Below are 65,480 nucleotides of genomic sequence, written 5' to 3' on the forward strand. Positions count from 1 at the left end.
TATGCTCTACAGTGTATTGTCAGGTGTTGAAAATCCCGTTCGAACAATAAAAGTTGAAAACCACAGATTGTGTTTTGGCTCGTTTTGCAAAACGGTGTTGGAAACACCAGGGTATTGGCTCGGGATATGTAATACTAATACACATAGGACAAAGAACAGTGTTGGCAATTTAACACTTCTCTTGACATCAACAAAGATTACCAGACAAATGCCAGACTGTAAAGGGGGTACGAAATGAAACGAGGTACTGAGCATCAGCCAGCAGAGAAACAATGACTTGACGGGCCCGAGTGCAAACTATGTCAATAGTCCCCCTTACCGTCGTAATGTCGGATGAAAACATTGATAATGTAATTTAGCGAGACTTATGACATACAATACACATTTAGGGGCAGCCGTGGCCTACTGGTTAGGGTTTCAGGCCAGAAACTGTATGGGTGGCCGGCTCGATCCCCGACCAGTAGGAAAAATGTGGGCGGGGGAAGTGGTAGACCACTGCTCTCCCATGCCCACATCCACGGCTGAAGTGCCCTTGAGCAAGGCAGCTCACTGCTCCGGGTTAGTGTGTAACCTCACTTCACTGTGTGTGTGTTTCACTTCCCTGGATGGGTTAAATGCAGAGGTGAATTTCAGAGTGTGTGTGTCTACACCACCTCTGCCATAGAGAGGACTTTCACTTTCACGGTTGCTACAATATGTTGTCATGAAAACACCAATGAACACAGTATTTCATCGATCAAACAGATTTTTGAGAAACAGTGTATAATGAGCAGATAGACAACACATGGGAAAACATTAATACAACTTCTTCAGGGGGTTTTCAAACATGGATTTATGGGAACAGCCGCTCGACAGCGCCTCGTCTGCTGCAACAAAACAAACTTCATCCAACAATATGCACGTAGGCCTATGCGCAAAGTAACTTATTCTTTTAACGACATTAAAGCAAAAAAATACATTTGAAGTAGCATTAGGCGTATTATAAAACGTAACATGCATGACGTTTAGAATGGTATTCTACTGTAAGAAACAATAGCAGAGCCGTGCACACCTCGCCAAATGCTGATGTAACCAAGTGGTTATCCACAATCTGAGCTTTTGCTATCTGTTGCACTCATGACTGCTGAGAGATCGCTGCTTGAAAAGCAGGACGTGAACTATAGGAGTTGACAGTATACCAGACAGTAAACGCTATGTGATTAGGCTACCCTGGTGGGCCTCATTGGCGTTGGTCTGGGGGTCAGAGACATAGCGTTCTCCTGAACACTCTTCGCCACAAATCCAAATGAAGATAATTTTGGCAGTTTTGCCACCCTTTCATCCTGCTCGTTGCGTTCATGTCGCTTCCTGCAGCCACTTTTGTGTTTGAAGGGCATGGGGTAGCCTACTTATCGCTTACTCAACACGCAATGCAAAACAACACAGGGTGGGAAACAATCGCAACCTGTGTGGGTTGGCTATAGAATCTTTGACAACAAAATAACCCAAACATTCTTGCGATTTTTCAATGGAAATATTACTTAATAAAAACGAGACTCGTTTCATTCAGCAAAAGGCAAATTAGGCTAAATTAATCAGTTGCTGTTGTCAAGACTGACTATTGTTAAAATGGTTATTGGGCAAGTGATAGCTCATAATTATAACTGTCCCCGTAATTGAGAAATGTTTGCGAATTGATGGGACTGGATCATACGCATGTTTTAGACTCGATGATTTCGGTTGAGTATGTGGGGATTTTTTCGGTCGCAATTGGTTTGCACATTTTTCAAAGAGGTTGGGACAAGATTCAACTTATGAATAGTGGTTGGGGCATGTCCCACCCGCCTCCCCCGTAATCTACGCCTATGGTCTTTGAATTCTTGAGTAAAGTATAAGTGACACAGCCAGCACTGTTCCAGTCACTGCCGGCCCTAGCACATTTGGCACCCTTGGCAAGCTTCACTCCTGTCGCGCTAGCTAACTAGCAAGATTACATACAATCTATTCGCTAAAGTTGAGAATACAATACTTGGATTTTCACCAGTTTTTCTCACTTGTTGACAAGTTGCTGTGTTTGTCTTACTTAATGGGTGTGCTATGCAACGAGTAAGATATTTGTAGTGTTGTACAAGAAGTTCAAGAAGTGCCACTTAAGTGCCCGAGACACTAATGAAAGTTTTCTTATCTGCACTCAAAAAAGTGAACTCTGTGAGTTGCTGAATCAAATAAATGATCTTATGTTCAATTTAATTAACATTTCTGAGTTTGGTTTTAAAATCTAGTCCACTTTAGTAAGTCTAACTTAAAATGGAAACTTGTTAAAGCAAAAGAAGCCAGCTAAGTTAATTCAACATAACACTGTTGAGTGAATGGCACAATTACCTCTTGAATGTAGTCCACTTTAGTAAGTCTAACTTAAAATGAACAATTACCTCTAAAATGTAGTCCACTTTAGTTAGTCTAACTTAAAATGAAAAATCACCTCTCAAATCTAGCCCACTTTAGTAAGTCTAACTTAAGTCTTACTTAAAATGCACTATCACCTCTAAAATCTAGTCCACTTTAGTAAGTCTAACTTAAAATGAAAACTTGTTAAAGCAAAAGAAGCCAGCTAAGTGAATTCAACATAACACTGTTGAGTGAATGGCACAATCACCTCTATACAAGAATGTCCTATATGGGTTTCTGTAGGTCTTACATTGCAGATGCTCAGAAGCTGACTCGACTTTGAGTGTGATGCTGTGTTCAAATGAATGTGCTGGAGGTCACAGTCTTACCCAGCTGGTATATTTTATTCTGTGATGTTGAAATATTAGTTCATGGTTTAAGAGAGATATTGCTAGTCCTACTGTATTTGTCTTGGGAAAATCAAGCATGTATGAGCACATGTTAGCTAGCTAACAAGCTAGCCAATTAACAAAATGCTACCTGACAGACATTCATTAAAATAGCGATCTTGTCGTCAGAGAGCAATAAGAATCCGTATTAACCGGTGAATAGGGCAATACGCGGATGGCATGACTAGACCAATCAGAATGTTCGTACTGTCGTTGCCATATAATACGTTGCCATATAATACATTTCAATATTTGATAACTAAATGTAGATGATTTGCCTGACAGTCCTTGAAGATGCATGTAAAAGCTCAATTACTAATAAATAACCATTTTATATAAAACTTAGGTAACACTTTATAATAACTACACACAATTCATCAATCATTAAGCGTTTGTTACCTATTAGATAATGGTTTGTTCACCATTAGTAATTAATTGTTCATACATAACGTATCATTAGTAAAGCATTTCTTCACACAGTTACACTGCACGAAAAGCAAGATTATCGGGCCCGTAAACGCTGTGATACTGCCGCGAACGATATGCATTCCTGGTTGATATCGGACATTCCCCCGAAATTTCCGTCTGCCGCAAATTCACGGAATTTCCCGAAAACAGACCAAGAGGGGAGAGGGGGGCGATGTGTTAATTCTCACCTCCCGCTGACAGAGGTGTGAAAGGCTCTTATTAGCATATTGACTGTAGCCTCACACACAATGCAGCCATTGGTTGAAAATGACCATGATTTAAAATGTAACCGTCTTGTGATTGGGGAAAGAGATTCTTCCCTATTGGTCAACTTTCAACTGACAAAATCGTAGCCCCTCCCATTAACAGCTATTGCCTCATAAAAACGAAATTAATAATTTATGTATAATAATATAGGCTACTAATAATGGTTATATATGAAATTAATGAATTTCTTATTAATCATTTAAATAATCATAGTAGGCCTAATAGAAAGGCAGTTGCTTTAGACAAATCGAGCATTAGTCAGGAATTGAAAACCAAAGCTTTATTTACACAGAAAAACAGAGAAAAAAAAAAAAAAAAAAAACAGCAGCAGCAATAACAGCAACACAGCACTGGGACAAAATATTTTTACAACGGCTTTAATAGTGGCGGAAATGTCTCTTTGCAGCCTCAGAGTCATACACCGGTGGTGGTAGTCTTGGCGAAGGTGTGCCGACACGAAGCCTTCTATGGTGCGTCAGCGCATATCTCGGGTCCAGGTCGAGTCTTCCCTGCAGAGCCGCACACAGGTCGGAGCTTCTGAAAACTGGCTGCCGGACGATCCAGGCAGTTTCCCCAGAAAGGTCCAGAGTTACGTCCTCCCATAGGTCCATTTCGTCCCTCGTCCATACAGATAAACCAAATTAGTGCCGCTGTGCTGACACAACAATAACGCATATTTCTATACTTCGTCCATCAAATGTGTTTAACGGCTGGGATGTACATTTGCTTTTAAAGGACATCGTTTCTGATGCAAAAACGTCACATTTTATTAACACGATTACATAGGACCATGCGCTGCAATTACTGTAGCCTACAGCTGATCTAATCCTTATCAACCTGGCCGCTGCCTGGGCTGCAAGGCTTGGCTGGCTGTACCGGTAATTTCTCCGGACAGTCTCGTAATACGTCTTACAAGCCGCTGGAAAATAAATAATTAAGTTAAAAGTTAGAGTTAGGCTAAGTTAAAAGTTAAATAACAGATAACATCGTTGTGCTGCATCAGATGCCACAGATAACAACAAACTGAAAACAAAAGTAATATATAAGGTCACTTACTTAAAATAATTCCAGGGTCCACACCGCTCATGTCCGGACATTGGGACAGGCTGCCACCAAATCCGTTGTGACTGCCGTGTTATGCAGTGAGCTCAATCTGTGCAAAACAAAATGTCAATAGTTTAGTTGAATGATAGAGAATGATCCACCGACTTTAGCTGAACAGATCCAGTATTTGTCTTTAAATCTCACCCTTGCATTTGGTCATATTGCATGGCGTTATCCTCTCTGTTGTGTAAACGCCTCAGTTTCCTGTAGTAGTAGCCTACAATACACATTTTCAGAGTTAGGCTAAGCAACAGGCATGGACAGTCTGGCACGTTTCACAATGATTTCCCTGAATAATTTACATTGCTTGCGGGCAAAGTCTGAGGCCTTGTATATCTGTAAGAAGAAATCACCTAAAAATAAATAGACTTACGGCGATTTTTGGATTATGCGCCCTTCGTTTCCTGGGCGGCTCTGGACAGCTGCAGCTGTGATGCGGCGATAGGAGATTCCCGTTGAGAGGGAACTGGAGTGGAGAACTGGAGACGTCTTCGCATTGGCATTCTGGCAGCAGTTTAAATTCCGCGGTTCAGGTTGAAATGGTTGGCGGGAGTGATCTCATTTGTCTCGCGAGACCGTTCGTGCGCCCACGACGCGGGTGTTTGGACGATGGCTATTAGTCAACAAATAAATCTAAAGTACCTGACACATAAGCTTGGGAAAAATATGGAATTATAATCTTTTTATGGAGGTCTAAATTGCTGTGGACAAAGCTGCATGAAGAATATACAATGTATGATTTTGAGTATATTAGTGCAGCTATCTTTAAAACAGACATTGGTATTTATACAGTACATAATCACTTGTGTGTCATCCTTTTCTAAAGTGCCAACACTCAATTACACTGTAAAAAGTGGTGCTGGGTAAAAGTTAATTGCACTAGATTGAAAATGTAAAGATTTACTCAATTCAATGTAGCTTTTGATTAAACAAACTAATATTGTGTTCCGAAAACTGTAACGTGTCTTAGAAAACTGTAACGTTCTGCCAATCTCTCCATTCCATAAGATTATCTTGGATGAGCATGACAGATGTGCTTTACGAACAATGTATCACCAGATGTACCCTAACAACTGTAAGCATGACATGCAAAAGGGTATCATATCTCAATGTAAATTACTCCATAGAAGGATCTAGAGCAAAGAGATCAGCGTATAATAAGTGGTGTGCCAACACTAACAGTTTTGAAGTGCCCATCATTGACCCTCTATCTGAACCAAGACCAGCTGTTATAAAGCAGTTCTTAGTTGTTAATGTCATAACAAAAAGTACTACATGCAAACATGTTCTAGCTAAAGTTTCTAGGCTTAATCCCCATCCTGACAGACATTTTTATGGAAAGCCAGTAGAAGTTTGGAGTTTGCAGGGAGCAGACACCACCCACCCAGCATCGTTCCTCCCTATAGAACGCATTGCTGGGAGATGTGTTGTACACACATCCACTGTGCAGTTAAGCAAGACAAGGGAAAAGGTTACTGTTGTCATGCCACTATGCCACTCTGCACTCCGCACTCTGGGAGTTTCAATCCAGGTCAATTGAATTAACATAACAAAACCTAGGCCTGGCCAAGGGGAAGGGGGGGGCCTTTCACACCAATGTGGGCTTCTACGGCAATACACAGGGTCGAAAACTGTCGTAAATCCCACATTTCATGTAGTGTTATAAATGGTTTGTTCATAGTAAACACTGCACGAAAGCCAAGATTATCGGGCCCGTACACGCTGTGATACAGCCGCGAATGCTCACCATTCCTGGTTGATCGCGGACATTCCCCCGAAATATCCGTCTGCCGCATACGTACGGAAATTCCCGGAAACAGAACGGCGAGGGGAGGGGGGGCGATGTGTTTAGCATTCTCACCTCCGCTGACAGAGGTGTGAAATGCTCTTATTAGCATATTGACTGTCAGCAGTCTAGCCACACACACCCTGCTGCAGCCATTGGTTGAAAACAACAAGGAATTGAATTAAAACGTCTTATGATGAGACGGAATGAGATTCTGTCTATTGGTCAGCTTTCAACTGACAAAACGTATCACCTCCCATTTACAGCTATTGCCCCATAAAAACAAAATTAAAATTTACTCGATAATAATTTAAGGCGAGACACGGCAGGTGAAATATCGATTTTTTTCATGCCCTGGTCAAATTTGAGATTTTGGGCTAGTTTGCCTCTTTAACTTGTTATCTTTCATACTACCATAAAGAAAACGTCAAAATTACACATTTATGTTTCTGTTTCACTGCATTTAGTTCAGCCGCGGCATCCATTTTCTCCTAAATTAACCAAGAATTCTCCCTTGAACCGCGTTCAGCGTTTCGTCTTTTTACACGACATCTGTCATGTCAGCAATGATTTTAAAGCTCTGAGCCTCGATAAGAAGGCTGTGTAATCCAAATATGGGCATTTCCTTTCTTTTCAGCAACCAATCCTGACTTTCTGAAGGGATTCATTGGCTGACGGCGCTTTCCTGCTAACGTGATTCGCTCAGTGCGTCACGTGTTGTCTTTAAATGCGGTTTTCTCAAAATGAGTGTTTTTTCATTTTTAGGTACACATTTCTCAGCCTATGTAGAACCTAGGTACACCACACTTCCCAGTTTCACACATAGCATTGTTATGAAGACATCTACAGACGGATTTATTTATAAATTGTTCCTGGCCAGATTTATGGGTCATTTTACCTGGAAATCATGGCGAAAATAGGGTTTTTAAGGCCATGGATAGTATATTTTGATTTCCCAGGTCATAAAAGCAGATATCCTAAAATCCATCTGAGGATTTTTTGTCAATTGATATATAAACAAAATAAAAAAAGAATTTTGGTCCTGGCTTTATCACAGTTTAAGATTCATGTACCGGAAATATGTGCAAAAACGTGCATATTTAATGAGATCCAGCCTAATTAGCATAATTAAATATGCAAAATTCAAAAACTTGTAATACATTTTTTTCTTATAATGATGTATGTAATCAACTGGTAAAGTTTCATGGTGATCCCTTGTATTTAAAATTTTTACCCTATTCACCTGCCATGTCTCGCCTTAATTAATATTCTGTCTTTATGGTTTTGCTCCGGGGTTATTACATTTCTTGATTTGCCTTCCGTTTTCAGAGTTCTGTCTTTAGGGTTTTGATTTTGGGGTTATCACGATTCTTGCTTTGCCTTTCATTTTCAGAGTTCGAGGGTTGCAATGTACTTTCGAGGCTATTCCACTAATTTTCCGGAGCTTCCTCTCTGTAATGTTCTTGAGATTCACTTTTGGCATGTAATTATACAGAGTCGGGCTTACACTGATATTGAGATAGTAATTTCGCAACTTGGGACATGTTTGCTACTCGTGAATATCTAACCTGTGTCTTTTCAGGTAGATTTTGAAATCTTACGCAAGCTCGCGAGCTTCAAACCTGCGCTCTTCAGGTTAATGGTACTGTGTACCTAATGGTGCTGTGTCTAACCGCTTAGCCACGTTGCTGGTAAGGATTTAGCTTGTCGGTGCGACCAAGTCACTGCCCCGCAAACAGGGAACGTCCCCAGGACGTTAACAGGACATTCGCAAGGTCCCCAATCGTCCCCAATTGGTCCCCGCCACAACGTTCGCTAGAGGACGTTACCAGAACGTTTTTGACGTTCATAGCAAGTCTACCTTTGGTCCTTCTGTGACGTTCGCATGAGTCTTAAATCAGACTTTTAGGGAACATTATAATTTGGTCTCTCAGCACACGTCCCCAGGACGTCCTTCAAAAACGTCCCCGTTACCTTTACCTGTGGTCCTCATGCGTGACGTTCGCATGAGCCTTAAAACGGACTTTTAGGGAACCTTTTAATTTGGTCTGTCAGCACACGTCCCCATTACGTCCTTTAAAAACGTCCCCGTAACCTTTACCTGCAAGTCCTCTGCGTGACGTTCGCATGAGCCTTAAAACGGACTATTAGGGAACGTTATAATTTGGTCACTCAGCACATGTCCCCAGGACATCCTTTTAAAACGTCCCCGTAACCTTTACCTGCAGGTCCTCTGCGTGACGTTCGCATGAGCCTTAAATCGGACTTTTAGGGAGTCTTATAATTTGGTCTGTCAGCACACGTCCCCAGGACGTCCTTTAAAACGTCCCTGTAACCTTTACCTGCAGGTCCTCTGCGTGACGTTCGCATGAGCCTTAAAGCGGACTATTAGGAACCTTATAATTTGGTCTGTTAGCACACGTCCCCAGGACATCCTTTAAAAACGTCCCCATAACCTTTACCTGCAGGCAGTGGTGTAGTCCAGGGTATACGCAGGTATACGGAGTATACCCACTTATTTTTCAGTCAGCATTGAGTATACCCACTCCTCAATACAGGGCGTTTATCCTGTGCAGTATGGGCTGCTTAAGAAATTAAGAGTAGGCCCACTTCTCTAGGGACCACTACACCACTGCCTGCAGGTCCTCTGCGTGACGTTCGCATGAGCCTTAAAACAGACTTTTAGGAACGTTCTTATTTGGTCTCTCAGCATACGTCCCCAGGACGTCCTTCAAAAACGTCCCCATTACCTTTACCTGTGGTCCACTGCGGGACGTTCGCATGAGCCTTAAAACTGACTTTTAGGGAACGTTCTTATTTGGTCTCTCAGCATACATCCCCAGGACGTCCTTTAAAAACGTCCCCGTAACCTTTACCTGTGGTCCTCTGCGGGACGTTCGCATTCGGTCCTTCCAAAACGTCCCCTTGACGTCCTCTGATGGTCCTCTCTGAACCAGAGGTTCCGCTAGAGAAAAATGTTTTTCATTTGCCCGACATTTTAATGATAAGCCAGCCAAATATCTATTTCTGCTTCTAAATTACCCTATTGAAGAAAACTGACGGCCTGCGTAGCTTAAATAATAACTTAATCAGGTAGTTTAGAATGCAACATGTTTATTATCCTAAGTTTACAATGGGAAACAAAAGCATTAATGTCTGATGCGCGTCCATAAGTGGCCTTTAATCGCAACCTGCTGTGGTGTTAAAATGAGCGCCGCAACATGGTCATTGCTCTGTTCAATAAGAGCAGAGATTCTTAAATTATGTGACCCTCTTGTGAATGCTTTGCGTCGCCTTTTCGCAGTGCTAACAGATCATTTTACTGTGACTATCAATTAGCCTACCTCGCACCTTAGCCAAGAGAACTTGTCACTCCATAACTAGGCTACATAAACGCCCGACATTTCGGCTTTTTCTCTGGTGATGCTGTTCAAACATCTAGGGCTTCAGGTATTCAGTGTTTGGAAAGAATTCAAAATTTTGAACTAAGTTCACAGCTCCAATTTTCAATATGCTGCGAGTGCGAGCTATAATTTTTCAAAATCTCTGTCTGCAATACCGCTCTCGGCTCATATATAGGCTAGGCAACGTCGGCTAGGCAACGTCGGCTAGGCAACGTCGGCGCGCCCACGCACGGGCATAGACATTGTGTTTGCGAGACGGGATTTTTAAGAAATTCCAATCAGACAATTTGACCGGTGAGCATTCTGTTGCAGCATCTTTGAAGGCCTGTGGAAAGCTCAATGTTAAAGCTAGAGACTTGATAGACCTTCCTATGTATGCATTGTATTGGAATCATGCAGACATTACATTTATAGCACAGATCAGTAGAGAAGCATTCATATTTATTTTATTTCATCATTCTTAGTTTGGCTAGTTATTCTGCCTCCCTGCCCTGCACGTCCGTGACGTGCCATGGATGTTAATTAAAAAAGGAATCATTACTGAAAACCCTCAATGGGTAGTGACTGAGATCGCTACAATATGCTTTTCCTCAAACCCTCGGAAAAAATGACTAAGTTTGTTGGCTGTCTCATACTGTGATTAAAGTGTTAAAGTGACAAAATAGTAATCAGACAGTGTTAGTACAGTGGGTAGCGAAGTGGTATAGTATTAGGAAGGTTAACGGTTCAAATCCCATACCTCGCAATCAAGTTTGTAAGCGGGTCTGTGTGTGTGTCTATGTATATCATATGAAATGTGTAATATAAATGAACTTGAACTTGTGTGTGTGTGCGCCCTGTAAGCAAAATGACGCTTCCGCGATCTATATTATTATTTTATTTTCTTCATTTAGCTCAGCAAAAACGGTCGTGCCTGCTACGTCCGCGGTGCGTCCTTGAATAATGTCCCCAGGACGTCTTAAACACGTTTTCCAAAAGTCACCACAATGCCCGCAGGACGTTCTTGCAACTTCCTGCAGAACGTCCCCAGGACCTATAGAAACTCGTTTTCCAGACGTCACCGCAATGCCCTCGGAACGTGCTTGCAACATCCTGCATAACGTCCCCAGGACCTATATAAAACGTTTCCCAGTTGTCACCGCAACGTCCTCGGGACGGTCTTGGAACGTCGTGCAAAACGTCCTTGAGTTGTCAAGGGAACCATACACATTTACGTTTTTAGAACGTTCAGAGAGACCATTACAGGACGAGGGGACGTCATTTTGCTTACAGGATGGTTTATCATCCCTCCCTCCTCTGGGGTATTTCTCTTATGTTACTGGAGCGTGGGAATTGTTTAGTGGGCTTATGTGAAGTTTTATTTAGACTATGTTCACTTAAAGGCGCCCGAGGCAACATTAGAAAGTTTAGACTCGAATAATAAACGTTCAATTTCTAGTCTTTTTTACACGTAGTAAGTTTCAATAACACCATACCATTACATATTGACATTCAAGGAGCAAAGATGAGACGTCTTTGTGTGGTGAGAACTGATAAAAAAATCGCCTGCCTTCTGTTTTCCACGGTAGATTGCAGGTTATGCTAGAAATGGCTTAGCATGGGTGGGATGGGGAAAGATAACACCTTTCCATCCAGACGCAAATTTAGCTGATCGGAATCTGTAAGTGGTTTCCAGATATATATATATAGTTGATCTGTCTTATTTGACGAGGCAGTGAGTTAGCTGTCTTTCAATACCAATGTGGGCTTCTACGGCAATACACAGGGTCGAAGACTGTCGTAAATCCCACATTTCATGCAGTGAAATAAGCCTTCTAAAAAACTATTAGATAATGGTTTGTTCACAATTAGTTATTCATTGTTCATACATAACGTATCATTAGTATAGCATTTCTTCACACAGTTATAAATGGTTTGTTCATAGTAAATAAGCCTTCTAAAAAACAATGCTTGTAAATACATAAATTATACTTAATTAATACCAAAACAACCATTTATAAATTAAATCATGTTCGGATTATAAACCAGTAGCAAACTATTACTAAATGCTTTATTCATCATTTGTAAATTATAGCTCCTATGTTAATTCTCATTAATAAAGCATTTGTACACACACTCATTAATGGCTTGTTCATAGTAAGTAATGCTGTCCAAAATTACGGTACGTAATTTTACCATTATTATCTAGGCACTTATGAATGTATAAGGCCGGTTAAAACCTGGAAGTTGATGATTAATGGACTATCTAGACCTACATTTGTTCATGCCTTAAATAAAATGTTATGATTTAGAAAGAGGCCTCAACTAATAGCTGGGGTGTTAATAGATATGTTAGAAATACTTACCAATTAGGTTATCCAAGATTAATTCAGGAGTTACTGCTGGTCAGTAAAGTATATTATGTGAGCCTAAACTGAGCACTTTATATGCTTTACGAAGCATTTATAAATGAGTTGCAAACATCACCTGGACACAAACATGTATTATTCTATTTGGACATGCCTTCAGAAATATGCCTGCGGATAGTTAGTGCTACTGCATCTTTAACAAGCAGTTAACAACACTTCAATTCATGATTAACTCACGAGTTACTACTGATTAGTTGACTACATGGTGTGAGCCCATCTAAAGTGAGGAATTGCTATGCTTTACAAAGCATTTAGAAATTAGTTGCAAACATCACCTGGACACAAACATGTATTATTCTATTTGGACATGCCTTCAGAAATATGCCGACGGATAGTTAGTGTTACTGCATCTTTAACAAGCTGTTAACAACACTTCAATTCATGATTAACTCATGAGTTACTTCTGATTAGTTTACTACATGGTGTGAGCCCATCTAAAGCGAGGACTTGCTATGCTTTACAAAGCATGTATAAATGAGTTGCAAACATAAACTGGACACAAACATGTATTATTCTATTTGGACATGCCTTCAGAAATATGCCTACAGATAGTTTGTGCTACTGCATCTTTAACAAGCCGTTAACAACACTTCAATTCATGATTAACTCATGAGTTACTTCTGATTAGTTGACTACATGGTGTGAGCCCATCTAAAGCGAGGACTTGCTATGCTTTACAAAGCATGTATAAATGAGTTGCAAACATAAACTGGACACAAACATGTATTATTCTATTTGGACATGCCTTCAGAAATATGCCTACAGATAGTTTGTGCTACTGCATCTTTAACAAGCCGTTAACAACACTTCAATTCATGATTAACTCATGAGTTACTTCTGATTAGTTGACTACATGGTGTGAGCCCATCTAAAGCGAGGACTTGCTATGCTTTACAAAGCATTTATAAATGAGTTGCAAACATATACTGGACACAAACATGTATTATTCTATTAGGACATGTCTTCAGAAATATGCCAACGGATAGTTAATGTTACTGCATCTTTAACAAGCACTTAACAACACTTCAATTCAGATGGGGGCCAGCTGATCAGCGCAGGCTTTCAGACACGAGGGTGTCACACCGTCTGGGCCTGCGGCCTTCCTTGTCTTCTGCTTCTGAAAGAGCTGGCACACCTCCTCTTCACAGACGTCAGTGCAGGGGGGGAGTCAGGGGGGAGGTGAATTTGAGGATGGTAGCAAAACCAGTTGCCTATAAAACCATACCTTAAAAAGTGTCCAATTGTTGCATAGTGTTACTTTAATATCCCATTGGTAAGTCTGCAGCATGAATTTTTAGTATAGCATACGTACCTCTTTTCAGATCAGCAGCAATTTCAAACTAAAGTCTTAAAGGAGATGCGAATTTAACCACGTTACTTAAAGGGGCAATGCAATTTCTCGTACTTAATCTTGTTATTTAAACACGCTGAGCTTGTATTGCCCCTTTAAGCAACGTGGTTAAACTGGCATCTCCTTTAAGACTTCAGTTTGAAATTGCTGCTGATCTTAAAAGAGGTAGGTATGCTATACTAAACGTATTTATAAGTGATAAACCCACAAAGATATGGTATAATGATGACATAGCGGTGTATATACTCAAAGATTGTGAACTGTAACATGTAATACATACGATGTGATATTTAATGCATGTATCTTGTTTGTCATATGCCATGAGGTCTAGCATACGTTTTCCCTCAACTAACAGGCTAATATCCATTGTGTTTGACGACTGCATGTTACAGACTGTCTCGTTGTATGTTAGAAAGGCCAGAGACCTTAACTGATTGAAGTTTCATATTCCTTTGAGAAATGTTTGTGCGTCACTGACGAACCGTCAGTTTTTTCCTGTTATATAAATGTACGTGAGAATTCTGTACTGTTAAGACGATAATTTAGTAAGCAGCTAATATGTTAATGTTAGTTAATATGTGGAGATGTTAGCTGTATGTCTGGCTACTCTAAACGAAGTTTAGTTGAACTGTTATTTATGTAAGTGAGTATGTTAGACCTGTGTAATATGTATAAGCTTTCTTGTATTATTATTTGTAGCATAAGTGAGTATTTTATTCCTGCCGTAAGGATGCACGTTAATGGCATTATAGTTGTACTTCTAGGTTAATAAAACCGATTTAAATGACCAGTAGATGGCAGTATAATGACATAGTAATCAACACTAGTTACTGTTATTACCTATTTGCTGTGTGTCTGAGATATGTGGATATTAAGCCTTTATGTTATATTTATGCATCCTAATGTATAATTTGTACTTTATTTCCTTTTGATAGACCACAAACACAAACACAAAGCTCATTGAGTTCACTGAATATGCCTGAGTCCTGTGTATTGCTGTGCTGCCTACAATAGCTACATAAACCCCCTTAAGACTGCATTCCGACTCCAGAGGTGTTCTTACAGACACACCAGGGTGACACCACCATATCTGCATCAGAACCTATACAGTTCATTACTCACACAGTTTAGTCATTTTTACATTGTATGCTAATGTGTTCAGTGTACGGAGATCCACTTCGTTGGAACAAGGCATCAGAACTTCAGTGCATGGCCATTTCTTGCCCAGCAAACAGACTCACACAGAACGCAACGCAGGACTTGTTACAATGGTGCCATGATCCGGATAAAATGATTGACTTTTTGGCTCCGGTCACCCTGATGATGGACCACTTGGATGGTTGTTCAAGGATAAACGAATCTCATAATTTCTTTCCAAATGTTTTACTGATGTCTGCGTAAAGCTTTTATGTCTCAATATAAGCATTACTTGAACTCAACAGTTTCATTATTTTAAATGATGATTTTCAACTTGTGTGAATATTTAGTTTAAATAAATATTTGTACGTTTTCATCACTTTGGCATTTCACTGGTCTGAATGACAACAGGCCCGTCGCCCTGATGTCTGTGGTCATGAAGTCCTTTGAAAGACTGGTGTTAACCCATCTGAAGGGCATCACAGGCCCCCTGCTGGACCCTCTTCAGTTTGCCTACCGTGCGAACAGATCAGTGGATGATGCAGTCAACATGGGGCTGCACTACATCCTTCAACACCTCGACTCCCCAGGGACCTACTCAAGAATGCTGTTTGTGGACTTCAGCTCAGCGTACGACACCATCATCCCAGAAGTCCTCCTCACCAAACTCACCCAGCTCACTGTGCCCGCCTCCACCTGTCAGTGGATCACAAACTACCTGATAGACAGGAAGCAGCAAGTGAAGCTGGGTGAAACAACATCCAGCACCCGGTCAGTCAGCACTGGTGCACCTCAGGGATGCGTACTCTCCCCACTGCTCTTCTCCCTCTACACCAACGACTGCACCTCAGGTGACCCGTCTGTTAAACTCCTTTAGACGACACATCAGTCATCGGCCTCATCCGTGATGATGATAAGTCTGCATATAGACAGGAGGTTCAACAGCTGGCCCTGTGGTGCGGTCGCAAAAACCTGGAGCTTAACACGCTCAAAACTGTAGAGATGACAGTGGACTTCAGGAGGAGCCCCCCAGCACCGCCCCCCCTTACCATACTTAACAGTACTGTGTTGGCTGTGGAATCCTTCAAGTTCCTGGGATCCACAATCTCCCGAGACCTGAAGTGGGAAATCAACATAAACACCATCATCAAGAAGTCCCAGCAGAGGATGTACTTCCTGCGCCAGCTTAGGAAGTACAACCTGCCTCAGGAGCTGCTGATCCTATTCTACACAGCAGTCATTGAGTCTGTTCTTTGCACATCCATCACTGTCTGGTTTGGATCCGCAACCAAACTGTACAAGAACAGACTTCAACGGACTGTCAGGACTGCAGAAAGGATCATTGGTGCCAACCTGCCCACCATCCAAGACCTGTTCACATCCAGAGTCAAGAAGCGGGCAGGAAAAATAACTGCAGATCCCTCCCACCCTGGACACAACATGTTTCAACTCCTCCCCTCTGGTAGGCGCTACAGATCTCTGTTCGCCAAGACCTCCAGAAACAAGAACAGTTTCTTCCCTCTTGCTGTCTCTCTCCTGAACAGCTAACCCTCTGTGGCAAGATATGCCTTATGTAGTTCTGTGTAACGGGCTGGAACCCCCTGCAAAAATGGAAGAAAAGCTTTCACACGCATGAAATTTGCAGCTATACAGCCAAAAGACGCCAGCTAGTGTGTTGGCAAGCTTCTATCAGTGTCAACTGGGCTGTTGGTGGTGTTTGCAAGGTTTTTGCATGCCTTTTAGCCAGTTAGGTTACTAGTTTTGGAACAGAACTCCGTATTGCTTCTTTAAATTTCAAATGCAATACTGTGCTAGAAGGCTGTGAAATTTGGCACACTCATTAAGGACAGTCTCTTCTTTATTCACACCAAGTTTTATGTCTCTCATTAGACCACTCTAGCGCCACCAACAGGTCAAAGTTGGACTTGTGTTAACACACACAACTTTTGAACCGTATGACCGAAAGTTGTCCCTTTGGCACTTGCTATATAGCCTAGATCATTAAAATAAGCGTATATGACCATGACCTCTGGTGCATTCTTAAATCCTTCCATGAAGAATGAGAGATGAAAAGATAGAACTCTATCACCGTTTTCAGTGGTAACACCTGCGTTAAAGCCTTTGGTATCTCCCTATGGTTATAAAGGGACATGGCTGTGAGGTTAAGAGTATTGTGCTTTGTTGCCATGCTGGACCGAATTATGAATTACAGGTTTGTGTAGCCTATGTAACATACTCGTGTGACACCCCTTGAAACGATTTTGGCATCTTTGTTCAAGAATCGTTGAGGAATTAATGACTAAATGTAGAGGGAAAATAACGAAGAACAAACAATAGACTAAATGTTGGTTTACTTTATTTACTTTTTTGTGACATCATGAATGTGTATATCATAGATTTGTATATCACTGATTCACCAATTGACAAAACGCCAACTTGTATAATCCTCCCCTCATACACAAACAGCATGTAGGCTGTCCTACGTGGTTTCAGTCCCTGTGTTGTAAATGTTTTGTGTGGGGCAACTGTAGGCTATCCTGCATATAGGCTAGCCGGTAAACATCAATATTGAGCCAAATGTTTTCCCCTGAAAGTTCGATGTATTTTATAACCCCATTTATAACCCCATAAACACATTTAATAGCACCTGAAATGAAACCAAACCTTGTATATTCAGTGTTTGGGACGACGTGATATTGATTAGGATAATTATATATATTATAATATTATATATATTATGCTCTGATGAACTCCATGTGCTCCCTCGTCATGTTTTTTTCTTCCTCTCCCTTAAAATTAGCCTTCCGTCTCTCCAGGTTCTCTTTGTCAACCTTCAAGAACATCACCTCCTCCATTTCCACACGTTTCAGCTCATCCTAATTGTGTTGGGTGGCCATTTTAATCGCTCTGAGATACTCAGTACTTTTCATTTGTGCCATCTCTTCCTTGACAATATCTTCTTCTGACACACAGATCTGAGGACAAAGATAATCAGATATCAAACACAGATAGACCTACGTATGACATACTTCAGATGTATATTGATCTGATAATATTACAAGCATGTGGTAAACATCTGTTTGTCTGACACTAACCTGCATTGTTTTTCAAGGCTCCTTCCCCACACATTTAGGGCACTTCAGCTCCACAGCCTTTAGGGTGTGTGGGCACACTAGGATGGTGGGGGGGCCTTGACCTTAGTGTTCCACAGGGACATCATCCTCCACCTGCACATTGCGTACAAGTACTGGTAAACACCACTGGGCAAAGTGAAACATAAATGCTGTATTGTCCAATAGTGTGGCATACTCATTTAAAAAATAATGGATGGACTTACCTGATGTGGTTGAGAAGGTTGTGAATGATCAAGAGAAGAACTTATCTTCAACGTAAAATCTAAAGAGAAAATCTGATTTATTTTGTTAGTAAAAAACACTTGAGAGATTGCAGTAAAAGAAAAGTGTAAACACTACGGCTGGATGTAGGTGGATATATAGAGCATTAAAGAGACCTGATATTTAATGGCACGCTATGGGTCTATCATAGATATGAAATTGAAAGGAAATAATCATAACTTTATATACAATTATAATCCTATTTGTTCACGGTTGTGGTTAATTAGTCAGCCAATTTTGCCATATTGCCATCTGATGCATTCATAAAGTCGAGTCACTATACTGTAGGCATTGATTGGAAAAAAGGCCATCGTCTCCACTCAGTTTGTAACCTTTACAGGAATACAAAATCTAAGTTTCAGTGAACTACAAATTCCAACTATATTTCTTTAAACACCATTTAACATTTTATTATTATTGTAAAACAAATGTACTTTCAAACTTCAGATATGACTTCCTATGAACTCTGGAAGTTACACCAGGAGGTAGCATATGCAACTAGAATGCGTTTCGTGAACGAACTGCGAGAGTGTGCTTGCTCTGTTGCGGCCATGACCTTTGACGTTGCAGCCATAACATCACACAAAGGATCAGACATGGGAAGAAAAGTATTAACAGTCTGAGTAATGTAACCAAATTTGAAGCATTTGAGAGAATTTGCATTTGAGAGAACAAGTGCCTTGGAATTGACCTGTCGCTAAGCGCCGCCCTTAGAACGCAGATGAACCAATGACATTCCAGCCTGAACTGGACTCGGACATCGGCTCCGATAACTCCATTGAAAACAACAGGGAGGAGACATGTTACAATAATTTAATGATCGATTGATGTTGCTTATGAAAAAAAAAAAACATGGTCAAACGATGTGCTTGGAGTACATGTAACACCGACAGTAGGTATCCCGATAGGCTGCAGAATGGGGTATATTTCATCCCTTTCCCCAAGCCACAACGGGACAAAAACAAGTGTGCAATTGTGGTAATGTAGTTTCAACATAAATGGCCAAACGATGTGCATGGGGTAGATAAAACATTGATACGAGTTATCGTGAGAAGATAGGCGATGGGGTACATTGTATCTCATTTCCTAAACGAAAACAAGACCGGTCCAAAATATCTCCGGTGGATTAAGCTGTGTGACAGACCACACAGTGAACTATACGTTCATTAGCTTTCTGCCATACTTTTGTTAGAATTTCCCTTTGCTAAAGCAATCAACTAAGCCTACATGATAAAAGGCATAGGCCTACTCATTATTCACAGTACCTGCTTACTTTCACCACTGATGTTATGCTAGGCTTAGGCAAGTTATCTCTGGTTCAAATTAGCTAACGTTAATGATTCAATAGCTGCGCTAGCGTAACTTTGTCAGTTATGGGACAGTTTATTAAACAAACGATAGGTTTAATAATGGATTAACATGACAACGTGAACGAAACACACGCATGCCGGTAATTAAAAAGGTTACATTAACAAGCTAGCTAGACAGTTAGGACCATAGCCTATGGTTAGGACACTGTCATGTCAGGGGCAGGTTCCTGCTAGTTAATAAACGTAGGTGTACATCTCGGTGCCTTCCAGATTAGTTAAATTAACTGACTGTGAATTCATTGTATCTTTCCCATGCGGTGCATGAACAGTGCTGGTATTGGATGTATTTATCTGCAATCGCGATGACCGTGAGTTGAGGCTTCTCCCTCTTGCATTGAGCTCTGTAAATTCTCGCCTCAAATTTAAGCTTGTTATCCACCATATCGAGTTTTAAATTGTATACATATCCCTCCATTGCATATTTAAGTCCCTTTTGAAGGCTTCTAGGCGAAATCAGGTCCTTTTGTCTCCAAAAGTTGTCTAGAGCCTCTTGGGATATAGTTTTGTCATTGATAGCTGCCATTGTAAACTCTAGTCAGCTCTGATAAAGTGTCTGATTTAGCAGCTGTCACAATGGGGGGCGGGGCTTAGCGATAGGTCAATTGGGGCAGGTGTCAGTGAAGCACCGCTGAAAGCCAGTTCAAAGACACCATTATGATGTCACAAAGCCACAGAGTTCTGCCATGCAAGTCTATGGGGAAAAAAGGTGATGAAAAGGAGGAATAAAAAAAGAGTGGCAAGGACCACCGCCACAAAAAGATATAGCAGGTTGCACCGGTTCGGGCTGGACGTTTCGGTGTTTGAACGGCGTCTCTATCTCAATCGGGCGAGGCCTGATTCGTCGCAAGAAAAACACGGCAGAAAGGAGAAAAAGAAAACTTAAGAAGAACAATAGTTGTGCTTGTCCTACGGGCAAGCACACTAATAAAGAAAACTTAAGAAGAACAATAGTGTGCTGTCCCTACGGGCAAGCACACTAATTAGTTGGTGGCATGGGCGGAGATCCCGGGGGGGACGGGGGGGACTATAAGTTGAGTGATATTTTCTTTTCTTTGAGAGGAAAACAACAGCCAAATTTCCATTGGTTTGCTCTGTTCAGCTTCATGCGAGAGGGGATGGAACATTTTGGTCGTTTTTACCATAGATATATATAATAAAGGCTAGATATCCTGCCTGCGTTTCTGGCCGACGAATGTCCGCACATTTCGGCCATTTTGAGTATAGCTCACTCCCCCTTAACATTGTGTTGGTAGTGGTACTTTTAATAACCAGAACTTGCTGAATTTTCAACCGATTTTCAAACGGGTTGGTTTGTTATAAACGTAAGATATTCCTTATGGCACTACATACTTATGAAGAATTATAAACATGGGTTTTCATATGAAAATAACATTGACAGGTCTCTGACAGGTCTCGTTTCAAGGGAGTGTTCAATAGAGCAGATTGCACAAAATTCTGGCATCTTCATTGGCAATAAAGTCAGCAATTTCCTGTCGAAATCATAATGTAAGATGTTTAACAAACCAACCCGATTGGAAATCATGTGCAACTTCAGTTTTATTACGTGCAACTTCAGTTATATTGAAAAGAAAGAACAATTACTCGCCAATTGATGTAAAATGACTGATACACAATAGCCGTGATACACAATTAATCTGCACATTTCAACATGTTCAAGCATTCAGAATTATTACCAAGGTAATGACGATTGTAAATCAAGTCATTTGTAAATCCGTAAAAATTTCCGCGAGATAAGAGTGTAAATGATTGTGAAGATCACTGACGTTACCTGACGTAGGCTGCCACTGATCCCTACCGGAAGCTATACTGTCCTCAAAATGGCCTCCTGTGCGGACATTCAAGAGTCCGCCATAATCCATCTAGCCTTTATCTAAGATATCTATTATTTTTGGTCATGAAAGTTATGTAAAGTCTGAATAAAAAGAATTAGATCATGTAGGAGGCTAAGCCAAAATCAGTAACATCACACGCCATAAGTGAGATGTTGTGAGACAACAAGTGCTATATATATTGGTTGGTCCACCTCGTTTCTAACCAATGGGCTTCTTGCAGATTATCACGGGAACTTGACCTGATTTTATTAGTTTTAACTCAATGGACGGCTCATGGACTCCACACGTCTGCGCAGGGCACTAGAGAAGACGTTAATTTGCATGCAGCTGAATTCCTCCTTGAAGAGCCTTGGTTTGCGTTTGAACTTTCAACATTATTTGTCTGTGAGTAGATATCTCTAAAATGTTCCCATGTATTGTCCCCCCCTGCAATGAAATGGGATCTCCGCCCCTGGTTGGTGGACAACCAAAATAAAGGGGCTAAACATTAGGGGGAACAGAACTGGCCATGTTCAGACACGACATAGTTAGAAAAACAAAGTGAAGAACAAGAAGAACAAAACAGGAAAAGGGAGAAAAAGAACAGCAGTTATATGATTCAGTCCCTTAAAAGCAAAATAATTACCTGTACATGTTACAGTTTTTTACGATCGGATACACACAATTTTGACTGCTTGGTTTTGTTTCACACGCACCTCACACAATAAGCACAACCACACACCCAATGAGCAACACTCCTCAGATCCTTTGCAAAATGAAACACTCTTGTTAAATCTATACACTCATTTAACAAAACCATATTTTGTTACCATATGAAACACACACATTGCATATGACTAAATTCTGTTTGTACCACTTACACACTGCTGTTATAAACCTAAAACACTTTTAGCAATTCTACTTCTCAGTGATTACAGTAGTGTAAGTGAAGTACAGAGAGAAAGTGAAAATACACAATATAGTAAAAACACTACACAAGACCAATGCTGATGAAAATATTACTAACGTAATTCTCTCCATATACCCAAATCAGTCAACATGTCAACAAGGAGAATCACAACAAAACATGTCCCAGTTTCCATGCTACGTCAGTAGTGTGCATAACACTGTAAGCTCAGCAAATATCAGACAAATGTGAAAAGATGTTTCCAGTACAGGTTACAATTCCATTTTTAGTTAAAAAAAACATTACTGTATTGAAAATGGCATGGTCACCGATAATGTTCTCTTCTGCATTTCTATAGTGCTTAGGTAAACCTGTTTGTTGTGTCTACAATTACAGTTTTTTTACGATCGGATATACACAATTTTGACTGCTTGGTTTTGTTTTTCAATCTCCTCACACAATTAGCACAACCACACACCCAATGAGCAAAACACCTCAGATCCATTGCAAAATGAAACACTCTTGTAAAATCTATACACTCATTTAACAAAACCATATTGTTACTTTTGTGTCCTAACAAACACACACGCGGTACCAAATGAACAGAAGCTTGATTTACAGATGCTGGTTTCAATGCGGTTTAATTGAGGAAATTACACCACAATTAGAGAAAGACAAGACCGGTAGTATTTCCTGCAGAGCTGAGTCCGCGGGCTCATATTTAAAAACATGAACAGACACTCCCTCCTTCCTAATGAGTGGTTGAACTCCTCACCCAATTAATGACCTTGTCTACTCTAACTCCATCGTTTGCTGTGTGTGTGTGACTAAAACCCCTTGAACTAATTAAATTAATTGTTTATATTTCTTCTTACTTACTTACTTAATTGTTACAATCCATCATTACCATATGAAACACACACATTGCATGTACTGAATTATGTTTGTACCACTTACACACTTCTGTTATAAAGCTAAAACACTTTTAGCAATACTACTTCTCAGTAATTAGAGTAGTGTAAGTGAAGTACACAGAGAAAGTGAAAATACACAATACAGTAAAAACACTACCCAAGACCAATGCTGATAAAAAATATTACTAACGTAATTCTCTCCATATACCCAAATCAGTCAACATGTCAACATGGAGAATCACAACAAAACATGTCCCAGTTTTCATGGTACTTCAGTAGTGTGCATAACACTGTAAGCTCGGCAAATATCAGACAAAGGTGAAAACATGTTTCCAGTACAGGTTACAATTCCATTTACAGTAAAAAAAAAAAAAAGATCAGAAAAAAATGAAAATACAGTACAAATAAAGTTGCATTTTACCCTGATGTCTTTTTAGTATTTGTCAGTGTCGCCAGTGTTGACTGAGAGACCTGATGGACATTACTGTATTGAAAATGGCATGGTCACCGATAATGTTCCCTTGAATTTCTCTGAGCCTGATAGCATTACGTATTTGCCAAAAGCATGTTTATGATCTCTCTATCTTGTTCTTGCGTGAATATGGGCCTGTCCTCCTTTCAAGTTTATTTGATACATTTGGTCTTCTTCTTTGAGCACATTTTCCTCCTGCTTCAGGTCTTCCTCTTCCTCTACTTCCACCTTGACCTCAGCCTCATGGCATGGCCTCGGCCTCTTCCTCCTTTTCCTCCTCTGTGGATTCCCCCTCTCATCCTCACTCTTCTTCTTCTGACTCCTTCCATTTTGGTTGAAGACATATTACAGTTACTCATCTGCTGCATTTCTATAGTGCTTAAACCTGTTTGTTGTGTCTAAAATTAAGCAATCATGTGTTTGGGCACTTGATGGCTGTGTTTATTTGACCGGCTCATAGGTGTGGTAACTTGACAGAGTGTTTTAGAATTGCAAGGAAGTGACCCCTTGATACGTCTGTGTCTAAAGCATAAAAGTGTGTTTAGTGCTTTGCAAATCACTTGTGTGAATGGATTCGCAAAAAGTGTGATGTTTAAATGTGCTTATAGTTGTGCAGATCTGAGCCGTTGTTTTGCTCCTTGAGTGAAGGTTTTGATAAATGTGTAATACTTTTGATTTTAGTGTGTATCCGATCGTAAAAAACTGTAAGCAATCATGTGTTTGGGCACTTGATGGCTGTGTTTATTTGACAGGCTCATAGGTGTGGTAATTTGGCAGTCAGTGTTTTGGAATTGCAAGGAAGTGACCCCTTGATACGTCTGTGTCTAAAGCAAAAAAGTATGTTTAGTGCTTTGCAAATCACTTGTGTGTATGGTTTTCGCAAAAAGTGTGATGTTTAAATGTGCTTATAGTTGTGCAAATCTGAGCTGTTGTTTTCCTCCTTGAGTGAAGGTTTTGATAATTGTGTAATACTTTTGATTTTAGTGTGTATCCGATCGTAAAAACCTGTAAGTGCTCATGAAAGCACCTAGTGGCGGAACACAGCAACTTACAGTCCCTTATGGATACTACATAGCAGGTAACATGTGCAGTAAGATAAAAAAAAGAGCAGTCACAAGCTTACATGCTGAGTTCTGGGTAGGATGTAATCCACAAAGGATGCCACATCTTCATCTTTACAAAGCAATGTCATCAGAACTAGATGAAAAGAACATGACCTGGCACAATTGAATTCATGTTTTTCAAAAAGCATTTAATGCAGGGTAACTCAGAATCAAAAGTGGGGGAATATCGATGGAAGTTTTCTTTTTAAAAACGATACTGCTTGCGGTCGCAATCCACTGGCACAGTCATCATCTGAGATGTGCAAGCTGGTCAAGTGAATGGCTCCTCTTGACACATTTAAGTTAGTTTACTGTCAAATAGCCCGCTCGGTATACATTATGTGGAATGTGATGAATCGATCCAAAATCCAATATATTCTACACACAACAGGAACAATAAAACCTACTTTTTTCATCAAGGATGTTGGAAACACATGTTTCAAGCACATCTCACCCTGCCATAAGACGTGGTCTTCATAATTAACATCTTCACCATAACTAGATAGCAGACAATTCACTTGTGTTATACACACTTCTTTTTACAACCTGCATATTTAATCAATCCCATTCTCTGTTTGATAGAATCATTACATAACATTACTTTATTTTGTCTACTTTACTTTGGCTACAGTTTAGTATTGGAATTTTTATAAGTGATCTTATCAATGTATGTACAAACCTTCATACATACATACATACTCTACCATACATAAACTGCGTTTGTAGAACTTTGTGTAGATATAGGTGGATGGATAGATACATTGATAGGTAGATACTACACTGATCTCCAAAGCCATCTTTTAATCTGGAGGGCATCTTTCTCACACTGTCTACAGTAAGTTGTAGAACGTGGTCATCCATGGTGGGAGTGGTCTGATTTTTTTTTTTAGACAGTCTTGCCTAGCTATCTTATTTGGTGCTCAAAATAATTCTCTAATTTATAGCTATCCATAGGTCAGTGTTTTGGAGCTATACATTTTTCATTCGCCAGTTAGGATACCAATCTACCTTTGCATTTACTTTTACATACATTTGGCAGGTGATAATTTGCAGCCCTGCCCATTGCACTAAGTTCGGATAGCTAATACCGAAAACAAAATGATTTATGGCAAATTATTGAAAAACCTTCCACTGAGTTGCGTTGGTTCATTTTGATCAAGAACATGTAAAAAGCCTTACAACAATTAAAAAATGGTAGCTAGTCAACCATGCGTCATTTTGAAAGGTCTAAGTAAAGCTGACACTTTTCTAACCTTAATTCGCTACCATTAGCTAGATAGCTTTTTTTTAGCCCAGTTACCTCCGCTGCGCGCCTGGGTCCTGTTCGTCCCGCCGGGATTTATCTTTTGTTATTACAAGGCTCTCTTCACTTGAATGGGGCTTCCCAACGTTCTGCGGTCAGTTATTAACCGATAGCTGACCGTTGCTATGCAATAATGACCGCTGTCAAGGAAAGTGGCCTTTTTGCCTCTGATTCACGTCTTTCGTAGCACTCCGCAAGTAGTCCGGCAACTTATCAATGGAGTTTCAGCGGACGGTTGAGCAGCTGTGTTCTAAAGAATGTTCAACGTCTTTGAAGTTCAACGTCTTTGGCGAACTATTTCTCTGCTTTTTAACACTACGTATAGTAACAAATACATTGTAAAAAGACACACTGTGTTAAGCTATTTTTTTGTTTTGGCAAGTAGCCGTATAATAAGCGGGATAATGTATAGAACGCCGGTCATTAGCGTCGGGGTGCTGTTCGCCCTGTCGGGGCTTATTTTCCCGACAATGACCTGCGTTCTATACATTATCCCTTACATAATGACCGCCGGACAATACATTATGCCGCTAATTATATGCTTACTTGCCAAACCGATAGAAAAAAAAGACATTCCTCCAAAATACCTGTTTTTAATGATTTTGTTGCCGTTTTCGTGATTTCCGCTAAGAAAAAATAGTTCTTCAGGCTAATAGAACTTTGCGTAGCAAGCAACCCATTAAGGTTTAATGTTGATGGCATAAAGACATGATTATATTAAAAAAAGTTAAAACAAACTGTAAAAGTAAACAAAATTGGAATTCAAAATGTACTTAAATTGCATTCAATTAATTAAATTCAAAACTCAGGTTAATGTTTTTTATTATTTGTCAGTGAGATGAAAACAAGTAATTGTAGGCTACTGTAGGCAACCTATGTCACAAAAACTGCATCTTTGTAGCCCTTGAAGAACCCAACCCATGAGACTCAATGTATGACATACAGGATAAACACAAACAAAGTGCAACTCCTAAAAGCAAAATAGTATTTAAATGGATGATATTAGCAACGTAACCTAACCCAAGGTATGTTTTTCAATGGAATAACTAAGTATCTCTTTCGGACCAGACAAACTCCTATCTGGTAGATTAACTGCAAAACGTCAGAGAGCTCTGGTGATGTGAAGATAGCCTTCAAAATACATACTGTGTAGCGTTAAAGGGCTGAGCGCTCCTGAGTCTGTGTTACTGTCTAGTCTGTGGTGAGTTCATCCATAGTAGCTGTTGGGTATAATGTGTAATTCTCTGTGTGATGTTCGAATTAAAAGTGTATTTGTGTTCCCCTCTTATGTTAAAGCCAGCGTGTATACTCTGCTAGCCATTAGTAGTCTCTGTGATATTTATGCTGCCTTGAGTGTTCTCATGTATTAGCGTCTGTACCACCCCTTGCACTATAAACTGTGACTGTGTTTAAGACCACGAGCCCTGCTGTCTGCCATGAACCATTTAAAATTGAAGTCTTCGAAAGTCATACCCAATTCCAATTATGACTTCGTCTACACATTCCGCCGTTCAAGGTAACTAAAGACAGCAATGAAAGTGCAATTTCCCCAATCTGCTGTTTGCTCACTGGCTTCTTTCTCCAAATAATTACATCTGAAAAGAAGAAAATATCATAGATAAGATTCTCGAAGGGAAATAGAACTGTTGTTTTGTCCTATGTGTAACGGGCTACAGTAGACGAATTGTCATTGGCATTGCCTGATGACAGATGTGTTAATGACTCGTCGAAGCTCCTCCTGAAAGTAATATTCATGATCACATTCGCACACAGATGATGAAACGGAGCATGACGGACTTGCAGAGCAGTGTCATGACCAGAAACCTTTTTGAGATTTTGTAATAAGAACATGTAGACTATGCCTGTCTTCTTTTCGTGTATGCATGTCTGCACAGTTTATGAGGTGAAACAATCGTAAGTCAAGCTGTGAAAATGACTCGCACTTGGGATTTGAATTCGAACTTGGATAAACTCAAGCTTCTCAGTACTGCAGAGCTGCGGGATCTTCTTCAAGATGAAGATCGAATTAATCAAATCGTCAGTGCCACTGCTAAGGTGAGTCTCAACACTGAAACCACGTGGTTTCATTTGTCCGCTATCTAACTAAAAGAGTTGAATGATTTGAGTAAAAAACTCTGTGACTTACTGATTGGACCAGAGAGGAAAGGAAAAAAGGTAAATTACTTTACAGTTTGAGTGATTAATTAAATTAACCAACAACACTTAACTATGGTATATGGTAATGGCATTTATTCATCTTACTAAAAAACAATGATTCAGAGGCATGATTGTGAATGATTAGTTTCAGGCACTTCAGCAGCACAAACAGATGGTGTTGGCATCCAACCACAGACTTGCAGAGGTCAATCTATCCCTCCAGCCTTATCTTAGTCATGGGAAACTAGGATTAGTCGAGAGGTATCTGGAACTGAACAGGATGAGGGGGGAAATTGGACGCCAGCAAAACCTATTTGGTGAGTCGTTATGCTAATTATGGGTGTAGAGATTGATGAAAATCAGTCTTTACCATGGTATGTTTGAATTGATCTCCCACAGAAGCACATCAGCTGAACTGGAAGCCTCAGGCAATACAGGCATTCCTCAGAAAAAAAGTTGGCCAAGCCATGGACCAATCAGAGGTAAGCTTGCCACAACACAACAACATTGCATTGCAACATTTCAGATGGTTAAAATATAAAGAGTATCAAATATACAGGTATGCTAAAAAAACACATTTGTCTCCCCGAATGATGTAGAAACTTCTGCAGAGATTCTTGGACCAGAGGTTATCAGCAGAGCAATTTGTGGACTCCTATCAAATCATCCGCAAGCTCTACCATGTCCGACTGGTTAAGCTAGAAAAAATGAAAGACTTATCTAACCACAGGCAGAACACAGAAGTGAAGCCTCCTCCGCATTGCTGCTGTCTCTGGCCTCAATCTGAGGTGCACGACCTTTGCAGCTGCGTTGGCTCAGCCATGACCTTACCTCATGTCCACTATCCCCTCGCCACATACGTCGTCAAGACACCGTACCTTCCTCCCCTGGACTACCATCTTTGCCATAATTACCTGTGGAAGCCTACTGGTACTCCTCTAGACGCGAGGCATCCAGAGGGGCCGAGGGTTTGTGGGCAGCCCTCTAGGTGGCCAGCGAGACCAAGAAGGTTACAGAGACTGCATCAGCAGCCTAAAAATAACCAGAGGGACCCTAAATGCTAAATCATTATTCGTTTTAATTATTGGACGGGAATCGACCAGTCATAACGTCCTGCATTTCCCTCGGGATAAATCAAGTATCCATCTATCTATATATCCATACTGCACGATCTTGTTAACCAGTTTTCCTTATATTATTGTTCAGTGCTACGCTTAGAATTATCTTGGTAACTGAATTGTCGAGGGTACTTAAAAAGATATATATTTTAACTTCCCTTTTTATTTATATCCCTCTGAAATATTTCTTGTCAGCATTTTTTTTGTTGGACGACTGTGCTTAGGTGTTTTGATTGAACATTTAAATCTGTTTGACTCACTTGGTTGGACATGATATTTATCTCATCCCAGTTTGGCTGTCAGGTCACAATTTGGACATTTCACTGCCACCTTTTCAGATAAAACATGCTGCAAGTATGTGAAAGAGACACAAAACTATGCCACAGTTATCAAATATGCATCTTCTGATCTTAATATTCTAACACAAACAAAAAAAACTCGCAAATAACTCGAAAGCTTTAAAGTGTCTTGTTTTTCCATCTGATATTGCTTTGCTACAGTGGTATCAGCTAGGTCAGAGTCGGACAGGATTCCTCCCAGCTCATGTGGTCCTGTTAGGGTCAGCCAAAGGTTTATGCGACTCAATCAAGCTCGCCCTCCTAATTAGAGGCCAGGGAGGAGACCACAGCCTTGCCGTTAGCGGGGTGAATACGGTGTCCTTTGTGTGGTCGCTGGGTTGTTTGTCACTGCCTCCAAGACTTCTATTACACCTGTGTCAGCACGAGCCTTTGTCCTGGAGCATCTCAGATTAGGCAATTTTCCCATCTGTCAGTCTGTGGCTTAGAGCTTGTGTGCTCTCATTAGCACTGTGAGCCCTGTGCTGCTGTGTGTAGGAGGGGAAGAGGACTACCTTTGGGTTGGCTCTGCAAACAGGCAGGGTTGTTGGGCATTAAGAATTCCAAGGACAATTTACAAAAATGACTTTGTTAGTTTACAGAAATCGGTTGACACACAAAGCTTAGAGTATGTTTTACTCCCGTTGATGGGAAGAAACAATACGAATCGTAATGGATAGATAGTAACTTAAAAATGGTCCATTTCTGAAGACAGGGCTTGGCTTTTGAGATCATGTTTATATTAGCTTCTTACAGTGACTTAAAGAGTATCTATATCACCCCCCTAAAGGGCACAGGATGTATGGGTGTCATTATGAGAGTCAGTGTGGGTCGGCTTAACCTGACCTACTATAGAGAACATGCAACACGCACCACAATAGTGTTTTCCAACGTGTCGTCATTTTCTCAATAAGTAATGTCTGTTGCAACCCAACAAAGACCTCTATTACAAAATGTTGACTTCACTAACGAAGGATAGACATGAATCAGTCTTTAATGTCATATGGACATATATGATCCATAATAAACACTGTTGCATCAATTACCATATAATGGAACTTTACTAGGAATTGTCAAAGCATTGTGCAAAATCACAGCTACAACTTGTCACAAATAATCACATAAATATTATCTTTTACAGTGCAATTGCAGGGAATGTGATAGTTTTAGTCTTTCTTCTAAACAGACCATATCATTAAGACTTTGAGGTATGATCCCAGAGGATCGGATCCATATGACACTCTCCAAAGAGAGAAAGGCTTGACACTGGACTCCCAAACACCAGGCAGTCAGTGATCACTGTTTAGGTTGCCATGGCAGCACACAGAGGACCATGTCATATATCTTGTCATATATGATTTGGAAAGGACAGAACACACCCAGGTGTGTGTGAGGTCAGAATGGGGACTCCCAAGACTGCTGGGCCCTGGTCACAGTCCTCTTGATTTGTTCATAAGAGACGAACATCACAATATTCCATGAACCAAGACGCAGAAAAGAAGGCATGAACCTGAAGGGGAAGAGAGGACCAAGATCAGCATTGTCATGGATGCGCATAGTTTAAGAATTGAATTTGAGCCTCTCTTTTCTTGAGACTCAACACAATTAACACAGTAACAATCGGTCGTTGAAAAAGCCTAACTATAAATGAATCAGGCCTTTTTGGAGAACGTTCCTGTAGACATTAGTGGAATATTTTGTGCATGCTATGTTTATGTTACCAATTCCCAGCATCATGTCTAGTAGCAGGCTGTATGTGACTTCATCACCCCCTTTCTCACCCCTTATAGAAGGCGGTGGGTCCTTCCTTCTTCAGCATGGCGATGGCACAGTTCACAGCCCCGCTGTACTTGCCGCTGGAGGAGTTCATGAACCTGGTCTTCACCACGTCCACAGGGGAGGCCACCACAGTGGTGCAAAACCCAGCAGCGAAGGCAGCCGTAAAGTGGCAGGGGAAGTCATCTGCAGGACATAAACAGGACAACATTGTATTAATCTATTATACACCCCTCTATGGGCGCGGAGGATTAGAACTATGTAGTTCCATGACAACGATTACATGTAGCATCTAAAGCACATTCAATATGATAAAGCCAGCCAACTTGTCTTTGTTTGACACGGTAATCATTCCTTCAGGCTTCAGTCATTTGAAAATAGTTTTAAGTACTACTGTGCTTAACAGACCTACTGTGCTTAACAGACCTCATGGCTCTACTGTATGTTGTAAAAAACCATCCCAACTTGTTCTCTTCAGTGAGCTAATCAGGTAATGCAAGTAGTGTCAAGAAGCTATTTTGCATTATAAAGAGCACCTTTAAATTACATTTCACTTATATCTATCAAGATCACAGTCTAGAAGAGTATGTTAGCATTAGAAAAAGCTTACCAGACAGCAGGTGATGCTTCAGAATGAGTTCCTTGATTATGTCATAGGTCACTAACTCTGTACAGTTCACTATAGAGTTGCGTGCGATATTTGGAAAGCAGCCTGGAGGGAAATTAAATCAAAACATAATTGTGAGCAAATGCCATCTTTCTGTAAACCAGTAAACTAGTGCATACAGATAGAATAAAAATACAGCAAAATGAAGGCAAACTGTTTGTTGGTCAGATGTTACCAATAGGGTGCATAACTCTGCCTAAAGTGCCTAATTAATTGAGTACCCTTGTAGATTTGAAGATAGATAAAATAAGGGTAAAACTGTAGACATGTCTGGTACCTCTCCAGAGGCCTTTGACTCCCTCATCTCTTGCTATGGTCTTGTAGGCATCAATGGTGCCGCTGTACCTCTTTAAGCCACCGGCATCTTTCACTTGAGCCTGAAATCTCACTTTGACCACGTCTGTGGGTTGAGCAATGGCCACAGCCATGGCACCAGTCGTGCATCCGGCCATGAGCTGGATAGAGATGCCAGTCTCTGGTGGAGGAGACAATCAGAAAGAGAAGCTATGGTTCATATACACTACTGTTCAAAAGTTTGGGGTCACTTAGAAATGTCCTTATTTTTCAAAGAAAAACTATTCTAGGTGGAAACATCTGGTTTTTACATAAATGTCTACATAGTGTATAGAGACCCATTTCAAGCAACTATCACTCCAGTGTTCTAATGGTACATTGTGTTTGCTAATCCCCTTAGAAGACTAATGGATGACTAGAACACCCTTGAAAACCCTTCAGCAATTATGTTAGCACAGCTGAAAACTATCCTGCTGGTGAGAGAATCTATAAAACTGGCCTTCATTTCCAGTATCTGGAGCATCACATTTGTGGGATCGATTATACTCTCAAAATGGCCAGAAAAAGACAACTTTCATGTGAAACGCGCCATTCTATTCTTGTTTGTGGAAATTAAGGCTATTCCATGCGAGAAATTGCAAAGAAACTGAACATTTCCTACAACAGTGTGTACTACTCCCTGATGAGAACAGCACTAACCAGAGTAGAAAGAGAAGTTGGAGGCCCCGGTGCATAACACAGCAAGAAGACAATTATATAAGAGTCTCTAGTTTGAAAAATAGACGCCTCACAGGTCCTCAACTGGCAGCTTCTTTAAATGGTAGCTGCAAAACGACTGTGTCAAGATCTACAATGAAGAGGCAACTCCAGGATGCTGGCCTTCTAGGCAGAGTGGCAAAGAAAAAGCCATATCTGAGACTGGCCAATAAAAAGAAAAGATTGATATGGGCAAACGAACACAGACATTGGACAGAGGTGTTATGGACAAAAGTGTTATGGACAGACGAAACAAAGTTTGAGGTGTTTGGATCACACAGATGAACATTTGTGAGACGCAGAACAGATGAAAAGATTCTGGAAGAATGCCTGTTGCATCTGTCAAGCATGGTGGAGGTAATGTGATGGTCTGGGGCTGCTTTGTTGCTGATAAAGTGGGAGATTTGTACAAGGTAAATAGGATTTTAAATAAGGAAGGCTATCACTCCATTTTGCAACGCCATGCCAGAACCTGTGGACAGCGTTTGATTGGAGCCAATTTCCTCAGACAACAGGACAATGACCCAAAGCACACCTCCAAATTATGCAAGAACTATTTAGGGAAGAAGCTGGCAGCTGGTATGCTGTCTGTAATGGAGTGGCCAGCACAGTCACCAGATCTCAACCCCATTGAGCTTGTGAGCAGCTCATATGGTACGCAAGGAGTGCCCATCAAGCCAATCCAACTTATGGGAGGTGCTTTAGGAAGCGTGGGGTGACATTTCTACAGATTACCATAACAAATTAACAGCTAGAATGCCAAAGGTCTGCAATGCTGTAATTGCTGCAAATGGTGGATTCTTTGACGAAAGCAAAGTTTGAAGAACAAAATTAATATTTAAAATAAAAATCATTTATTCTAACTTTGTCAATGTCTTGACTATATTTTCTATTCATTTTGCAACTCATTTGATAAATAAAAGTGTGAGTTTTCATGGAAAACACGTAATTTGTGACCCCTTTTGAACGGTAGTGTACATAAACCAGATATAAATTATGCAGGAACAGATTAGACTAAACTATTATATTGTATGTATGCTTATCTGTATCTGTATATATTTAAGAACATTTTATAAATTATTTATTTTTAACTAAACATACAGAACCAAATTTCACTTGCATCCCAGCACTTGTGCAAAGTTATCCTTCGCAGTCCGACATGTTAATTCAGGTTAAACAGTAACCTGTGGGACAGCCTTCATCTTTGCAGCTTGTCCCATGATAACCTCATATGTGGACAGCACAACTAACAGTAGATATATAACCCACATGCCCTGGGAATGGGTAAGTCTGAGACTTAAGAGAACTTACTGTCAGACCTGCGGGTGTAGAACTGCTTCATGGAGTCATAGAGTCCAATGCGCACGGAAGCGAAGCTCATCTGCCTCTGCAGCCCTGCCACCAGGCCACTGTACAGGCTCCTTGGCCCCTCCGTCCTCACCATGGTGCTGATGGTGCCGAACACACCCCTGTACTTCTGCTTCTTCCTCCCATCGCTGGGTTTGGACTCTCCCTGGATCTGAACACATACGAATGTATGTTTTGCTTGCTTGCTTGCACACAAATCCTTGTAAAATGTTCTTTAAATGAAGCAGAGGTCTTTGGTTGTGAGATACTTAAATGGGAAATTATTTTCATTTGCTATGATTTCTGAAAGATTTGAGGCACACAGTGCGTCTTCTCACCTGAAGCCGCACTTTGGCGGTGTCCAAAGGGAAGGTGATCAGGTCAGCGATGCAGGCTGCAGTTCCAGCCCCAAAAAACTTCACTGCTGCTGTAGGCACAGCTTCTGTGGGCATCTTACCAACCATGACAGAGATCCCAGTTTGAGTTTAGTCCTAGTTTCAGTCTTAACCTAAGACTGACAAAGGCAATACATTAGTTAAATAACTGAAATGGTTTATTTTACTTCTTAAATCATTGAGTTTGAGAGAGCAACATTAAGCCTTACCCAGACAGATTTTTTTAGGAGTCCTCTATCGTGGTAGGCCTCCCAAACAGTTACCTGAGCTCAGATAAAGTGCAGTCTACCCAAAAGTGTAATCCTTGAAAAGGTTTATCCGTACCCAATCTTCAGGGCAGTTTCTGCAGTGTGTGTCAAGGCAGACACGGACTCTGTTCATATGCGTGGTGGGCGGTGTTGGGGGTTAAATACCCAGACACCCCTGAGCTCTGAAGTGCGTACCAGCATGTTCACGGCCACGACTGCCAAAAATGTGTGTGCCGCAGTCGTAATTTTAGAACGGGGGCATAAGTCTCACTCATCAGAGACTAGATGCCATTAACAGACGGCTAGCGACGGCTCACTCTTAACTGTGTAAGAGTCCTTTACATCTACACAACACATGGATGTACATTTCACTGACATGATCAAAGTCCTGCTGGTTGGGTAATTCATCTGGCCACATCTTCAAGAACAAGAAAGATCAGCAACATAAAAGGTCAAACAATTGTATCTTCAAAAAGCTTTATTTTTTTATAAAAGCACATACCGGCTTTACTTTCTTCATAATACAAAATTACTGTACATATACTGCACCCTAACACCATTCACAGTCCAAAACGTATAGAAAACCACAAACAGAAATAAATTACACACACACACACACACACACACACACACACACACACACACAAAATATGAACAGTTCTGACGAAATGCTATAAAATTCTTGGCAAAAACACATTATACACACAGATACACACAGAGACACAAAAACACAAAAACACACACACACATTAAAATGACGTAAAAGTGCTAATGATCATCCTTGAAACGACATGCAAATATCTTTGCTATTCTCTTGGTCTCCTCTCTGTTGGCTGCTGAGGGCGTGAACTTTGGTTTCGGACGAGTCCGATGTGGAACTCCAGTAGTCGGAGATGTCTCCTTCAAGAGAATAAACAACACCCAATCAGTGCTGATTATAACAAACACACAAACAAACAGTTGCAGGGGGCTCTGAAGGAATAACTCACATGAACATACATGGTGCACATATAACAAACAACAGGTGGCAGCAAATTTCATTGAAACATTTCTAATCAAGTATCAAGAACTGATCTATTAGTTATACTGTCAAGATGACTGAATTATACTAGACAACTACCACACTCTTCTTTATGACCCAGCTCTTAACCAGGTAGAACTGGTATCTGCACCCATGTTGCCTGTTGTGTGTGTGTGTGTGTGTGTGTGACAGGCCAGCTCCCACCACACCATGCCTGTCCTGAACCCGAAACCAGACGTGCCAGCCCAACTCCTCTACTGAAGAGTTATATATGGCATAACAACTTGTTACCTCATTAGCAGGGCTTCGTGGAACTGGGGTCAATGCAAAACCATGAAAGGGAGAGACACTTGTATACTTAAGCAATATAGCACGAGTGGGAGTGTTTTATAAAAGCAATATAGCACTCGTGGGAGTGGCGGCCTCGGTGGCTACGGCCGAACACCACCCGTGGGATTATCCCTTACCTACCCCACTCCCACGAGTGCTATATTGCTTTTATAAAACAATTCTACAGTCAACAAATTAACATTTCAACACGAAGTTATTGATTAAAAATGGTTTATTTCGCCATTGTTTCTCCGCAACAAAAAATAGTTCCATTGTCTACGTCTTGGTTTGGAATTTTAAAAACTTTGAATTAACGGTTATCATCAATGCGAATGTTTCATCGCGGAGTGATTTATTTTTAGCTGTGAAAAGTCCCTTAACTGTAGGTATGTTGAAAAATAACCTATAGCATGGAACGTCTCTCGTCCAATCAGAAACAGCTAAATTACGCGCTAGAACCCAATTGTTTTATAATTAAGGACATCTGATATCGTACGCACGCTACTTCTAAATTAACATGGAATGCACCATCAATTAATCGATTAGTTACACAGACAAAACGAAATGTTCTGAATTATTCAAGATACAGTATGACCATAGGTTTATATTCCTTCATGCCATGGTCATACAGGGGGGGGGTCAAGATACTCTGTGCAGCTAAATGTCATAGGGTGACGTGTGTGAAGTGTGTGGCAACGGCTTGTGTTGCATGCTGGGGTCAATGGAAGGAATTCTAAAGGCTTGGGAGATACCTCCGATTTCTCCTTACACAATACCAAAGTGGCACAGTTCAAAGGCTGGTCATAAGCATGCATACATGACTTCTCTGCTATGAGCTTCGCAAGGGACAACATGACCGCAAAATAGCAACAGCCAAATTTGTGAACCTTTGGGGACCCAACCCTGTCATGACATGACATGACATGACGTGTTTGCCCATGGATATACTTCAGGCAAATGCATGGAATCATGCAAAATGGCCAGCAGGAACCCCTGAAATATTCCTACAACTCCACACGTCACACTCTCCTCTGACGTCTACTATGTTTGGCTGTGTGTGTGTGTGTGTGTGCATATGTATTGGGGTTGGCTGCACCTTCCGGGGTGCTTGAAGTCTTGGCAGACCTACCGGAACAGGGTGACCTACTATTAAAGTATGTTGTTTAATAGCAATGACAGGAATAGTAGGACAGGTGTAAGCTGAGTCAGCAGGGCTAAAGTCAGTGTCACTATGACCTGGTCTATGTGGGGGAAAACAATATATTCATATTGCACTATTATCTAGTGAGATTGCATGGGAATGGTGTACAGTCTCTCAGAGTTCAGTGGATGAATAAGATTTTTAAACATAAATCGAACAAAAAATTTAAGTTGTCACGATGTCAACCACCTGAGGCCAGTGGAACCCTGTGTAACTCCTATGCTACTACTTTAGCCTACAAACTTCAAACCAAATCACCACTCGTAGAATACATAAGGCGTTAGACAGCACCAGGTCCCTTTCTAGAGAGATCCAGTATTATTAGGAAACCATTTGGGTGGCACTGGACAGTGGACACTGTGTTACTCTAGAGATATTTAAACCCATATGACTGGGCACTACTCTAGAGAAATTTTAACTCTTAGGACTGTGTTACACTAGAGATATTTAAACCCATAAGAATGGGTTATACTATAGATAACTTATACCATCAGATTGGGTGAACCGGAGGATGTCTTCATGAATAGATATGAAAACAAACAAACTGACTAAGTGTGTACTTACTGGTTCTGAGGTGGCCCGAGGGAAGATGGGGGCCAGGCGAAGGGCTCTCATGGAAGCCTCTAGATGCTGAGTGGGAAGGAAGAAGTTTGGAATGTCCATCACATCACAGCTATGGAACAGGTTAAGGAAGATAATGATGCTTGAAGCAGATAGGATCTTTGGCAAACCTTACATAATATGCATAGTACTAGGAAATATTATACGACTGTGGGTCGACTCGTACCTAACAGGAATGGGTTGGTCCAACTTGGAAAAGATCCAAAAACGTTCCCAACTGTTGACCAACACCACCATACAGACCCATCCACACCACCCCAGACACTGATCCCAAACTATGCTCTGTATCGTAACGCGACCTATTATCCCGCGGGCCACCAAAAAATCCGCTTAACAAACATGTTTTTATCACTATAAATATGGTTTAATGAATCAACCTTACATATTTCAGAAGTGACAGGTGTGTAGACAATGCACAAAGTCTTGTTTGACTCTCAGCAGGATCATTTCTTACCGTATTTTCCAATTTGTTTTGTACAGTCGCGAAATGGCAACAAAGTTGGCGACGACCTATTATCCCGCATTGATTTAAAATGCCGTTGGAAATATAGCTCAACAAGAAAAAGAATTTACACCGAACGTCGCGAAATCAAAATTCTACTATTTGTATCAGGCTGGTTTGTACACGCAGTATTACAACACTATCTTATACACTTCAATATGCTGTATATGTGCCATTTTTGCTAAAAAGCTAATTTAAATACCCTTTTTGGGCAGGGACTTAAGTTTTCCGAAATCCGCGATCCTGGATGACACCAAAATCAATATTAAGTAACGTGTACCAGCGCTTGCGGGATAATAGGTCGTGCGGGATAATAGGTCGGGCTACGATAGTATTATTATACATAAGACATAACGTCTTCTTCACATCATCATAGTACACTTTTTAAGAGGAGAGTACAAGAACTTAAAGTCCAAAACATATTAGTAAGATGCAATCTGAAGAAAAGGATACAGTTTTTCTTTCTGTTGGTCGACGTCAGCAGCAGAATGTTGTTTTGGGCTCGTGCTGCATTCACTGCTGGCTGACATCACTGAGGTCTCCCCATCCGCGTCTTGGCAGCCAGGATCCCTGGGAGTAGTCCTCTCTTCATGCTGAGTTGGAGACATGCATTCCTCCTCCTCTAGTCTCTCTGGTGTTCTTCCAGTCTCAGTCAATGTGTCGTCTGCATCAGAACCCCCTGCATCTGAGGCTTCGGAGTCGGAGTCCTGAAGCCCGTGTGGTTTAATGGACGTGTCCGCCAGGAGGCTCTCCATCTGTGAGGACTCTCTTATGTGGCCCCTCTCCTCTTCCTCCTCCAGACTTGACCTCCTTTGGCTCATCGATGGCCGCTCTTCCAGCTCCCCCAGCCCTTCAATATCTGGGTCGGACATCTGACTCGTCCAGGGGCTGGTTCGGTCCGTCAAGGAAGTGACATCATTCAGGGTACGGGGCTCTAACAAGGTCTCCTCAAACTCCTCGTCGTCGTCCTCCTCCTCTTCATCATCATCTTCCTCTCCCTTTTCATCCTCAGGATTGTTTTGCTCCTCTATCTCTTCTTCAGAGAAGCACACTTGGAGATCCTCAAGAGAGGGAGAATTTCTCTTGTCATTCTGAGGCTCCTCGGCTTGTACAAGAAGTTTGCCCGTCACAGTGGGGTCGTACGACGTCAGCGAGGGGTCATCACCCTCAGGTGTTCTACAGTCTCTGGGGGAGAACGGGGGAGAGTCTGGGGCTTCAGAAGATGGAGGCCCCACCCTGGATCCAGCCTGCTGGTCTACAGATGGACGGGCTTCTCGCTCAGGGCGTGGGGGCAGGCCAGAGAGGTTTGACAAATGCGTGTGAGATTCACTCAGACCTGAGGTAAAGGAAGGAAGCACAAATGGAAGGATTCATGGAGGGGAAAAAGGGGAAATTGGAGGAAGACATTGAATACCTGACAGATGCACCCAGTGTAGAGTACTGTAGAGGTCAAAATATGCACCCTCCACCTGGCTTCCACATGAAGCTTTAGAAACACCCAACCTGCTCCTGGTTGGACATCTTGCAGAAACACCTCTAGTTGTAGGGACTTACCTAGAGTGCTTATTGCAGTGTGCTTCTGCTGCGAGGGCCACTCACCGCTGATGATGCTGTTGACCTCCCCCACCAGGCGGCTGGACTTGAGCAGGAGCTGCTGGGCGTCTGCGTCCGAGTCCGAGTGCTCCCCCTGGTGCTGCTGGGGGGCGCTGCTCCCCCCCTCCCGCTGGCTCAGTGTGGGGAAGGTGGGTGTGGAGAGCTTACTGCTGAAGTAGCGCTGAATGTCGTCCAGCTCGCTCAGGTTCCTCCTACACAAAGGCATCACACACACCATATACCATACACGTTATACATAGTGAAACCAAGGAGATAAAACTTTTAAAACATTTCTTATAATTATATGCCCCTGGCAAAAAAGAATTCCTCAAGAGTCGCATTACTAAGTAGATCTGCCATTCTGCAAACTCCAATACATTGTTTTCCATCCTCGGCACTCACGTTCACCTCATGTGGTGTACCATTTTCATCATATCTTTGCTGCATTAAATCTCTCCTGATGTAGTTCATGTAGATGATGTGGTGTTGTGTATAGTAGAGGCCCTTGGTTCAGTACCTGAGTGCTGAGAAAAGGACGGAGCGGCTGGGGTCGGAGTCTCCGGCGGCGCTGCCAGGCTGTGGCGCTCGCTGCTGCTGCCCCTCCTGCAGGCTCTGGTGGAACAGACGCACATTGTCCACGTGCTCCTCGTGCTGTTGGCTGGATCTGCTGTGATGCCGAAGGATGGAAAAGAGCTTATTGAGCCTTTGGCATCAGTCTCACCAACGCCCCATCGCAAGGTTAACAGTGTGGTCAGACACATAGTTATGAGGTATGGAGGAGCATCCGCTCATGCCATGATTCATATTTTAATCAAGAACCTTGATAGTGTAGCCCACCTAAAATGCACTAAGGCCAAAGTATTGTAACCGCCATAATTCTCCTTTCCCCTAGATGGCACTGTTCCGATTTGTTGGTTGAGCCAGCCTAGTAGTAGCCTAGTTGAGAAGATAAACGACCTCTTTTCTTTTTCCCTCACGTCAAGCCTGTTTGTTAAACGAAGAGCCGAGCAAAATTAATGCAATTAGATAGAGATTGAGCACACGCGACACATAATTTCCAACTGATATTAGTTAGTAAAAGTACCAAGAAGCTTTAGTTATAGTAAACTACCATTTATATATTTTTTTTCCACCTCCTTTGGATATTGTTTAAGAATCTCCGATTGGTATTTTTCTTGTGCATATTCTACCATTGTTGAGCGAGAGAGACATTCTACGGCGATTCAGCGATCCAGTGATTCCAGACTGTAACAGTAACCAGTGGCCATCAACCTACCAAACCGGGGGACTGAACAGCTACAGATAAGATTTAGCCTATATGAGATCTCAAACTTTAATCCACACTGTCCGGGTAGTGATTTAAAAGGCCTTCTTTTTTTTTTCTATTCAACAATCCCTTTTTTTGAGAACACCACACCACACAGGAACTGAACTGAATCCCTTTCATTGAACATTGAAATAATTGACAGGAGCCAATTTACTCTTAGAGCCATATTTTGATTTCTGTGTTTAAATACCATCAATATAGGTTATTTTACTATATCCTTATTGATGTGTTAAGTTAGTCTAGTTACAATAGCAAATAGTGCTCTCAAGAATCAGTTATGTTTAGAAAAAGATATGAGAAATATGTCGTAAAAATGAACACTGGATGAAAACCTGTAACAGATAACAAAACAATCTGTATACAGTCCCTAAAGAATAATGCCCTTCAACATAAGGAAACTCCCATTCTCAAGTAAACACAAACACAAACGCTCAGCTGCCTCAGCTACTCTGCCGCTGTGCGGGTGAAGCCTTACCTCTCAGGCCGGAGGCGCTCCGTGCGCTCAGGGGAGGCGTTGATGCGCTGCTCTGTGTAGCGGCTGATGTGGCTGGGGAAGGAGCTGTAGAGGCCTGACGTCTGGTAGCACAGCGGGAGACCGCTCAACACAGCCTACCACAAAAGAACCAGCAGACATTAGAGATCTCAGTATATCATAGGGGGCCTGGGAAAAAGTGGTGCCACGACACAGCTGCCGTAATACAAGCACTGACTTTATCGCATAAAGAAAATAGCTTTCCTCATCCTCATGTTTAAATGATACTTATTCAAGACAAGATAAAGATAGTAATGGTTTGTGGGGCTAAAGGTAAGACCTGTTTCTTAAGTAAGATTTTTGTTCAGACATACCTGAGGCTATCCCCAAGTCTTTTTACTTTTAATTATTTAGCAAGTAATTAAATGTTTCTCAATGTTTGACAAATAGCAGTACAAATGCAGCAAACTAAACTGTGAGACTACCATAAGTAGACAAGCCACCCTTCTTACGCTGGAGTCTTTGGTGGCCTCTGCTGACGGGGCCTGCCTCTGCCCCCGGAGCTCGTGCACGCCCCTCAGCGGGGCGATGACCACCTTGAGCTGGCCCTGGCACTGCCCGCTGAAGTCTGTGATGTTATACCAGCCGCAAACCGCCTGGAACCCCGACAGCAGGGGAGACAGGTCCACCGTGGCAAAGCCGATCACACGCTCCACGTCTACCGAGACGAACACATGGAAGAACACAGCAGAAGCATATTAGTGCCTGTTGAATTGGGGCAATGTTACGGTCTTCACAGGAGGAGTAGGAATTAAAGGTGTAGTCCTCAACTCTAGTGAATGGTTATAGACATCTGAGCTCAACAGCCAATCAAATGACACCCCTCCCTCCCTCCCAACCCTCCGGAGGCAATGTGTTGATTGGTCGGAATCGTGCAGCGCTCGGTCCGAGCCACAGTGTTGTGCACGAACACCAGACTTTTATTGAGCGCACCCACTGGAAGGACAGCTAGAGGTACATGAGAACAATTTCACTGAATTTATCAAAAAGTGAAATGGATTACAATCAAGATCTGCACCTTTAACAAACTGAATACTTTTTAAAACAGAGAAATATGTGTTTCTTAGAAAGCAAGCAAAGGTTAGTGTTGTCCTTGCAAAAGCCAACAATACGACACTGCAGCAGTGTGTGTAAAAGCAGACTCTCTGTGAAATTACCTCCTTTATGCCAGACTTTAAACACCAGATATTGCTGAGGATCCAGCAGCAGCTGTTTGGAAAGCCTGTGAAACCACAGAGGAGAGAGTTATGTATTGTTCTGTGCCTACAGCAAGCCCTATCATCTGCACTGTGTCTAAAACACAGGCAAACTTAGAGTGCAGCATTCTTAGTACAGCCAAGACTCTTGTTACATGCATCTAAACTACCTATTTATCCATGTGGAGTGGAGTGATTTTGCTCCTGGGAAGTTCAAGGGATCCTAAGTCAAGGTACACATCTAGGTATTTTCTGATTTTGATTGATGTAGTGGGTTTTATTGCTTGTTCTGAATCAGAATCATTTGTAGTGCCCATCTGTGGAACTTTTGCATCAATTGAATATTTCTCCATTCTCAAAGACCCAACATAGGTTATAGGTCCAGAGACATCTGCCGCATGGTAATAGGCGATTCATTTTCCTGTCCCATCACATGTGATTATTTTTACGTTTCTCAATAAAATGCAACAGAATCCCCTCTGGGCTCACTGTGTCCCTCTAGTGGTCTTTTTGACTGGTAACTGAGGCCACCACTGTCCACACATCATCCCCCCAAAATGTACAAAGTTCAGTGACTGGAATTGTGGTGCAGATGTAGGAGTCCACAATTTTAACAACTATACATAAAACCTGACACAACTGAAGGGTGGTTAAAGATTAAAGCATGTTTGGAGGTTGCCTAAGATATGGGAAAAGGTTTTTATGGTCATGAGACCAAAATAGAGCTTTTTGGCCAATCATCAAAGGGCTATATTTGGTGCAAGTCCCACACTGCCAATGCGCAAAGAAACACCATCCCAATTTTGAACCTCATGAGCATATTTCTCCACTGCAGAAACTGGAAAACTTTTTAGAATTGAAAAGCGGATATGAAGTACTCTACACAATATCACAAGAAAACATGTTGTATTCGTTGACTGACTCTTGGGAGAGGGATTACCTACCAGTAGGACAATAACTGAAGGCCAAGGCAAAAGCAACACTGGAGGCAAAAGCAACACTGGAGTGGCTCAAAATCAGTAAAGTGACATTCTAGAATGGCTCAGTCAAAGTCCAGATCAAAATCCTACTAACAATGTGCAAAGCTGGCACTATCCCTTAAGGCTGTGATTGCAGCAAAGGGGTTTTCTACCAAGTATTAATGAGAAGGGATTTGTTTTTTAAATGATTTAATTAAAATTTTAGTAGACAAATAACTTATTAAGCCCTTTTCCAATATAAAACAGCATACGTGTTCCCAATGACAATTCTGATTGGAACAATTGTAAAAACAGATGATGGTGATGACCTTCAGTGGCGGGAGTGTGACTCACAGAGACTCTTGCTGGTGATCCCACACTGGGCAGCTGCTGTTCTGCACCAGGTTAGTGGAGACGTTGCCCGCAGGGCCGGCCGTGGCGTAGGACACGCAGTAGCCTGGCACCCCTCCGCTGCGCTCAGGGAGCGGGCATCCTGAGGACAGACACACAACAGTACAGTAAAGGTCAGAAGTGGAAAGGGCGAAACTAATTCTGTCAGATAATGCACCACTACTCCCAGAAAAGAGTTGCAATTACAAATGCTTTTGTATTCACATGTTTATTTACTTAGTTTGCATTGGTAAAACACAAAAAATCTGACAAATAATGCCAAATCTGACTTTATTCCGCATAAAACTCAAAAAAGGGCCGGACAAAATTGTTGGCACCCTTAAGAAATAATTGTATTTTAGGCATGTAATTCTCCTTTAATCTCTATTTAAACTCACCTGTGGCGAGCCACAGATGCTGGTAATACAGAAATCACATTTGCAACCAGTTAAAATGGAGCAAAGTTGACTCAACCTTTGTGTTGTGTGTCTGTGTATACCGCGCTGAGCATGGGGAAAAGAAAGAAGAGCAAAAAATTGTCTGAGGATTTGAGAACCAAAATTGTAGAAAAGCATGGACAATCTCAAGGCTACAAGTCCATCTCCAGAGATCTTAATGTTCCTGTGTCCACTGTGCGCAGTGTCATCAACAAGTTTACAGCCCATGGCATTGTCACTAACCTCCCTGGATGTGGAAGGAAGAGAAAAATTGATGACCGAATGCAACAAAAGATTGTTTGAATGGTGGATAAATAACCTAGAACAACTTCCAAATAAATTCAAGCTACCCTGCAGACAAAGGGTACAACGGTGTCAGCTTGCACTATCCGTCGCCATTTGAATGAAATGGGATGCTATGGTAGGAGACCAATAGGACCCCACTGCTGACACAGAGACCTAAAAAAGCCAGACTTGAGTTTGACAAAACTTTCTTGGGGAAGCCAAAATCATTCTGGGAGAACGTCCTGTAGATAGATGAGACCAAAGTAGAACTTTTTGGTTAAGTAGTTTACAGACAACGAAATGAGGCCTTCAAAGAAAAGAACACGGCCCCTACAGGCTAATATGGTGGAGCTGGACCGATGTTTTGGAGTTGCTTTGCTGCTTCTGGAACCTGATGCCTTGACTATGTGCATAGCATCAGGAAATCTGAGGACTACCAAATCATTTTTGGGCGCAATGTAGGGCCCAGTGTCAGAAAGTTGGGTCTCCATCAGAGGACATGGGTCTTCCAGCAGGACAATGACCCATAGCACAATTCAAAAAGTACCCAGAAATGGTTAAGACAAAGCACTGGAGAGTTCTGAAGTGTCCAAGATGACTCCAGATCTTAATCCCCTAGCACAACTGGGGCATGATCTCAAATCAGTAGTTGGCAGAAGGCACCCTTCAAATGTGAGAGACCTGGAGCAGTTGGCAAAAGAAGAGTGGTCCGAAATTCCAGTAGAGAGGTGTAAGACACCTCATTAATGGTTACAGGAAGCAATTGATTTCAGATATTTGTATTTCTTTATTTTTAAGGGTGTTCTCCCCATTATAAAGTTGAGGGTGCCAATAATTTTGTCCGGCCCTTTTTTGAGTTTTATGTGGAATAAAGTCAGATTGGGCATTATTTCTCAGATTTTTTGTGTTTTTCCAATGCAAACTAAGTAAATAAACATGTAAATGCAAAAACATTTGTAATTGCAACACTTTTCTGGGAGTAGTGGTGCATTATCTGACAAAAGTGCAAGGGTGCAAACAATTTCGTCCATGACTGTATATGTATTTATCCAGCCCATCTAAGCCCCTGTGGCTCACCCTTCAGGCTGAGGTGCATAGCGCGGTCCACTGTGATGGTGACTTTGAAGGTGTCCTCCTCTTTGGCCTCTGGTCCGGGTGACGTCGGGGGCTCCCTGCTCATGGCCGTCTTTGTGCCAGCAAGGCTGTATGTGTGCGACTGCCGCGAAGTGCCCACCGTCGCCAGAGCCTCCCACTCTTCCTCCCCCTCCTCATCCTCAGCGGGGGACAGCACCCCCTGAGGATCGCTGTCGTACTCTGCCACCGCGGGACCAGGTGTCATGGTGATGTGGACCCTGATGGCGGCACCACTGAGGTCGGCTGCAGAGCGTCTGTACAGGGGATACACACCTGAGGGGGTCCAGCAGGGAGAGTGGCACAAGGATAGCATCATCAGTGGCAAATACAGCAGGGAGAGTGGCACAAGGATAGCATCATCAGTGGCAAATACAGCAGGGAGAGTGGCACAAGGATAGCATCATCAGTGGCAAATACAGCAGGGAGAGTGGCACAAGGATAGCATCATCAGTGGCAAATACAGCAGGGAGAGTGGCACAAGGATAGCATCATCAGTGGCAAATACAGCAGCCAGGCTTACGATGAGACTTAAACGATGCAACTGAATATATTTAACAATCTATATGCTGAAGAATCCTAAAAAAAAGTTTTGTTAATAACACAATATAACATAATATACAGAGTTTAATGAGGTGAGCACACACACACACTAGTTGAATACTGATGCCAAGAAAAGTTTTATGGCCCAATGGTGATGACAAATTCAGAGCTACGGTAAAGAAACCCAACAGACAACCATTATGCTGTAATCAGTAAACCAGAAGCGAAAAGTGGAGACTTACCACTGATGGTCTGCTTCTGTGTGGAGGGCCTGGCCAGCGCTGAGAGGTCTATGAAGGCTGATCCCACCAGGCAGTCTGTGTCGCAGGGCCGGGTGCCCTTTCCCTTCCCATAGGCCGCCCACATCTGAACCTCCAGCCTCTCCTCCCGCAGGTACCATCGAAGTGGCTGACTCCTCCTTAACCCCACCGTGAAGCAGCCCTCGAACGCCACCGTCGTCATGGCTACCCCTTCATCTTGCTCCTCGTCATAGTCCTCGTCATCTTCCTCCCTGGCTCCTGGTCTCTTGTCCAGGGTGGGGTGTCGGAGGTCGGAGTAGCAGGAGTCGCGGTCATAGAGCTTGTACCTGTAGTAGCAGTAGGTGGAGCGCAGGAGCGAGGAGTCGCCAGGGAGAACGAGGCAATGCAGGGGAAGCCAAGCGCGGGGCATGGACACCGACACGGACACACTCCTCGCCCTGGTGTGGTCATCATCAGCATCTTCACCATCGTCTTCGTCGTCGTCCAGATCCCAGCCGATGCCACGGGCGGCCTTGACCACGCGCTCGCGGTCAGAGTGGTGTGCGAAGCTGAGGGAGAGCTCCAGGCCTCCCAAAGAGCACTGGGGAGCCTGAGTAGGGCTTATGCCCTGGGGCAGCGACAGACCAAACCAGCCAGATATCCCTGTATATAGAGGGGGAAAAAAATGCATACATTTAGATTAGATACCACAAGTCAAAATGGCCAACAGATTTCTGAGCGGGATACTTTATAAAACAAAGCCCATACCAGTCCGTTTGTGAATGAGATCTGCCAGGGGGATCCTTATAGTTCCTAACACTGCCTCTTTAGTCCTCGAGGCGCAAGCTCCTACAGCAGCAAAAACCACATGAGAAATGACACCGGAAAAAACCCACATTAGATAAATCATTCAGTGGGATGTTATTTTAATATGTAGCAAAGCCGTCCCTGTCCCACTCACCTTTGCGGTGGTCCCGGTTGTGAACGATGAGGACGGCCTCGGCATCCTGCAGCAGCTCGGCCAGGCTGTGCGTGACGGCCCCCTCCCTCTGTACCAGCAGGCTGCAGGGCACCTCCACCTGGTGGCTGAACTCAGGGCAGAAGGTGGCCGCCACCACACGGGTGCACACGCGCTCGCTCTCAGGCAGGAAGGACAGCTGGAGGCTCGCGTACGCGTTCACACCGGCGTCGGCAAAGTAACGCAGCGAAGGGTCAACAGAGGCCACAGCACTGCAGGGTGAAAAGGGGGGAGGGAGAGAGAAAGAAAGAAAGAAAGAAAGAAAGAAAGAAAGAAAGAAAGAGAGAGAGAGAGAGAGAGAGAGAGAGAGAGAGAGAGAGAGAGAGAGAGAGAGAGAGAGAGAGAGAGAGAGAGGAGTTGAAGAGTAAGATGAGCTGTACAGAAAAAACTAAAACTGTAAACCGTAGCGATGCACCGATGCCAGTATCAGCTATCGGGGCAGCACTGTGCTCATATACTCATAATTCTCCAATATGACTTCATGGCAACATTATGATAAACTCAAGGCTGCAGTCAGGCTGTTCTGTTGTTTTTTGCTGCAAGCTTGCCTTCCTGAAACAGTTGGGTGGAAGAAAATGATAGAATAATGGCTTAGACAAAATTCCAAGTACTCATATTGGTACTTGGTCGTTGTATCCCTTGTTTACAGTTTCCGTGATAGAAGATGAATGAAATATAGAATCTCATCCTAACTATACGTCTGACTCCAAAAAGAGGAACAGAATAATCTAGCAACGTGCAAAACAGATATACTGGGTATATGAGTATGCATAATTGTGTCATTGTCTCAGTGTGCAAGTTTGTGTGTATCTGCCTATCAGTGTGTGCATGTGTGTGTGTGTGTGTGTATATGTGTGTAATGTAAAGCAGGTCTTACCGTGCTGCAGCTTTCAATCCTGCAGCTCTGTGTATCTGCACCAGCATAGTGACGGACCGCCCGGCCCCCGTCCCGCCTCTCGACCCTGCACTTCTGAATGGTCGATGCTTGTACTGAATGCTCACGTCCAGGAACCCTAAGCACAGGAGAGGCAACACGACTAAAACACAACGCCCCGCATATACACAATACAATACACAAACCGTGTATAGGAGTCAGGTGGTTGGAATAATTGGTTGTGTGGGTAAGTACCTAGCTATACTTTATGTATGTAAGTCTGTTCAAGTCAATTACAAGTATCTGATAATGGTTTGTGTGTGTTTGTGTGTGAGTGTCTGTGTGCATACCTGAGGGTGGAGGCTGATGAGTGGTGTTGCCCTCTGTCCTGGGTATGAGTGGCAGAGAGAACATCTGGCCGTCTGTCTGCTGCTGCTGCCTCTGCATGGTGACCATCCCACACAGCTTAGACAGCAGCAGCAGTCCCTTGGCCACGTGCTGGTCACGCACGTTTGGGTAGTAGTACCTGCACACGGGAGCAAGGAGGGAACCAATCAATGAGAGATCATATCGATTACCAGACCATATTGACGAATTTCACTGATATCTTGCAGTTGGCGAAGAGGTATTTCACAGATTCTGCAAGTTTTCCACTGGTTCTGCTTGTTACTTAAACAGTCACATGTGGATATTCATGCCCGAGAACAGATGGTGCCCTCTAGAGCATGGTCTCAGTACTACATGTGGACCATGACCAGGACTTTTACAGACACAACCAGAGAGAGAGAGAGAGAGAGAGAGAGAGAGAGAGAGAGAGAGAGAGAGAGAAAAACTACTCGCCTGCACCACACGTCAAACTGGATTGCCCCTCCACTGCGGAGGCCCTGGCTGGAGAGGGAGCTGAGGAGGAGTTTCTGGACGGGCATCCCAGGTGGCGCCAGCAACACGTGAGTCTCACTGTGGCCAAATATGGGGTCAGGCACACATAGCGTGGTGGCCGAGCGGAACGGCTTTAGGGTCACACCTGATGGGAGAGGACAGTTGAAGGGGGCGAGGGTGAGTACATCTGCACGACCTCTGACCCTCCACCAAACCCAACAGAAGGCCATGTTCTCCACAGCACTAGCAATGAACATTGTTTTGTGAAAACTGTAACTCAATTCTCCACTCCCGATGTTCATAGCACAACTTGCACATTCAAAATGAATACATTAGACAGGACCAAGGGCTTACTGCTCTATATATGATGTATACATTAGACAGGACCAAGGGCTTACTGCTTTCTATGATGTATACATTAGACATGACCAAGGGCTTACTGCTCTCTATGATGTCTGGATCAGCTTGCTGCTTGGACTCGTCCTCCTGGGTGGGGAAGGAGTACTGGACGTAGCAGTCTGCCTCTCCCCACACGGTGGACTGCAGGGGGGCCAGGCCTCTCACCTTCTCCACCCGCACCACGAACACGTGCTCCGTCAGCGCCTCAGCCACACCCACCCTCAGCTGCACAGACACAGGTTAAGAGTTCAGACTGCAGCCCAGAAAGATGGAGGACACATGATTCAATCATGATTCTTGGGTAACGATACGATTCAAACGCCATTCTTCAATTAATTGCGATTCTGGGATTGATTGCAATTTTCTCTCATAGTGACAAACCACAAAATTATTATAATATGTCAATCTTAAGGGTAAGCATAAGAGTTACATCTACCTGCCCTGGTGTGAAAGATAAATTAAAAAGAAACAACATATATTGTTTGCATCTACATGTAAACAAACCGATTAGACACATTTATTTTAAACAAAAAAAACAAAACAAAAATGCGATTAATCACCAGATCGATTATCTTAGTAATGAACAGTAAATGTAATTTGAAATGTTGCATGTGACCTTAGTTAGTATAGCAGTGAGTATATTAAAGAAGAACAGCAACAGCAAGAAGGTTTTTACTAGAGGTGGGACCTTTGTGTCTCTTTGAGGCAAGTGGTCCAATAAATGGCTGGGTCGTGGGACCTGGGCAACCGGGGACATTTCTTCCTCCCTGATCCTCTGCACTGACACAATCTGCTGTGCCAAGCCCATGGCCAGAAGGACCCTGAGGCTGCCCCGCACACTGCCTGAAAACACGTCTACGATGGGCATGTAGCTGTCAACCACCATCACAGGATACTGGGCTTGAAGGAGAAGGTGCGTGATTTTGTTATCCCTGCAGACAAATGAGATGAGTAAACAGATCAGTACTGCATTGTGCTAATAACCTGTTACAAAAGACAGAAACTGTTTTTATTAACACTTCATAGCATTTTGAGCTCGTTACAGGCTTTTGCACTGTGTGGTGCTGTTTATGCAAGCTCCTTTGAGAAATGCACTTACTGTTTTGAAAATGTTCAGGATGATTTGAGAAATGTACCAAAGCGACTGAGAAAAACAGCGACACTATGAAGTGTATTAAATGTAGAGCTGATGACTGGTAGGAGAAGAGGATGGTTGGGTCCTGACCTGAAGGACATGTAGAACTGGTGCAGGGGGAGTTTGACCAGCCCCAGCAGCTGGTCCTGACTCTGGCTGCCAACCTTCTGCCACACCTCAATCACCATCATGTTATTCTTCATCCGCTCCAGCAGGCGCTGGGTTAAGGCCACGGGAGCCACCTGTACCACACACACAGACATGTAATCACAGATACACACAAATACACAAGCAGAAACACATGCAGATGCATGCATCCATCTAAGAAAAACATCTTAAATCATTTTCATTGGCACTGCGTCTCTTGTTAAGCGGAACTTTCCTGGCAGGAGACCGACCTCCAGGGATAATATGAATCATAATCCTCCACCGCACGCTGCCTAGTGTCAGCAGCAGAGGAGACAGTAGCCAGCAGACCCTTTTATAATAACATAATACAGAACACCAGTGATGTGTCACTCATAATAAGTGTAAATCATGTAAATACCTCACCTGTACAAAGCTGAAAGTGGGGTTGGTTTGGCCCCAGCTGACCACCGATCTCGCAGTCTCGTCCGAGCCGAACAGCTTGCAGTTGAGGTAAACATTGGGCGGATGCACGGAGGGCCCGCAGCTCAGGTCCTTCCCATCAGGCACCATGAGTAAGGCGTGAAGCAGCACCTCCTCGTCCTCCTCTGCCAGCTCCACCACCTCCGCAGGCCCTCGTGAGGAACTCCTTACGCCCGTGCGAGGTGGGCTGCTCGCTGGATTGTTTGGCCGAACGCTCTGGCTGAAGGAGACAGTCGGCGCTGGGCTGGTATCCCTTTGCGACGGCCTGCCCTGCACCTCTGGGGGGTCCCGCTCAGAGCCTCGGGCGGTGGACTGGGGTCTGGAGGATGGGTCAGGCCGGTGGGGACTGAGGGGTTTACGCGAGACGCCATCTGAGCTGAGAGTGCGTTTGGAACCTGCTGAGGGCTTCTTATTAGTTGTGAAATCCTGACTGTCCTCAGCCAGCAGGACTGACACCTGGGGCAAAAGGCCAAAGAGGGTAACAGCCCAAATTACAGCAAAATATGACAGATGCAACAATGTGTAACACATTTTAAGTATTTTAAGTATTCCTGAAGTGTGTGTGAGCTGCTAACAAGCTTGCATGTACTCATTTCAATACATGTGTCCAAGTTATAAATCCAAGTTCATGCAAGCATGCTACTGAGCCAATGCTCTGCTTTAATTTAAGGACCGTTTGGCAGCAGGCTGATGCCACTTCACAGGCCTTAGAATAAGAGCCTTAGTATTAAGAGAGTACATAAAATCAAGAGGGCTTTAAATGCTCTACTAAAGCCATTTTAATGTGTAATACGGAGGTAAGCTGTCAGTGAGTGCCTGGAGTTACCTTCATGGGGCCAACTGTGGCAGCAGATCCCTGAGTGCTGTGAACAGGCAGTGAAATAGTATGGCCGAGGTCCTGGCTCTCCAGCACAGAGCGCAGTGGGAAGGCAGCCGTGCCTATGAGGACAGGCTGAGGACATAGAGAAAGGGAAAATCACTCATGAAAGCGCTCATCAGGACCACGTTGAATGTTTCAAAAAATGCCATGATGAAGGGGCTATGCTGTTCACCAAACATACCTTCTTCTGAGTACTCTTCCTGGAGTAAATGTTGAAGGTGAGGTCTGTCTGCCACCACTGCTCTAAAGCAGCTCCATTGAAGTGGACCGGAAATACAATGCCCTGCAGAAACTTTAACACTGGGACAAAAAACTAAAATGTTATACTAAGTAGCAAGCAAATGTCTCCACTATCCACTGCAACCAATCACAGATCAGTTATCGGTACTAATTTAGGCAAACTTATTTAGCATGGAAACTGTACTCAATGAGAAGTCTCTCACCTCCCCCAGTGACTTTGCTGGAGACCACTCGAGAGAGCTCTGACGAGGAAGTCTGACTGCTGGGCGACACGGGGAACACGTACTCCACAGAGTAGGAGCTGAGTCCGGATGAGAGATACAGTAACACATCAGGGTCAAGACTTAACACGGACATATAAAACATATACGTAATATATAACATATAACATGTAGTTTTTAACAATCAGTACACAAGATAATTATTGATAAAATAGATTATAGATTATATAGACAGATAAAACAGATTGATAAGATAATTGATAAGATCTGAGCCCACTAGTCCACTTCATGTCCACAAGTGACTGAAAGGGAATAAAAGCGCAGTACCATCTCTTGGTGGAGAGTGGTCTGGGTGGCCTCCCTCTGCCCGTTATCTTCTGAGTGATGGTGGCAGGGCTGTCTTCCGGGACGGCCAGGGAGTGAACGGTGACCCTCGCTAGACGGACTCCCCCCAGGGTGGTGATCCGATCCAGGCTCAGCCCCGCCAGCATATCCCTGCCCTCTGGAACCCGCTGGTCTTCTGGGGTTCTGTGTAGAGATCACATAATATGATCACATTAAATGTGTGGATTTGACCAACTCTTTATCACCCAACAGATCCTCTTTAGGAAACCCATGGCTGTTTTTAATATCGCTACTATCTTCCTTAGATAACTGCATTACAGGTCACTGTGAACATGTAACTGACCTGCCGTGTTTGGTGCGCTCTTTCTTGTCTCCCAGGTTACGAGGGGACTTCCCAATGTCCTCCAGTTCTCCATCATGGTCACTCGAGTCACACATCTAAAAAAGAGCGGCCACAGCAAAAGCCTATATGGTGAAATAGCCAGGCATATGCTTTGTCATATCATGCTTGGAGACCGAATATTAAGCGGGAGGAATTGTTCTGGCTGATCCCTCATCTACATCACAGGCGTTTACTGACCGGAGCTTTGTAGAACAGGTTCTCCAGCAGGCTCTGATCATACTGCGGGTCGTTGAGCTCGCTGTCCAAACACACACTGCTGTAAGCGGACAGAGAGGCAGGAGGGGAGCCCTCTCCATCCCAAGCCTCCAGCAGCGAGCCATTTATACTGTAGAGATAACCAAGGATGGGGCAGGACACAGGGAGTTGTTCATCAATCTCACCACTTGATTGATAATGGGTATAAGCATCTATACTCTATGGAATCCATTTCCACTATATTAAACAGCCCGGTTAAAAAAAAGTCCTAGAATTGTCCTTTAAGTACTTTAAATGTTTCTTACGCAGTGCCATCCGTACAGTCTTACCTGCCCAGCAGCAGCTCCACAGCTCTGTTCTCATCATCTGCAGTGCATTCTGGTACGTCAGGTGCGGTGGGACTGAGTGGGCGCTGTGGCGGGCTGAGGTCAAGGTTCAGGAGCTCATGAAACAACCTCCCAGATGAAGGCAGAAGTGGCCTGAGCAGGACAAAACCACAAGATATACCAAAACATCAGTTTAATACCAAAACCTACATTTACTGAACTGTAAGAATCATGCAAGGTAATCCCCTGAAAATCTAAATCCAAAACAGTTATAGTTACAAATGTGGAATACGGGCATCACATTTTTCATTATGATACATTTGATCTTGGAGAGAGGCCTGAATAAAACCGGATTTGCGGGCTGTGTACTGCCATCTTACTCACAGAAAAGAGGTAGATCTGATGTTTTCTTTCTGCAGGGGTAGTGGTGTGTCCTTCAGAGCTAGGTCACAGTCCAGCTCAGTCCTCAGTGTCGACATGACCATGGCTTCTCGCAGTTTGCTGCCACGCTCAAGCAAAGCTGGAGAAGGAAAAGGCCATTTCAGAATGTAGAGCTACACCACTTGGGTAGCATAGATAGCCTGCACCCTTGAGTGACATGGCCACTACTATTAACACCTGCTGAAAAAATACTTTAACATGTTAAAACTCAAGATAATCCACATGATACAGTACATTGCATTTCTTCATTGTAGCATGAAGTGCAAGCACTTTGTGAAATCAGCTAAATTATTGTATGTTAAGGCTCACACTCCACTGTGCCATTGCTGCTGCTGCTTCCCCTGTAATCTGAGCCAGCAAGCCTTTCTTTCAAGTATTACATCCCTCTGTGGAAGTCAATGTGTCCTGCAAACTGTACATCTGTCCATGCAAGTATTACATGCATCCATGAAACACATGTGCCTTGTGATTGAGATAAAGCACCACTTTTACACAAATGGTTTTCTTTCAGTCTAACCTGATAGGAGGTCATTTGATTGTGGGCCCTGAGCAGAGGAAAGGGGACCATCTGGGGCTCCTGTAGGCTTCTCTCCCTCCAGTCTGAAATGAACACCACTCTGCTTCTCCTGGAAGTACAGGTGATCTACTCCTCTGCAAGGTAGATTAATAATAACAAAATGAACATCGATAATGCAAGAAATAACACAACATTGGTTTTGTTTAGAAAACATATTTTTTTTTAAACCTTAAGGAGACACTACGTATTACATGTAGTGTACGTATTACTACGTATTGTATAGTATTACATTTTTACCATTTTAACACTGATTTAGACTATTAAAACACTTAACAAGCTCTTGTTTGTTAACACGGTTCATAAACACTTTTCTCTGTCATGCTGAGCCTGTATTGCCCCTCTAACTACGTACCGTGGTGTATGAGCAGTGCTGCTAGCCAATGACTCCTTGTCGGAGAGAGATCGAGGTCTGGATGGCACAACCAGGACATTATGGTCAGACAAGGTTTTAGGAGCGGCATCAATGCTCATGTCAGGGGTGGGAACTGAGCTGCTGCTGTCATAGGATTCAGTAAGAGGCTCCAACGCAAGCGTGACCTATATTATGAGGATTCAAGTAACATTGCATTACAACATGCAATGAGAGAAAAATTTGATGCATTTGTATACTAGATGTAGAACCCAGATAATATGTACTGTACAACAGGGCATAAGTATTTTCTGACTGAATGCAGGAACTATTTTGTACAACATCACAAAGGTAAGAATAAAGCAACGTTCAATGCACTGTGCACAAAAAGCCACTGAGACGCACAAAGCAACTTATACCTAAATTATGATTTCTGAGGTGAAAAAGTCTCATCCCTCTTTACACACCTGTAACTCTCCCATTTTTTCCGACGTAGGAGACACCACCGTGAAGAAGCCACTGATGGAGTTGGCCAGAGAGAGACGTGACAGCCCAGTGATCTGAGCTCGTGCCACAGGCAGATGGTCAGGTTTGGTCACAACGTCCAGAACTAGTGTGCCCATATCTAGTGAGTAAGGACATTTGTTTAGTCAACAGGGAGAGTTTTCTGCATTTAACATTTAGGTTTTTGTACTTCTGAATTCACCACAATAAGATAAGGACAGAACGCAAGTGTGATTTCAGTATTACCTGTCAAATAGGATGTGAACTGCTTTGGCCCGCAGCGGACAGGAAAGCGGGCAGTGGACTGAATACCCTTCTGTGCCAATAATGACCCATCCCTCGGACGGAACAGGGTTCCAGAGCAAGACTCTCCCCACCATCTTATCCTGATCTGAGGATTCTGCGGGGGTTTGGTAATGGTCCACAGGACCCTGCTCACGGTCACCCGGAGAAAACACCGCAAATGGCCCTCCACAAGCGGTGGGAGGCTTGTTGAGGTTGACACATCACTGGGTACTGTCAAAAGATGGTTGTTAAGTTACGACAATGACAATATTATCGGTAATGGTAAAGGCAGCGGTCGGGCCAATTCATTCCTCCAGTTAATCTGCAGCAAAGTTCACAGTGACATGTGGCCTCTTCTGCTTTTACAAACACTTACACAAAGATGAGCATTTAACTGCCTCGCTAGGTAGATATCATATGCTAGCTAGCTAGCTAAAAACTAAACCAGCTTCAACGCTGTATTAACGTTAACTTTTGACAAACTTTGTCAGCCTTAGGGCAAGTATAGTAACCCTTGCCTACGGTCTCCTTACAAGGTACGCTTTCAAATGAGATTAAACTACCTTTGAAAAGCTTCTCGAAGCTTATCTTACCTCTATTTATAGTATGTTGATTGACTAGCTTGCTTTCACTTAGCTTAGCAATTTAGCTACTTTACCGAATGACAACAGCTCAATCTCAACTGTTCAATAGCTAACGTTAGCTGCAGATGTCGACAATGGCAAACTGGTGCAAACGTTACCTCTCTTTCTGTTGACTCCAGCCTTTGTAGATTTAATTTTTTTATTCTTCATTCCTTGCAAATGTGCCCAACTTGCGTACGAATATCACATCCCTTTGACTGTTTACTTATGGCTTCGTGTACAAATGACAGTTCATTACAAACACAGCGCGCAACTGAGCAACAACGCTTACAACTTTTTTTCTGGTCTCGTCCTCCAATCAAAATGCGAGTGTTTCATTCAATGAATTATGGGAAAGGCTCTTTCAAAAGAGTGGCGCCAGAGACGTTCACACCATAGACATCATATTACGTAATAGGATGTCTATGGTTCACACGACGTCCTAAAGAGATAACATGGAAGGCAGGAAAGAAGACGATCACTTGTCCATATTTGCAGTTGAAATGATGGCAATTATAATTGCATTACAGTGGCTAGAGGACATCAGGCCTGTTGACATAAGTATGTATGATTGACTGTGATGTATTCTGTATAATATCTGTTCCACACCACAAGGGGGTGTTATCAGTTTGATTAGAGATGTGATTTGATTGTGATGTCATGCCCCCTATAAAAATGTTCTGGACTTGATCATTCTCTTGGCCCACTCCCAACATGAAGGCTGGAAGAGCAGTTTAGTTATCCACTATAAAATAAATACGCCTTGAGGCTGAAGAGTAAAACTCGTCTCGTCTACTTTTCTGTTGTTGCACTGTTGGACTCCTGCTGTGTGTTAGTAGTGCTCCTGCTAACAAGGCCCCCTAAGGCAGTTGTTTGTTCTGACTCTCTATCATCTCTTACATCCATTCAAAGTGGAGAATCATCATGCAGATAGGACTTATTAAATGAAATTAACAACATCATTTTTAAAACCAATGAACAGGGAATATCAATTGCGTGGGTCCCTGCCCATAAAGGAATAGATGGAAACGAGAAAGCCGATAAGCTGGCAAAAGAGGCAACAAAAGAAGAGGTTATTCAGTTAAATATTCCACTCAGTAAGTCAGAACTCAAGGTACTCATTCAACACAAAATTAAAATCATATGGCAAACAGAATGGGATAAGAAGGTAAAGGGTAGACACCTGTACAAAATTCAAAAAGATATTTTAAATAGCAAATCCAGCTACTCGAACAGACAGGAGGAGGTTTGGTTCACAAGGATGAGAATATGCCATACTGGTTTAAATAGCAACTTGCATACAATAAGTAAACACCCATCTGGAAAATGTGAGATTTGTGCAGTAACAGAAGATGTTGAACATGTTCTTTTATGGTGTTTAAAATGTTCCAGACAAAGAGAAAAAGTAAAGAGGGAAGTGGAGAAAGTCAAGAAGGTTTTTTCATTAGACACCTTATTAGGTCAGGCTAGGTCAGAAAACGTAACGAGTGCCTTGATTATTTTCAATAAAGAAACAAAATTAGCCGATAGGATTTAAGTTTGTTGTTTTCTGTTGTTACTATATATATCATTTTATTTTGTATCTACATTCTCGACAATTGACAGCCAACATTCATTAAAGAAGCAAATTAGCAAATAGGCATTAAGGTTGTTGTTTTCTGTTGTTTTTCCTTTATTAGTGTGCTTGCCCGAAGGGAAGCACACTATTGTTCTTCGTTTTTCTTTATTCTCCCCGTTTTTCTAGCCGCTAACTACGCCTCGCCCGATTGAGATAAAGACGCCGTTCAAACACCGAAACGTCCGGCCCGATCCGGTGCAACCTGCTATGACTTTTCGTGGCGGTACTCCTTGTCACTCCTTTTTTATTCCTCTTTTTCCATCACCTTTTTTCTCCATAGACTTGCATGGCAGAACTCTGTGCCATTATAACATCATAATAGGGTCATTAAACTGGCTTGCACCTGTGCTTCACTGACAACTCTCACTGACACCTGCGCACGGCTCCTTTTCTCTCTCTGTCCCTCTCCATTCAACTGTATAACTAGGAATATTAAGAGACACCTTCCATACCAGGGCTCTACTCACTCATGCATACTCACTCATGTTTACTCACTCGTGCATACTCACTCATGCATACTCACTCGTGCATACTCACTCATGCATACTTACTCATGCATACTCACTCATGTTTACTCACTCATGTTTACTCACTCATGCATACTCACTCATGTTTACTCACTCATGCATACTCACTCATGTTTACTCACTCATGCATACTCACACATGTTTACTCACTCATGCATACTCACTCATGTCTACTCACTCATGCATACTCACTCATGTTTACTCACTCATGCATACTCACTCATGCATACTCACTCATGTTTACTCACTCGTGCATACTCACTCATGCATACTCACTCATGTTTACTCACTCATGCATACTCACTCATGCATACTCACTCATGTTTACTCACTCATGCATACTCACTCATGCATACTCACTCATGCATACTCACTCATGTTTACTCACTCATGCATACTCACTCATGTTTCCTCACTCATGCATACTCACTTGTGCATACTCACTCATGCATACTCACTCATGCATACTCACTCATGTTTACTCACTCATTCATACTCACTCATGCATACTCATTTGTGCATGCTCATCCAGCAGGGAGAGCTGGAGAGCTGACACCTGCCCCAATTCCAAGGCACTTGTTTTCTCGGTCGTGGCCGCAACAGAGCAAGCACACTCTCGCAGTTCGTTCACGAAACGCATTCTAGTTATTATTTTGAAATCCAATTGATCGCACAGCCAGGTCGATCAAGTCCAGTAGATGGCGGCAGTGCACATTGTTTGTAAACTGCCAGTAAACACTACAGAAGATAAAGAAGAAGGAAAGAAGACTTTCAATCAAGCGTGCTAATTTAACTAATGGTAGATTTATATGGTTAACAACCAGGCTATTCTGGCGTCGAGATATCATTAGTTTATCAGGCTAATTTAGATAGCAGCACCATGTCATCGTCCAAGGGCCCCGATCACTGTTAGGCATTTAAAATTGTGTAATATTATGTGTCATATATATCCATATGGTACTGTACGTCAAGCATTTATCAATATAATAATTTATTTACATAATAAGGGTTGTGTTCTCAGCGTTTGGGACCGTAATGGCTGTCCAGTGATTAGGCCTAGCCATTAAAAGCCTAGATAGCCCAAAATAGGCTTTTGAAGCAGCAGTATTGAGTTTTGATCTGAAACTAAAAAAAATTAAAAAAAACTTGCAAATACCAACTACAGCCCAGTTGGCACTGATAAAAACTTGCTAACTGCAGGGTTCCATTGAATGTATTAATGACAGGTGCATTGACCTTATATCAAAATGTATTTGATGATAAAATTAGAAGTAGTTGCTAATAAAAAAATAAAGTGGTAATTGTTGCATAGTGTTGCTTTAAATAGGTCTAGGCTGTATGTAAAACAGACTACCCATTCTACAAAAAATGACTAACAGCTCTTTGCTGGAGTTTTTATTTGATCTGCTCTTATGGGTAACAAAACCATGACATTAACAATTACATTATTGTAATTGGTTTATTATGGTTAAAGTGTTATTATGGACAATGATATTTATTGTGTTAAAAAAAATCATTGGTTTCAATGGTTTGCTTGTACGAGATATGTCGGATGGTGATTTGCATATGCATACTGTTTGAAGTGCTTCTTATTCAATGATACATACAATGGGTTGTTTCATTACGTGTCACTTGTTGAATGTCCTTTTCGCCTGGACATTTGTGGTTTGTATTATTTCAGGAAACTAAACAGACTGCTACAGCAGACCTTTCCCATTGGGACTCTGGCAAACCTACCGGTTTCCTCCCCTAAACAGAAATGTAAGGACATTGTTAGTAATGGCATACAAGGCTCAATAGCATCTCTCTCTTTCTGATGATTTTAAATAATACATTTTGTGCAAATTCCTATATGTTTCCCATGGAAATTAAATTGACGGTGTAATTTTGTTCAAAATTCTTCGTAATTCATGTTTGGAAATTTCTCTTTAGAACTGCACCTTCAGTGCTGATATGTAATAACTCACCACGTCCAATTATGATCAAATATGGTAAATCATTTGTCATCTGTGTACATTCATAAGTTCCAAGGGCATAGGGGTGAGATACCAACATTTAAACATTAGTAGTAACATTTCAAGTGTTTATTTGGCCATCGGAAATGCGCTACAGTAGGCTACAGTTGAAGAAAAAAAAACACTGATTGGGAAACTGTGTGAGTATCTTTTGTGACACAGAAAATGGTGATGGGTGGTATACTCTTGTGGGGCACTGTGTCTATTCCAGTCTGAAAGAAAAAAGTATCTGCTGTTCTAAACTTCACTATTTGTTCTCCTTCTAGGCCCAACTCACCAGCACAATAAATGATAAATAATAAAATCAATCATGTAATCACTTCAGTTTTATTGAAACAATTGATTTTTATTGGAGTTTTTGACAAATGACAAAGTTTCAATATGTAAACCAGAGTAAATTAGTGTAAAGATCTGGCTCAGATCCACAGTATTTATCTTGGCTTTGTTTGTTTCGCTTATTTTTTGGGGGCGATTTTTATTCATTATTTTGTATATAATAGTTTAAGCTTCCTTGCAGTAATCTTGTTGTAGATTCCTTCATGACCACTAGATGGAAGCATTTACCCTGTAAGTCTGTAATTGTCATGTAATTCAACAAAAACATTTTTTAAAAAAACAGAAATCCAATGACATAATTCTGTTAGCATTCGGTCATTGACAAACACAAAAAAGAAGTATGATATACATTCCTGTTGTGTGTGTTTCAAGTTAATTTTACAACCATTTAAAATGGACAAACAACTTGGCCATTATAGACTAGTACAAGAAGTATTTTGATGCTTAATGCAGATAACAGAACAGCCTAACAAAACAATATTTTCTCTGATTATTTTAAACTTAAAGTGACCCTTGCGTGAGTCATTTTAGTCATTTAATGCACATACTTTACAACATTGTGTGTCCATCTTCTTAGTTGGTGGCCCCTTGTAAGTTTTTTTGCATGTAAAACTGGTCTCCCCAGCAAGCTTTCCATATGTGAAATTCTATGCCGGGTTGGTAATGGGGTTATTCCCTTGCCCAAAGCTGACCTCAACTGCTGCACAGTCATCAATTCTTAACAACCTCTGTCTTTGGCATGGACTCTCTGAACGTTAGCGTCTCCATGGAAACATAACAGTAGACACACATTGTGCATGTACAGGGCTCACAGTTCTTTACATTCTCTTCCAAGGATGGCCAAGAAGTCTAATTACAGGGTTGGATTTGGTTAACAAGTATCAATGTACTGTATACTGTCTGTGAAACAGAAATGCCTTTTTTTAAGATTCAAGAAGAATATGGAACAGCAAATTCAATTGCCTGAAGTACACAGCTACCTATTTCACAGATCACTTTCAGGGTATCAAAGTTTTTTTTTGACAATAGACTATATTTTTCTTCAACATTTCAAGACACAAAAGAGGACTGAGCATGGGACAGATACATCATTTTCACATTTTCTTTAAAAGTCTGAGTGGAAGAGATGATAGAAGTATGAGAGGAGAAATACTATGTGAAAAATGTGATTTTTAAAATATTATTTAGTTTGAAAGTGTCCCAAGCTGATAAGTCTGCTGAGGTCCAGGTTCAAAAAATTACTGAGCGGAGAGATTGCGGAAATGTGTGGAGGTACAGGTAATTTGTGACAGATATTAAATATCTAATTTAATTTAATGTAACAGTTTGATGAGGTCCAAGTGCAACACATCTATGTCTGGAACTCCGGCAAACACAGGCAATTTCTCAGGACTTAATGGCAGTCTTTAACAAAGCAAAGTAGTTTTTTCATGAGCTATTTGTATGCTTTCTGTCACTGAACCTCAAGCAGAGAAGCATTTATTAAGAGCAATGATTAACACAAATAAGACTTCTTATTGAAAAGTCTTGTTAAGGGATGTCCTATGCAAAACATGTAATAACCCACTAATTAATTATCATGCTTTTATGTTTAACTCCTTTCAAGACAAACTGGTATATTGTGTCACTTACGTAATATCACCACAGAAAAAAAAAAAAAACGTTCTAAATAAATTATGTGCATATTTGAAGAGGTGATGAGTAAGGTAGAGGGTCTGCCTGAATCACTTCCAACATACCATAGCCGAACTATGAAACCATGAATAGGGCTGTCGAGATCTTAAACTAAAGACTTATCTTAAATCAAGTCAAGCAGATACCTGTCCATTGACTCCAGGGGGACAATCGCAGTGCTGAACGTGAATGTAGCTAACAGCATGTGGCATTCCAGCAGTAACAAGGTCTCTCAGTTTGTGTTTGTGTGTGTTTGTTTGTGTGTGTGTGTGTGTGTTTGTGCGTGTGTGTTTGTGTTTGTGTGTGTGTGTGTTTGTGTGTGTGGTGTGTGTGTGTGTCTGTGTGTGTGTCTGTGTGTGTGTGTGTGTGTGTGTGTGTATGGGAGAGTGAATGGGAGAGTGTTTACTGTAAGTAGGAGGGAGAAGTGTGTGTGTGTGTGTGTGTGTGTGTTGTGAGTTAGAGTGAAAACTTCCTCACATCCCTTCAGGCTAAGATACGATCCCTCTGCCAGCACTCAGCCCTCTCAGCAGGCCCTGTCAAGCCTCAGGGAGGGACCCAAGTCAGAGAAACACACACACTCATGCACACAGTGGCGGATCTAGGTATGGGTGACATGCCAGGGGCGCAAACACAAAAAAAGGGTGACAGCTGTGCGATTCCAAGGTTTCCATAGTCCATTTGCATGTCACGTCAATGCTATCATGCCACCATATGGGTCACCTAACCTTGTGGAAGTGGGCGCCCTGATTCTAGTTTGTGAGCCAGGCAGGCAGGAGGAAATAGAGACACACAGGCAGAAGGGCAGGGGGGGTTGGGGGGGCAGGTCCAGGGCAAGCAAGCTAGAACGGCCACTGCATAGCCATATGTGCAAATGCAAAACACACACCCGAGCAAACACACACATACTCATACACACGCGCTCATATATACACATGGCTGTGCACACACACACACACACACATAGAAACCCTTTGGGGCCTCAAGCCCCTATGCTTCAGCACAAGCTCATCACCTCATCATGCTTGTCCACATATGGAAAACTTCTGATAGTGCTTTTCATCCCAAAAGCATTCCTGACTTGCTTTTTAACGTAGCCCCGTCCCCCATAGATGACTTAAAAAATGAAAACATGACAACCAATGAGGACCTACCAGTAGGATTACACACGGCCCCTTATATCACCAATCCTACAACAGCTGGAGACAAGAAATCCTATCCGACTCCAGTTTGTGGCTGAGACTGTGACAGAGTGGAGACACAGTAATGACCCCATCATCAGTGACACGGAAGAGACATGACCTCCCCTGAGTTCCATCTGCATATGGATGGATGTACTGTGCAGGGCCATAATGGCTATGACTGTCAAAAGTGATTGCAGATGAAGAGAGGGGTATAGGTCCTATTCCAAACACACAAAAAGGTTACACCGGCATGAAGGAACAGAGAGTAACCATCTTGAGTGTGAGTCATTTGTCAGGGGGATATTTTATGTCTACTTTTGGAAAAACAAACTGTCACTTGTGCTAAACAAGCTGCATGAGTTACAGTGAGGCTGTGTGCTGGGGGTTCT

At 42.3% G+C, this 65,480-nt stretch overlaps 2 protein-coding genes across 2 annotated transcripts; both read right to left on the reverse strand.

The window, feature by feature from the left end:
- Positions 1–29,783: 29,783 nt before the first annotated feature.
- Positions 29,784–35,231, reverse strand: LOC308370530 (dicarboxylate carrier UCP2-like). The gene is made up of 7 exons (XM_080845190.1): positions 35,092–35,231; positions 34,826–35,001; positions 34,452–34,659; positions 32,368–32,565; positions 32,034–32,135; positions 31,429–31,609; positions 29,784–31,157 (listed from the first exon to the last, which is right to left on the reverse strand). The coding sequence occupies exons 2-7, from the start codon at positions 34,949–34,951 to the stop codon at positions 31,043–31,045; spliced, it is 930 nt and encodes a 309-aa protein (XP_080701316.1). The 5' UTR covers positions 34,952–35,001; positions 35,092–35,231; the 3' UTR covers positions 29,784–31,042.
- A 508-nt stretch (positions 35,232–35,739) lies between these two features.
- c2cd3 (C2 domain containing 3 centriole elongation regulator) lies at positions 35,740–57,911 on the reverse strand (the record flags this gene model as incomplete). The annotated part of the gene is made up of 33 exons (XM_080844246.1): positions 35,740–36,030; positions 38,247–38,355; positions 39,259–40,141; positions 40,405–40,610; positions 40,916–41,065; positions 42,201–42,334; positions 42,710–42,915; positions 43,415–43,479; positions 44,767–44,905; positions 46,602–46,931; positions 47,441–48,100; positions 48,206–48,286; positions 48,399–48,667; positions 49,333–49,468; positions 49,680–49,855; positions 50,170–50,353; positions 50,649–50,832; positions 51,296–51,539; positions 51,833–51,984; positions 52,295–52,807; positions 53,178–53,303; positions 53,413–53,531; positions 53,675–53,772; positions 54,020–54,220; positions 54,381–54,475; positions 54,618–54,765; positions 54,965–55,114; positions 55,346–55,481; positions 55,920–56,053; positions 56,332–56,516; positions 56,796–56,953; positions 57,079–57,348; positions 57,860–57,911. 33 exons carry the CDS (start codon positions 57,909–57,911, stop codon positions 35,899–35,901), a joined length of 6,825 nt encoding a protein of 2,274 aa, XP_080700372.1. The 3' UTR covers positions 35,740–35,898.
- Positions 57,912–65,480: the final 7,569 nt, after the last annotated feature.

The sequence above is a fragment of the Sprattus sprattus genome (assembly GCF_963457725.1).
Source record: "Sprattus sprattus genome assembly, chromosome: 9".
NCBI classification, from domain to species: Eukaryota; Metazoa; Chordata; class Actinopteri; order Clupeiformes; family Clupeidae; genus Sprattus; species Sprattus sprattus.

Coding starts and splice junctions, on each gene's coding strand:
- LOC308370530 (XM_080845190.1), bottom strand. CDS start 34,951: ATGGTTGGTAAGATGCCCACAGAAGCTGTGCCTACAGCAGCAGTGAAG. Junction 32,566..34,451: donor CTACACCCGCAGGTCTGACA/GTAAGTTCTCTT, acceptor CTCCTCCACCAG/AGACTGGCATCTCTATCCAG. Junction 32,136..32,367: donor AGTCAAAGGCCTCTGGAGAG/GTACCAGACATG, acceptor ATTTCCCTCCAG/GCTGCTTTCCAAATATCGCA.